The sequence below is a fragment of the Canis lupus genome, chromosome 18 (assembly GCF_048164855.1).
Source record: "Canis lupus baileyi chromosome 18, mCanLup2.hap1, whole genome shotgun sequence".
NCBI classification, from domain to species: Eukaryota; Metazoa; Chordata; class Mammalia; order Carnivora; family Canidae; genus Canis; species Canis lupus.
The window spans coordinates 59,160,280-59,232,368 of record NC_132855.1 but is presented as its reverse complement, the minus strand read 5'-3'; the positions used below and the strand labels follow the sequence as shown (position 1 = coordinate 59,232,368).

The window sequence follows — 72,089 nt, the reverse complement described above, 5'->3', positions numbered from 1 at the left end:
AGTCAATTAAAAAATAGTATGTAGAAGTTTCTTTATCAGCAGTAGTTATAGTTAGTAATCTCGCCCCCTCCACACACACACACATTTCTTACCTGTATTTTTGTGAGATTTTGTTTTGCCAATGAGTACAAATTGGTTAAATGGTTCCCTGAGTAAATTTACTTTATTCACACTTTATATGAATCTGCCTTTTCTAATTAAAGGATTTCTTGCCTAGATTTTATTCAAAGACATAAAAGGGAATTTGTAATAAAGATCAAATAGTAATTTCTAAATTTATCTATGGAGGGAATAATATATTTTCTTAATTTAAACAACACCTGGAAATCATTCAGGAATTCATAAAAATAGTGGATATGTTATGGTTCTTTTTTTCAACATAAATTTCACCCAATTGTACTGCATTCCATGTTTAATTTTGGAATTATATTTTTTTAAAATTTTGTGCATGCCACTACCTTCTAGCGAAATAAGAATTGCATCTCTGTTAGCAACCTAGGTTGATTTGTGAAAATCCAGTAGTGCATTGAAACAATGTGGGAACAATGCCGCTGAGAAATCTAAGGATGACTGGAATATGGATAAAAATAACACAATGGTAATTATGTTTATTTCAGTGGCAATGATGATGAAGATGGCAAAAAATATCCCAGCTACTGTTTACTGCTCACTCATATAACTCACACCAGTATAAATTATCACATTCAATCTTGTAATAACTTGTTTTTTCGGATTTATTGAGGTAAATTGACAAAAACTATATATATTTAAGGTACACAACTTATAACTTAATATACTTGCACATTAAAAAATCACTGCTAGTTAATATATCCACCAATTCACATGGTTACTTTTTATTTTTATGTTTTTGCTTGGTGAAAATATCACCAAATGGTGAGAGCTGCTCTCGTAGCAAATTTCATACACACAGTGTTAACTATATATTGTGGTACATTATTAGATTTTCAGAACTTATTCATCTTGTATAATGGAAACTGTAGACTTTTACCTACATCCTTCTATTTCTTCCTCCCTTTACCTACTGACAACCGCCATCCTACCCTCTACTTCTAAAGTTTGACTATTTTGGATTCCACATACAAAAATAATTAAGCAATATATGTGTTTCTGCCTCTGGTTTATTTAGATATCTTAATGTCCTCCAGGTCTGTTCATATGTTGTGGTTGCTATGATATATTTCATTTATCCATTCATTTGTCAATGTACATGTAAGGTTATTTTCATATTTTAGGTATTATGAATAGCACTGCAATGATGATTATAGGAATGCAAAGTCTCTTCAAGTAATTGATTTCATTTTATTTGGATATATTCCCAGAAGTTGAATTGTTGGATTATATGGTAGCTTTATTTTTCACTTCTTGAGGAAACTTTATACTATTTTCCATTATGACTATACCAATTTACATTCCCATGATTAATGGTCAAGTTTTTTTTTCTCCAAATACTATGAAACACTTGTTTTTGTTTTGTTTTGTTTGATAAGAGCCATTCTAAGAAGTGTGAGATCATATTTCATTGTGATTTTGATTTGCTCTACTTATCATCTACAGGCTCAGAGATTGAATTTACTAATCCAAGTTTACATATCTACTAAGTGGCAGAACTAGAATTAGATATAATATTGACTCCAAAATATCTGCAGCATGCTTGTGTAATAAAGCAAAATAGATATATCTTCAATCTGAATCCAAACTCAAAGTATCTACTGATAAATACTGATAAATCAGTATCTTTCAAAATATCTGAGTGCCTATTTTCCTATTTATCTATCCGTGCCAATTCACATTGTGGAATTTCATGAAGGTATATTAAGAACTACAAGGATGTATGTACATGTGCATTTTAGATCTCTTTTTAAAATAATTTTATTAAATATGTAAGCAATGTATTTTTTAGTTGTTTAGCAAGTTATAGAGCTTGTGAACAATAATGATTTTAATTCTTAAGTCATAGAAGTGTTATGAACTATATACTCATTGCAACTTTACAGGAGAATCTGTTGTGGAAATATTTGAAGGGATAAAATAATTCATGTATGACTCCACACAGACACTTTACAGAACTATCCTTGGTCAGAAGATTCTCCCTATGGTCATCTGATTCAGAGCCTATGAAAGCCATTTCACAATACTGTAAGTTCTAGATAACTGATGGCAATGCAAAATAATCATTATCTATGTACATGGAGATACAAGTATGACCAAACATTTCAAGAAAGAAGGTAGACTCTGTGAAGACATTAGGTTCAAATTTGTCCTGGGAAATCTGATCTGATAGGTCTTTTATAGGATTCCTTCCTTAGAATGAGTAAGGAAGTTCACTTTTGGTAAAGTTCAGCACTCTAAACTATGTCAGGTTCTTGAAAAAAGAGGAACCAATCCAAATGTATATGAGAATTAGTAGAGTTTTGTTTTGTTTTTGTTTTTTTTGTTTTATATTCATATTCTTTTAAAAAGTTTGGCTTGATATTCTTTTTATTTTATTTTTATTTTTTTAATAATAAATTTATTTCTTATTGGTGTTCAATTTGCCAACATACAGAATAACAGCCAGTGCTCATCCCATCAAGTGCCCCCCTCAGTGCCCATCACCCATTCACCTCCACCCCCTGCCCTCCTCCCCTTCTACCACCCCTAGTTCATTTCCCAGAGTTAGGAGTTTTTATTCTTTTTAAAACCTCCAGTAAAGCAATATAAGATTTCTTTGGTAAATGCATTCATGTTGCAAGTATGCAAATACTCATACCAAATCTAATATGACCAGAATTATTTAGCAATCAGAAAGATATACATTTGAGATTAGTTTGATTCAGAAGGAATTTCTATATTGTCAAGTATCCAGATGACACATATCCAGATCTGCTACTTGATCACTATATAGTTGTAAATAATTTACTTCTAATCACTGGGAATCAGTTCTTCATCCTTATAATAACGGTCCTATGTTTGAAAAATCTATTTCTTCTATATATAAATGAATCACTAAAATGAGTTTTTTTTCAACTTTTGTTTGCAACTGAATAGGAACATGGAAACATAGGGAAAATAACACAAGAAAAAATAATGCTTATTAAATGTATATTAACATGCAATTTATTTATTTACTTATTTATTTTTAAGATTGTATTTATTTCTTCATGAGAGATATATAGAGAGAGGCAGAGACACAGGCAGAGGGAGAAGCAGGATCCCCATAGGAGCCTGTCCATTCAGGATTTCTGCTCTGTGTTGTTTTTTTTTCTCATGATTGCACAGAGATAATACTAACTACTTCATGGAATCTTTGCTATAGCTGAGACTGAATAAAATACAAAGAGAAGAAATACTACCAATGTTAATTTCCTTGATAACTACAAATATGACATTTTAATTTAGTCAATAATTGAAACTAATAATATAAATTATATCCTATGGTATCAGTTTAATATGCTGGTCCAATGTTTATCCAAATGCCAACTTATACACAAAAGTAGCTCTCCCAGTTTTTCTCTGAAAGCTGACTGTGACTGCATAATAATTGAAAATAAATTGCTCTCTACATAACCAGGACAATGATGTAGGTTTTTCACAATAGATTTGGATATTACAATTGCAATAATTTGAGTAAATGCAAATTATTAATTGAAATGACTTTAATAGTACTTTAATATTTTATTTAAATAATCCATGGACACGACATCAAAAAACTATAGGTAAAATTATGATCCCTAGCCAACAACTCCAGACTTCCAAGACAAGTACTTCAAATTATTTTACATTTCCCATAACTTTTTTGATATTTTAAACAAGATTCTTACCTCCTAGTGGTTGATTCCTAAATCCAATTACAAGACTGTGATTTATACCTCAGGCCACTGTGAATTTAGTGCTGCCACGTCTCTGCATTACCACCTTTCCTTATTCTCTCTTGCCCCATTCAACATAGTTACACTCCATTTTATGTTCCAGGACATGCACTGACAGCATTGTTTCATCTTTAGAACTTATTGGTTGCATATACAATATACAACAGTATTGTAAACATGATATTAGTTTGTATTATTATATATATTTACACTCATCTTACTATATTTTCTCTCAAGAAGATTTTGAGATATTTTTAGGTGATATTGAGAATGATTATGAAATTATTTTCAAAAGGATATATAGTATTTTTTTAAAGATTTTATTTATTTATTCATAGAGATGCAGAGAGAGAGAGAGGCAGAGACACAGGCAGAGGGAGAAGCAGGCACTATGCAGAGAGCCTGACGTGGGACTTGATCCAGGGTCTCCAGGATCACACCCTGGGCTGCAGATGGCGCTAAGCCACCAGGGCTGCCCGGATATATAGTATTTTCAAGAAAATATTATTTAATAGATTACTTCTCATATATTTCTTGTATTTATTGCATACTATTTGAACATTGTATCTCATATATAATGGTTCTGAATGTTTTTGTTGAATGATATTCATTTCAAAATATTCGTGTCACACTCTTTTTTAAGATTGATCAGAAGTATATGTTGGGGCATCTTTATAATAATAATAATAATAATAATATAAACATAAATTATTATGTATATAAATATTTATTTATTTGAGAGAGCTTCTGTGGGTTGGGGAAAGGGTAGAGGGAGAGAATCTTTCAAGGAAACACCCCACTGAGCACAGAGGCCAACTCAGGGCTCGATCTCATGACCCATAAGATCATGACCTGAGCCTAAACCAAGAGTTGACCACTTGACCAACAGAGCCAATGGAGTGCCCCTATGTTGGGTCATTTTATATTAATCCTCTCGTTCTCCTATCTGTTCTAAATCTCAAATCTTGTTTCATTATGGTTGTTTTCTTTATGGTTGATTTTTCTCCACCTTATTTTTTGAAATTCCCATTACATTAATGATATTAATTATTATCCCTTTAATTTCCAGAAGTCCTTTAGTGTTGTCTGGCATTTTTGACTTTATATAACACATGATATTTTTACTTTGGATTTAACATCTTCCCATATTTCTCTTAAAACATACTTTTATATTAAAGTGTTATTGAATTTATCCTAATAATTTTTATATTGGGGTGTGTATGTATCTGTGTGTGTGTGTGTGTGTGTGTGTGTGCGCCTGTCTTTGGTGTAAGAACTTCCTCAAAAGTCTGATGGCTTTGGTTCTAGAAGAGTATTAGATAATGAAGCACTGCAATCCTTTTTTGGCATGTGCTGGGCTTGCTTATTGATGATATTCTTTCTGGTTATTGTGACCACTCATTCCCACGTTGAATAATCTCAAGATGTCATTTATTCTTTTCCTTTTACGTGATTGTTTCATAAAATTTCTTCTATGAAAAAATTTTTAATTTTTTCATCTCTGAATTCACCCTCTGGTCTCCTTACCAATTTTTTAAACTTAGATTTACTTATTAAAATATTTCTTTTTTTTAACGATAAAAGATAATTGTATTTTTTATTTTTTAATAATAAACTTATTTTTTTTATTGGTGTTCAATATGCCAACATACAGAATAACACCCAGTGCTCATCCCATCAAGTGCCCCCCTCAGTGCCCGTCACCCATTCACCTCCACCCCCCACCCTCTGCCCCTTCCTCCACCCCTACTTCGTTTCCCAGAGTTAGGAGTCTTTATGTTCTGTCTCCCTTTCTGATATTTCTTCTCCCTTCTCCCTTCCCTTCTATTCCCTTTCACTATTATTTATATTCCCCAAAAGAATGAGAATATGTAATATTTGTCCTTCTCCGATTGACTGATTTCACTCAGCATAATACCCCCCAGTTCCATCCACGTTGAGGCAAATGGTGGGTATTTGTCATTTCTAATGGCTGAGTAATATTCCATTGTATACATAAACCACATCTGCTTTATCCATTCATCTTTCCATGGACACCGACACATCTCCCACAGTTTGGCTATTGGGGACATTGCTGCTACTAACATAGGGTGCAGGTGTCCCTGCGTTTCATTGCATCTGTGTCTTTGGGGTAAACCCCCAACAGTGCAATTGCTAGGTCCTAGGGCAGGTCTATTTTTAACTCTTTGAGGAACCTCCACACAGTTTTCCAGAGTGGCTGCACCATTTCACATTCCCACCAACAGTGCAAGAGGGTTCCCTTTTCTCCACATCCTCTCCAACATTTGTGGTTTCCTGCCTTGCTAATTTTCCCCATTCTCACTGGTGTGAGGTGGTAACTCATTGTGGTTTTGATTTGTATTTCCCTGATGGCAAGGGATGCAGAGCATTTTCTCATGTGTGTGTTGGCCATGTCCATGTCTTCCTCTGTGAGATTTCTGTTCATGTCTTTTGCCCATTTCATGATTGGATTGTTTGCTTCTTTGGTGTTGAGTTTAATAAGTTCTTTATAGATCTTGGAAACTAGCCCTTTATCTGATACATCATTTGCAAATATCTTCTCACACTCTATAGGTTTTCTTTTAGTTTTGTTGACTGTATCCTTTGCTGTGTAAAAGCTTCTTATCTTGATGAAGTCCCAATAGTTCATTTTTGCTTTTGTTTCTTTTGCCTTCATGGGTATTTCATTAACTTCAGTGAAGTAGTGTTCTCTAGAGTAGAATTCAGTGATTAATCACTTACATACAACACCCAGGGCTCATCACAAGTGCCATCTTTAATATCTATTACTATTTAGCCCAGCCCCCAACCACCACCCTTCATCAACCCTCAGTTTGTTCTCTATCATTAAAAGTCCTTTATGGCTTGTTTTCCTCTGTTTCTTTTACTTTCCCCCCATATCTTCATCTGTTTTCTTTATTAAATTCAACAAATAAGTCAGATTATATGGTATTTGCCTTTCTCTGACTTACTTATTTTGCTTAGTGTAATACACTCTTAGCTCCATCCACATCATTGCAGTGGCAAGATTTCATTTTTGAAGGCTGAGTAATATTCCAGCATACCTAACTATATATCTGTATCTACAATATCTATTTATATCTATATATCACATCTTCTTCATGCATTCATTAGTCAATGAAATTTTGGGCTCTCCCCATAGTTTGACTATACTTGATAATGTTGCTATAAACATCAGAGTGCTTGAACCCTTTAAATCTCTATTTTTGTATTATTTGGGTGAATACCTAGTAGTGCATTTGCTGGATTATAGAGTAGCTCTATTTTTTTAAGAAAAATTTTATTTATTTATTTATTTACGATAGTCACAGAGAGAGAGAGAGAGGCAGAGACACAGGCAGAGAGAGAAGCAGGCTCCATGCACCGGGAGCCCGACGTGGGATTCGATCCCCGGTCTCCAGGATCGCGCCCTGAGCCAAAGGCAGGTGCCAAACCGCTGCGCCACCCAGGGATCCCTGAGTAGCTCTATTTTTAACTTCTTGAGGAACATACAAGCTGTTATCCAGAGTAGCTGCACCATTTTGCATTCCTATTAACAGTGAAAGAGGGCTACTCTTTTTCTGCATCTTCAACAAAAACTGTTATTTATTGTGTTGTCAATTTCAGCCATTCTGACAGGTGTGAGGTGGTATATCATCATGATTTTGATTTGTATTTCCCTGAGGAAGAGTGTTAAGTATCTTTTGTTAGCCATCCGGATATCTTCTTTTGAAAAATATCTATTCATGTCTTCTGTCCATTTATTAACGTTTTTTGTTTTTGTTTTTTGGATATTGAGTTTGATAGGCTCTTTATAGATTTTATATACTAACCCTTCAACATATATGTAATCTGCAAATATCTTCTCCTATTCTGTAAGTTTCCCTTTAGTTCTGTTGTTTTCTTTGCTGTGCAAAAGTATTTTATCTTGGGCGATCCCTGGGTGGCTCAGGGGTTTGGCGCCTGCCTTTGGCCCAGGGCATGATCCTGGGGTCCTGGGATCAAGTGCCGCATAGGGCTCCCGGTGTGGAGCCTGCTTCTCCCTCTGCCTGTGTCTCTGCCTCTCTCTCTCTCTGTGTGTGTGTGTGTGTGTTGTGTGTCTATCATAAATAAGTAAATAAATCTTTTAAAAAATGCATTTTATCTTGATAAAATCCCAAATAGTTCATTTTTGCTTTTTATTTCTTTGTTTCAGGGGTTCTAATGAGGTCCATGCTGAGGTCAAAGTGGTTGCTTCCTGTGTTCTTCCCTAGCATTTTTATGGATTCCTATCTCACATCTAGGTCTTTCGTACCTTTGAGTTTATTTTGTGTATGGTGTAAGAAAGTGGTTCAGTTTCACTGTACTGTGTGTCACTGCTCAATTTTTCTAAAACCATTTGTTGATGAGATTTCCTTTTTTTTTGCATTGGATATGTGGTCCATTATTTGGTTCTCTATTCTGTTCCATTGGTCTATGTATCTATTTTTGTGCCAGTACTATCATGTCTGGATGACTACAGCTTAGTATTATAGCTTGAGATATGGAATCATGATGCTTCCAGTTTTATTTCTCTCTTTTAGAATTGCTTTGTCTAATCAGGGCCTTTTATGGTCTCATACAAATTTTAAGATTGTTTGTTCTAGCTCTGTGAAAAATAGTGGTGGTATTTTGATAGGGGTCACATTAAATGTGTAGATTGCTTTGAGCAGTCTAGACATTTTAAAAATGTTTGTTCTTCTAATCCATGAGCATGGAATGCTTTTCCATTTATTTGTGTCCTCTTCAATTTTTTTCATAAATGTTTTATAGTTTTCTGATACAGATCTTTTATCTTTTTTGGATAAGTTTATTCCTTATTTTCTTATTGCTTTTGGTGCAATTACAAATGGAATCAGTCCCTTGATTTATTTTCCTGCTATTTCATTATGCATGTAGGCGACAGATTTCTGCAAAACTGATTAATTCCTTTGCTTCATCTATCCTCATTTTTATGACCTCCACATGATACTGCATGTAGGTTATAGAATTTTTAATCCCAGCCTGACTAGATTTTAGTTCTTCCATTGCTGAAGTAAGGGATTCTCTTGCGTCTTCTATATATTCAGGGGGTCAGACAAGTTTAAGGTCCCCCTAATTCTCTTCCATTTTAACTCCTCCTTCTAATTATTTGTTATTATACTAACTGAACTGTATGAGAGAAGGGTGATACATATATTTGTTAAACTCACATTTATCTAGAAATGGAAATAGCTTTGAATATACATAAACAAAAAAGTGCAAAAAAGGAATAAGTAAGAAAATGTACCATAACACAATGCATAACATCATATAACTATTGAGAAGCAGATGAACAGAATGTACATCTTTTTTTTAAGAACTTGAATGTAGTCATATAAGCTACAAAAAATTGAAGAATAAGTTCTCATGAAAAGTGTTTACTTAACTAGTGCTTTTGGAATTTGGGTAAGGAGGAAGAAGAAAATTGTTTTGTGTAAATAGTATTTGGCAAAAATAATTTATTGTATATTTCTGGAGGAAAAAGCAGTAAAAAAAATGATATGTGGTGCTAAGAGGCTTGATTTGGCAAGATTTTTGAACAGAATTCCAAAGAAATGAATATATGTCTGCAATATGATCCAATAGACTACCATAGTTTCAGAAATGTTGGGCTTAATTATAACAAATCATCCCCTAAGTGTTATAAAAATGCATTCAAATATGAGTCTGTAATTTAGTTTATTTATATTGATTAATAAAGCCTACACACGAGATGTAACGTCTGCCTTTGATAATAGTTAAATTTATGTAGGAAAATAAAGTAAACATATCTTAATAAAGTCATTACAAATTTGCAGATTTCTTTAAAATATTTTAAAAATATTTTTACGTTGGATATGTGGATAAAATAAACATCTACATTTATTTTATAATATACAAAATAAAAATTTTATCTATGAGGAAAAATGTTTTTCTTTTCAAAATAGTTGTATTTTGTTATTATTGTTGGTATTTATTATTATTATTATTATTATTATTATTATTATTTTAAAGCTGCAACGATTCCTGAATAAATCACAGGGTAATTAAAATAACAAATTAATAAGTGTTTATTTTTCTATATTTAATGTGTGTCTATTTAGGGAAACAAAAGTAATGCCCCATGGAAAATAATAACCCAAATTCTACAGATTTCTTCCTATTGGGGTTATTTCCACCATCAAGAATTGGCCTGTTCTTCTTCATTCTCATTGTTTTCATTTTCTTAATGGCGCTTTTTGGCAACTTGTGCATGATCATCCTCATCTTCCTAGACACCCATCTCCACACACCCATGTATTTTCTACTTAGTCAGCTCTCCCTCATGGACCTGAGCTACATCTCCACCATTGTCCCTGAGATGGCTTCTAATTATCTCTCTGAAAACAAGTCTATTTCTTTCATTGGTTGTGGGGTTCAGAGCTTCTTCTTCCTGACTTTAGCAGGTGGAGAAGGATTAATATTGGCCTCAATGGCCTATGATCGTTATGTGGCTATTTGCTTTCCTCTCCACTATGCCATTCGTATGAGCAAAAGAGTGTGTGTGCTGATGATAACAGGATCTTGGATAATGGGCTCAATCAACTCCTGTGCCCACACTGCATATGCCCTCAATATACCTTACTGTCAATCCAGAGCCATTAACCATTTCTTCTGTGATGTCCCAGCCATGTTGACATTGGCCTGCATGGACACCTGGATCTATGAGTACACAGTGTTTGTAAGCACCACACTCTTGATTGTGTTTCCTTTCATTGGCATTGCATGCTCCTATGGCCGGGTCCTCCTTGCCATTTGCCGCATGCAATCAACAGAAGGGAGGAAGAAAGCCTATTCCACCTGCAGCACTCACCTCACTGTGGTGACTTTCTACTATGCACCCTTCGCTTACACTTATCTACGCCCGAGATCCCTCCGAAGTCCGACAGAAGACAAGGCTCTAGCTGTCTTCTACACCATCCTAACTCCAATGCTCAATCCCATCATCTACAGCATGAGAAATAAGGAGGTAATGGGGGCCTTGAGACGACTGATTCAGAGGATCAGCTCTGAAAAGATGTAGAGGAATTTCTCATTTGGCCTGCTGCCTCAGAAGTAGATCACTTTCTCCGTGTATACTCCCTAAGAACAATATTAGTCTAGGGTTGAAGACAGAGAATAAAATAATCTGGAAGATTAAAATAACTGAGATTTGATAAAGTAATTGTATATTCATAAAATTATTTTTTTTCTTTGTGAAGGTAAATATTTTGTTTTAACTTGTGGGCAGTAATGTGTTCTTAGTATGCATAAGTGATAATAGAAACAATCCAGCTTGATGGCTTTATTCAATACACTACTTATACACTTAGTGCATATTCCCTAAATGCTTAAAAAATGACAAAAGAACAATAAACGTTGTATCATTTCCAGGTTTATATAAAGACATATATTGATAGATAGATAGATATTTGTTTCATTTCTATTATAGTTTATTCTTAAGTAGTGAATGCTGGTTTTTCTGATTCCCAATTTTCAGGGAAAAGTGATAGATACAGAGATTTGGCATAAAATTTTCTCATGAAATTAGAAGTTCTCCCACCATTAGAAAGGAAATTGAGTTTATATCTTTCATGAGGGGGAATCTAGATGGGTCCTTTTCATGAATCATTAGAAAGCAGTTTATTTAAAAAAAATAAATTAATAAAAAGAAAGCAATTTATTACAGGTCTACCTCAGGATAAATAATTTTGGGAGATGCAAAATAGACTAAGAGTGAGAGCCATTATATTTAAAAAATTGATACTATCTAGCAATGAGTAATAAATCAGACTTCCTTCCAAATAATTCCTCTAAAAGCTCAAATTTTACATTTCCCCAAGCTGTTTATATCCTTTTATCAGATAATTTCTGTTGCATATATTACATTATACATATAGTATTCTCATAATTCTAATGAAGCAGAATTAGAGGTTTGATCTGGGTTAACTTTTCTGTACCACATTTTTTAATAGATATATCTGTTCAACCACTAGCCTACAAAAGTCCTGCCATTCTCTCCAGATTAGCTGTACACCTGAACACTAGGGATGAATGAATATCATTGTTCATGGGACAATTCTGCTATATCTTTATTTTCTGGGGGAAGATTTAAATAAAGAAGCTAGAATAAAAATATAAGAAGTCCTTGAATTGGAAATAAATATTTTTCTTCCAAACTAGAAGAAGGTATATATATAAATTTGGATATTTTTACACTAAAACTAAGTGAGCCTTTGGAGATTTATAGATTATTAGCTAGCTATGAGCTTGATCTGGGAATTAGTCTTCCTAAAATATATCATGGGTAAATATTCTCATCACAAGAAACTATGTAATATAGTAATATTTTCCAAAAGTAAACATTTGTTTGAGATGGAAAATTTACTTCATATTACATAATAAAAATTTTAAATCTGGAAGAAAAAAAAGGACATTAACTGCTTACTTTTAGTCACCAAATGATCATTAATTAACTCATTACCAGCAAGCATTTTCAATTAAGTTAATTTGGAAATTAAAATGTGATTACCTAAGGTTCTTAACTGAAGTGAATTCATTTTTCAACTAAAATAAATTCAGTCCAACTTAAAAATAAAATAGTATATTAAAAAAGAGTGAGAGGAGGAGCTAAGATGGACCCACAGTAGGAAGACCCTAAGGTCATCTTATTCCTTGAACACTACTAGATATCTATCAAATCATTCTGAATACCGTAGAAATTGATCTGAAGACTGACATAACAAAATCCACAAATAGAATGAAATAAGAAGCCACACTGAAGAAGGTAGGAAGTGCAGAGGTGCACTTTGGGGGATAAATGGAGCATCAGCGCTGTGAAGAGGAGGGAGCCCTGATCATAGAGAAAGGCGAGAGAGATAGGAGTACCCAGGGGAATCCTCCAGAAGAACACTTCCCCCAAAGTCACTGACTGGGAAAAGGAGAGGGGCTGATTTTTATGAGTTTTTGCAACCATCTGGGGTTTGAATATCGGAGTTCTAAAGGTCTGTAGGCTTGGCTGATATAGAGCCCTGCAATGCTGCCCTGCTTCTGGAAAAGAAGACAAGCAAGCAACCAGAGGCAGACAGCAAGATCTGAGGACAGCCTGGGGGGAGATTATTTGTTCTTTTTGGGAGCATGTCCATGAGAGGTAACTTTCATGGAGACACCTCTCCGGGGACAAAGGAGCCAGCAGTCACCATTTTCCTACCCTGACCCTCAGCATAAATGCAGAGTGACCTGACCGGGAAAACTCCACTCTGAAACTGGCTGCTGAGCCTGCTAGCTCCAAGTCCCATGACCTTGCATTCTGGTGCATCTGTGCTTCTAAGTCAAATCTCACTCAATTACAGCACAGGGAGACACTCTCCCAGAAGAACACTGCAGAACCTGCCCACATCACATTCCTAAATCTTGGAGTTCCTTTTTTTTTTTTGGGGGGGGGGGGAGGATATATCTATTTACTTTAGAGAGAGAGAATGAAAGGGGAAGGGCACAGGGAGAGGGAGAAGAAATAGCCAGAGACCTGGGTCTAATAGCTATAAGTAATATAACTGATGGAGAATTTACAGCAAAAATCGTAAGGCTGCTCACTGGCTTGAGTTAAGAATGAAAGGGATAAAGAAGATGTGGTCTATGTATACAATGGAATATTCCTCAGCCATTAGAAATGACAAATACCCACCATTTGCTTCAACGTGGATGGAACTGGAGGGCATTATGCTGAGTGAGGTAAGTCAATGGAGAAGGACAAACATTATATGTTCTCATTCATTTGGGGAATATAAACAATAGCGAAAGGGAATATAAGGGAAGGGAGAAGAAATGTGTGGGAAATATCAGAAAGGGAGACAGAACATAACGACTCCTAACTCTGGGAAATGAACTAGGGGTGGTGGGAGGGGAGGAGGGCAGGGGGTGGGGGTGAATGGGTGACGGGCACTGAGGGGGGCACTTGACGGGATGAGCACTGGGTGCTATTCTGTAAGTTGGCAAATTGAACACCAATAAAAAATAAATTTATTATAAAAAAATAAAATCAAACAAAACCAGGTGAAAAAAAAAATGAAAGGGAAGCCCTGATCACAGAGGTAAAACAGTAAAACAAAAAACAAAAAACAAAAACAAAACAAAAAAAAAACCAAAAAAAAAACAAAAGAAACAATCAGAAACGGGGTGGCTGGAGTCTTAGTTGGTTAAACATCCAACACTTGATTTCATCTCAGATCATGACCTCAGGGTCCTGAGATAGAATCCCAGTAAGATTCTACACTCAGCAGGAAATCTGCTTCTCTCTCTCTCCTTTGACCCCTGTCTCCACTTGTGCCCTCTCTCTCTAAAATAAAGAATTCTTTTTGAAAACTAGAAATTAAAATGGCAGTAAGTGATATTTTAAAAACACTGAATGTAATGAACACAAAGATGGAAGAAGCAAGGATGAATATGTGATATAAAGGATAAAATAATGGAAAATAATGAAGCTTACCAAAAACAGAATGAATTACAGAATATAAGAATAGATTTAGGGGATTGGGGGCAGGGCAAGATGGCAGAGGAGTAGGGTCTCCAAGTCTCCTGCCCCCACCAACTTACCTAGGTAACTTTCAAATCATCCTGAAACCTATGAATTTGATTTGAGATTTAAAGAGAGAACAGCTGGAATGCTACAGAGAGAAGGGTTTTCACTTCTAACAGGGTAGGAAAGTGGAAGAAAAAAAAAAGAATCAAGTGGGGGACGGCCCCGCAAGGAGCCAGGCTCAGGCCAGGCAGCGAAAGCCTTCAGGACGGGAAAGCCCAGCCCCTGAGAAGCAGGAACTTTAAAAATCCGCACTGTATTTTTCCGACGGAAAGGTGCTCAGCAGAGAAATCAGGCAGAACTACAGGAGGGGCAGTGGAGCCTCCCTCCAGTCTCCCGGGGTCCCTAACAGAGGAAGGGTGCGCCTGGGCAGAGCACCCCACAGACTGGGCTGAGCTCGGTAAAGGACTTGTCCAGCGGGGCCTCAGGGAGAAGCTTGTCAGTGAGTCGGCGGCTCCGGGTGGAGGGGTCTGCGCCCTGCTGCCTTCGGGAGCCACGGCTCCGGGAGTGCAATTCCAGCAGCACGGGCCCCGGATCCCAGGGGCCTGGAAGACACAGCCCAGGATCCTGCGGTCCCCTTGGTACAGGTGGAGACAGGGAGGGCACAGGACAGTAAGGACTCTCCTGCCGCCGAGCGCCCGGAGCTGTGCAGATAAGCGCCCCCCACCCCTGGAGCATCCAGGCCAGTGTGGACTGGGAGACTATGGTGCTTACTGAGACGAGCTGACTCCAGAGCAGAAAGGCTGGCTGTCTCCAGTGTTGTCATTCCTCCTGGTGTCACCCTGTGCCTGGGATGGAGTGGGGCCACTAGGGAACAGGGGCCTCACGGATAAACAGCTCTCACTGAGCCGTGCACCTGGCAGGGGACAGGGCTACTCCCACAGGTGCACAAACCTGAGGATCAGCACAGAAGGCCCCTCCCCTAGAAGACCAGCTGGAAGGACAGGGGAAGAGCAAGTTCTTGACTCAGCAGCACTGAAAAGCTGCAGGGAAAGTCCAGGGATTTACAGTATATAGAACCAGAGGATACCCCTCCCTTTTTTTCTTCTTTTTTCCAGTACAACTCGTTTCATATCAGACTAAGTTACCTTTTTTCTTTCTCTTTTCCCACCTTAATTACAATATTTTACCACCTCTTCATTTTTAAGTATCTTCTTTTTTCACTTTCATATTTCTAGAATTACAGGTCTTATATATATTTTCCTTTTCTAGATTCTCTTCAACATACTCAACTTAATTTGAGAAGATATACAAGACACTTTGTTTTGTTTTGTTTTCTGTTTTTTAATTTTCTCTGCCTCATTTTGTTCACCACCCACCAATGTTTGATACCTGATAAAACATGACCAGTATGCACCCAGAACCAAGTGGTATATCATACTGGTTCATTCTGTGAGATTCCTCATTCACATTCTGCACCCCTCATTTAACTCATTTATCTTTTGGTGGTCAGTATTGAGGCCCTTTACGAGAATTTCTGGTTTATATAAATTTGGGACTGAGAATCTTCTAATATACAGAACTTAATTATTCAGAAACAAGAGAATCATCTGCTAGAACCCCTTAGGTAGACTACATTCTCCCTCCACTACAACTTCTTCAACACCACCATTTCCCAGTGTCCCCCTTCTATATCTTCTCATTTTTTTCTTTTTTCTTTTCTTTTTCTCTTCTTTTTTTAAAATAAATTTATTTTCAATGGTGTTTAATTTGTCAACACATAGAATAACACCCAGTGCTCATCTCATCAACTGCACACATCGTGCACAGCACCCAGTCACCCACGCCCCCTCCCCTCCTCCCCTTCCACCAACCCCTAGTTCATTTCCCAGAGTTAGGAGCCTTCCATGTTCTGTCTCACTTTCTGATATTTTCCACTTATTTTTCTCCTTTCCCCTTTATTCCCTTTCACTATTATTTATGTTCCCCAAATGAATGAGAACATATAATGTTTGTCCTTCTCTGATTGACATATTTCACTCAGCATAATACCCTCCAGTTCCATCCACATTGAAGCAAATGGTGGGTATTTGTCGTTTCTAATGGCTGAGTAATATTCCATTGTATACATAAACCACATCTGCTTTATCCATTCATCATTTGATGGACTCTGAGGCTCCTCCCACAGTTTGGCTATTGTGGACATTACTGCTAGAAACATCAGGGTGCAGGTGTCCCGGCGTTTCATTGCGTCTGTATCTTTGGAGTAAATCCCCAGTAGTGCAATTGCTGGGTCGTAGGGCAGGTCTATTTTTAACTTTTTGAGGAACCTCCACACAGTTTTCCAGAGTGGCTGCACCAGTTCACATTCCCACCAACAGTGCAAGAGGGTTCCCGTTTCTCCACATCCTCTCCAACATTTGTGGTTTCCTGCCTTGTTAATTTTCTCCATTCTCACTGGTGTGAGGTGGTATCTCATTGCGGTTTTGATCTGTATTTCCCTGATGGCAAGTGATGTAGAGCATTTTCCCATGTGCTTGTTGGCCATGTCTATGTCTTCCTCTGTGAGATTTCTGTTCATGTCTTTTGCCCATTTCATAATTGGATTGTTTGTTTCTTTGCTGTTGAGTTTAATAAGTTCTTTATACATCTTGGAAACTAGCCCTTTATCTGATATGTCATTTGCAAATATCTTCTCCCATTCTGTAGGTTGTCTTTGAGTTTTGTTGACTGTATCCTTTGCTGTGCAAAAGCTTCTTATCTTGATGAAGTCTCAATAGTTCATTTTTGCTTTTGTTTCTTTTGCCTTCGTGGATGTATCTTGCAAGAAGTTACTGTGGCCAAGTTCATAAAGGGTGTTGCCTGTGTTCTCCTCTAGGATTTTGATGGAATCTTGTCTCACATTTAGATCTTTCATCCATTTTGAGTTTATCTTTGTGTCTGGTGAAAGAGAGTGGTCTGGTTTCATTCTTCTGCATGTGGATGGACAATTTTCCCAGCACCGTTTTTGAAGAGACTGTCTTTCTTCCAGTGGATAGTCTTTCCTCCTTTATCGAATATTAGTTGACCATAAAGTTCAGGGTCCACTTCTGGGTTCTCTATTCTGTTCCATTGATCTATGTATCTGTTTTTGAGCCAGTACCACACTCTTTTGATGACCACAGATTTGTAGTACAACCTGAAATCTGGCATTGTGATGCCCCCAGCTATGGTTTTCTTTTTTAAAGTTCCCCTGGCTATTCGGGGTCTTTTCTGATTCCACACAAATCTTAAGATGATTTGTTCCAACTCTCTGAAGAAAGTCCATGGTATTTTTATAGGGATTGCATTAAACGTGTAAATTGCCCTGGGTAACATTGACATTTTCACAATATTAATTCTGCCAATCCATGAGCATGGAATATTTTTCCATCTCTTGGTGTCTTCCTCCATTTCTTTCAGAAGTGTTCTATAGTTTTTAAGGTATAGATCCTTTCCCTCTTTGGTTAAGTTTATTCCTAGGTATCTTATGCTTTTCGGTGCAATTGTAAATGGGATTGACTCCTCAATTTCTCTTTCTTTGGTCTCATTGTTAGTGTCTAGAAATGCCACTGACTTCTCGGCATTGATTTTGTATCCTGCCACGCTACCAAATTGCTGGATGAGTTATAGCAATCTTGGGGTGGAGTCTTTTGGGCTTTCTATGTAGAGTAAGATGATCATAAATTAAACACACCTAAATAAAATTAGTAGCATGTTACAAGCACATTTGGATGCCCTCCCATCCTTTCCCATTCTTTACCTACTTTTTCTTCCAAAAAGTATCAGTATAATTACTTGTAACAGGCTGATTATTTGTACACATTTTTGCAATTGAATATGTGGACTCGTATTGTATGTAATTCTTGTATATGGCTGTTTTTATCTAGTATTATTTTCCTGAGATTCATCCAGAGTTTTGTTTAGAAGTAGTTAATTGATTTTTGTTGCTATGTGGTATGCTGTTATATAATTAAATATAGTCTATTTAAGCATTCTGGTTGCAATGGATATTTGGATTGTGTCTGGTTGGGGCTATGGTGAATTGTACTGTTGTGAACATCTAGTAATTGCCTTCTGTAACACACATACATGTATTTCTGATGGGTATTTATCAAGGAGTGGAATTGATAAATAATAAACTCTGTGTATATCAGAGTGAAAAATTATCTTACAGCTAAATAAAACATGGGGAAATATAGACATTACAATAGAATTCCGAATCTTTTAGGAAAATGATACACAGATAAGCAATTCATGGTAAGAAACTAATAAGCTTAAGTGAAATTATCAAAGAAAAAAAGAATATAAATAAATAAATTTAACAAGACAGTTACATATATATCTCATATATATGCATATATACATATATATATAGTTAACACATATACAAAGTTAGTATAAGTTCCATTAAACCCCATCAGTTTCTGTGTATATATGTGAGCTTTCAAGTTAACCATAGAATTAATTGACACATGTACCTAAGTAGGTCAAAGAAAATTTATAATTAATGAGAATATGTACTTTATGAAATATAAAAACCTATAATAAAGCACAATAATAATTTGTCATATTAGTTCAAACACAGAAAAATGCAGTAAATTAGGGAGTCCAGATACAGATTTGTACTTTATAATTTATGACAAAGGTGGTCAGTTAGGTCAGTGAAGCTGCTGAATCAACTGCATGTTCATTGTAAAAACAAAACAAAACAAAACAAGAAAGATGTGCTCATTCTGATCATTTGCAAATTAAAAATAAACATAAATATAGATGGCAGTATGTCCAAATGTTAAAAGTTAAAGAATAAAACATCGAGATAATAATTTAGGACTATATTTTCATGATCTGGGATGCAAGAGCACATTTTATTTATTTTTATTTTTTTTAATTTTATTTTTATTTATTTATGATAGTCATACAGAGAGAGAGAGAGAGGCAGAGACACAGGCAGAGGGAGAAGCAGGCTCCATGCACCGGGAGCCCGATGTGGGATTCGATCCTGGGTCTCCAGGATCGCGCCCTGGGCCAAAGGCAGGCGCTAAACCGCTGCACCACCCAGGGATCCCACACATTTTAAATATGATAAAAAGACACTAATAATAAAAACAAGATTGATAAATCATACTATCATAAGCAAAGATTGGTAAAAGATTTCCTTAAGCATAATTTTTATTTCATTCTCACCTTAATATCTTGTAATATATACACTTCCACAATTTCCCTGCAAAAGGATATCTGTTCTTCACAAGATCCAAATTTTAGTTTATGTATTTGCAGAATTAGGGCAAATATACACTTACTGACTGCTTGCAATTTATTAGGCAATGTTATATGTTATGTACCTGTATTAAATAATTTAATTCTTTAAAATCATCAGTAGCAGTAGCTGCTATCATGAGTCTCAATAGAAAGGAGTAAATCCCTGAGTAAATAAAGTGAACGTTAAGTTACATCATGTTCCTATTCTCCTATCTGAACAGAATAAGCCAGCCTTCCCCAGTTCTCCTCCACCACTGCAATAGACTTCTACCACATGGCCCAGTGTTTGGATTCCTAAGGACATACCACCATTTTTATACCACAGGCACTATTTGAAATTTATTTTTTACAAAACCATCCCAAGTAATTTACTTTTCTTGTTACATAAAACATTTAAAATATTTTCTAACAATATATCAAGTAAAAATAAAAACAAGGAATTGATGAACACTATTAAAGCTTATTCAATTTCAGGGAACCTGGATGGTTTACTTGGTTAAGAATCCAACTCTTCTAAATGTGAGACAAGATTCCATCAAAATTCTAGAGAACACAGGCAACACCCTTTTTGAACTCAGCCACAGTAACTTCTTGCAAGATACATCCAGAAAGGCAAAAGAAACAAAAGCAAAAATGAACTATTGGGACTTCATCAAAATGAGAAGCTTTTGCACAGCAAAGGATACAGTCAACAAAACTCAAAGACAACCTACAGAATGGGAGAAGATATTTGCAAATGATGTATCAGATAAAGGGCTAGTTTCCAAGATCTATAAAGAACTTATTAAACTCAACAGCAAAGAAACAAACAATCCAATCATGAAATGGGCAAAAGACATGAACAGAAATCTCACAGAGGAAGACATAGACATGGCCAACATGCACATGAGAAAATGCTCTGCATCAATGGCCCTCAGGAAAATACAAATCAAAACCACAATGAGATACCACCTCACACTAGTAAGAATGGAGAAAATTAACAAGGCAGGAAACCACAAATGTTGGAGAGGATGTGGAGAAACGGGAACCCTCCTGCACTGTTGGTGGGAATGTGAACTAGTGCAGCCACTCTGGAAAACTGTGTGGAGGTTCCTCAAAGAGTTAAAAATAGACCTGCCCTACGACCCAGCAATTGCACTACTGGGGATTTACCCTAAAGATACAGATGCAGTGAAACGCTGGGACACCTGCACCCTGATGTTTCTAGCAGCAATGTCCACAATAGCCAAACTGTGGAAGGAGCCTCGGTGTCCATCGAAAGATGAATGGATAAAGAAGATGTGGTCTATGTATACAATGGAATATTACTCAGCCATTAGAAACGACAAATACCCACCATTTGCTTCAACGTGGATGGAACTGGAGGGTGTTATGCTGAGTGAAGTAAGGCAATCGGAGAAGGACAAACATTATATGTTCTCATTCATTTGGGGAATATAAATAATAGTGAAAGGAAATATAAGGGAAGGGAGAAGAAATGTGTGGAAAATATCAGAAAGGGAGACAGAACATAAAGACTCCTAATTCTGGGAAATGAACTAGGGGTGGTGGAAGGAGAGGAGGGCAGGGGGTGGGGGTGAATGAGTGACGGGCACAGAGGGGGGCACTTGACGGGATGAGCACTGGGTGTTATTCTGTATGTTGGTAAATTGAACACCAATAAAAAATAAATTTATTATAAAAAATAAATAAATCCACACACATCTATAAAAAAAAGAATCCAACTCTTCATTTTAGCTTAGATCATGATCTCAGGGTCTTGGGATCCAATTCTACATTCGGCTTCACACTCAGTGGGGAGTTTATGTGGATTCTCTCTCTGCTCCTCCCCGAACTCATAGACTTGATCTTCAATAAATAACTCATTAAAACAATTTATTTGGCTTAGATTAGAGAGAGATTTGAAGCTAAAGAAATTGAAAATTTCAAGACTCATTTGCATAGATTTTTTCCATGGACAGGTGTTAATTTTGTGTTTGTATTTGTTTTTGTTACATTTTCCATAAGAGATCCCCCCAAACTGTGCAAGATTCAGGGTTCTCAAACTTAGATTTGCCCTTTGATGTTCCAGAAGTATTCCCTCAGTGCTTGGATTAAGCAAGTGTTAATTCTCAAAGGGACTTATTTTTTATTTAAAATCAGATATATGGGAGGGGGTGGGGGGACTGGTGAAATAGGAGATGGGGATTTGGGGGTGCACTCATGATGAGCACCCAATGTTGTATGTGAGTGTTGAATCACTATACTGTACACTTGAAACTAGTATAATACTGCATGTTAACTAACTGGAATTGAAATAGAAACTTAAAAAGCCAGAATAAAGATGATATTTGAAGGATGCATTATAAAAAATAAAATTAAATATTTGGATTTAAAAGTGCTAATGTTTCTATCTAAAACTGTCAATTACTGAGTGTCTCCTCACTGTTGTTTTCTTTTTGAAGAAATTTTATAATATATTTAACAAAAAGGTTATAGAACATGTACAGAATTTTAAAAATTACATGCTCTACCTGGAGAAAACAGAGATAAGCTAAGGTACCATTTAATAAGAAGTAACATCCTGTTAAGAAGAGGCTGAAATCAGATTTACATATTTCTCAAACTTATAAATAGAAATTATATTAAATATATGTTTAAATATAATATTTAATGTGGGAAATATCAGAAAGGGAGACAGAACATAAAGACTCCTAACTCTGGGAAACGAACTAGGTGGTGGAAGGGGAGGAAGGCGGGGGGTGGGGGTGAATGGGTGACCGGCATTGAGGGGGGCACTTGACGGGATGAGCACTGGGTGTTATTCTGTATGTTGGCAAATTGAACACCAATAAAAAATAAATTTATTATAAAAAATTAAAAAATTAAAATAAAAAATTAAAAATAAATAAATATAATATTTATAATATAAATAAAATTTAAATATATTCCTATATTTATGCATTTATTTTATATATTTAGATATTTATTTATATTCATATTTTAAATATAAATATTTTGTATAACATTTAATATTAACCATTAAATATAAAATATTTCTAACAATAAATATTTATGAAATACAAATACATGTTTGTTTTTTCATAAGAATAAAGGGCTACTTATGTCATCTTATAGAATTAATTATGGGGGCACCTAGGTGGCTCAGTAGATGAGTGTCTGCCTTTGGCTCAGATCGTGATCCTGGGTTCCGGGGATCAAGTCCCACATCAGGCTCCTCATAAGAAGCCTGCTTCTCCCTCTGCCTATGTCTCTACCTCTCTGTGTCTCTTGTGAATAAATAATAAAATCTTTAAAAAAAGAATTAATTATGGAGATTAGTTAAAATTCAGTCTCTTTAATTTTTCCAGATTAAATAAGTCTTTTTTTATAGAATAATATTACATAGGGATCCCTGGGTGGCTCAGTGGTTTAGCGCCCGCCTTTGGCCCAGGGCGCCGTCCTGGAGTCCCCGGATCCAGTCCCCGGATCGAGTCCTGTGTCGGGCTCCCGGCATGAGGCTTGCTTCTCCCTCTGCCCATCTCTGCCTCTCTCTCTCTCTCTCTCTCTCTCTCTATGTCTATCATGAATAAATAAAGAAATACATCCTTAAAATAAAAGAATAATATTACGTGAGTACTGTGTCATTATCTAACTTCCTGTCTATGATCTTGGGCACAATGAACCTGATTGGTTACATTAGTATTCAACCTGTGGACCCTCAGAAATGTGAGTCTCCTACTCCTATGACCATGCTAATCTTCTTAAGTTTTTTTTTTAATAAAAATACTGCAATATTTAACATAAAGCATCTCTTGAGTCATTTACATCTCCTAGACTATATGAATGTTTTAAAAATAAAATAGAGTTAATAATTTTGTAAACCTAGGAGTTAAAAGTTATCTGACTCTTTTTCACTTGAACAGCTATATTTTGAGTATTCACCTTAATTTCAATTTGCTTGTTCAGTAATGACAGCAGCTCCACACACACACACACACACACACACACACACACACACACAAAATCATCAGCAATGAAGACGATACATTTAATTATTGACTAGAGACCAAATTTCTCTAGAGGGTTTGTGCAAACAGCATATGAGTTTCTGCCATGAATAAGCAGAAAGTTAACCACTTAATTTGAGATGTTGAAAGTGGGCAGCCCCGGCAGCATAGCGGTTTAGCGTGCCTGGAACCCTAGCTGGAGACTCGGGATCGAGTCCTATGTTGGGCTCCTTGTGTGGAGCCTGCTTCTCTCTCTCTTTGTGTCTCTATGAATAAATACATAAATAAAATCTGAGATGTTAAAAGTTGTATACTATGGTTAAGAAAATTACTTTTATGTTTAAATTCTACTTTCTACTGAATTGTTTATGCTAATGATTGAAGGTTTATTGTCTCAGGTAATGAATAACAGTAAGCTTTCAAATTCATAGTGTAGTAACAGTAATAGTTTCAATTTTAAATTATAAAAGTTTTCTTTTTAAATTTATTTTTCTGCTTCTTTGCAGCAATGCCACATTACATAGCTCGATTATTAAGATTATGTGGTTCCTTCTATATAACCCTGATATATTTGATCCTCCAGTAATACAGTTTTGTAAAAATATTATCAAAGAGGGGTAACTGAGTGGCTCAGTCAGTTAAGTGTCTGACCCCTGGTTTCAGCTCAGGTCATGATGTCAGCGTCTTGAGATTGAGCCCAAGAATATTTGTGGATAATGAAGAGAAACAGAAGCAGCTATAAATGATAGATTTAATTACAAATGTAATGGTTTGATAAAGTTATTTAAGTAGATATTTGTGACTTTCTATTTATGGATCTAAGAATAATAAAGTAGTTCTTAAATCTACCATTGTGAATAAAAAAATATTGCTTCCGGGACACCTGGATGGCTCAGCAGTTGAGCACCTGCCCCTGGCTCAGGGTGTGATCCTTGGTCTCAGGATCGAGTCCCACATCAGGCTCCCTGTATGAAGCCTGCTTCTTCCTCTGCCTATGTCTCTGCCTTTCTCTCTCTGTGTCTGTCATGAATAAATAAAATCTTTAAAAAAAATATTGCTTCCTCTCTCTGTCAAACATTCTACTATATACTTTAAGTGGATATGATTTTAATTTGTTTAACTCACAGTGAAGGCCTTTATCATTAATGCACCAGAACTACATTTAATTCAATTCCTTCAGGATTGGAATCTGCTTAAATATACTGATGAATTTAATAACGTAAAAGCTGTTAGTCCTCAATATATTTATTTTATGTTAATGTCAGTTGAACCTCCCTTTGGAGTTTCATTTAAATCAGAGAAGTGACAAATGGAATGTTGGAGGAGGAGGAGTGTGGGAGGTAGGAAATTTCTTATTATTTGGATAGAGATTCAAGATATCTTTTAGATGTTTCTAAATTTACCACTCATTTTTGAACTTTTTTCTCTCATCTATCAAATAAAATATTGTTTGTTTGTTTATTACCTATTTATTATAGGTGGCATGACCTAAAATAATTTCTTTATCTGGAGGTGTTTTTTTTTTCCCCCAGCATTTAATGTTTTTGATATTTAACACAGTATTATCTTTGGAATTAGAACTTAGAGAAAAGCTGATTAGATAGCTTTGCATATGCTTAACAGAAGGCCTAAATCTGTTTTATGTTGACCAAATATGTTGTGCCAAATTTATCACTTTTATGAGTGAATTAACAATATGATATTTTTATAATAAAAGAACACATGTTCAACCTATTATGTTGAAGATATTCAAAAGAGAGGAAAAGAATTCATGTGGGCAAATCATCTTATATTTATTTTATTTTCAATTTAAAGTTGTAATTTAATTATACACTCTGCAACAATCTTTATTTTTGTTTCATCATTTGTTAAGTGGCTTTCAATCAGTAGACACAGAATGCATTATTTAAATGAATGAGATATATTCACTTAAGAATATTGAAAATAAGTTTCTTGCATTTAATAACCACCACTTTATTTTCTCTTAAAAGGCAATCAGTGCTGTTACATGGAATTTTCAGATATTATCGGCTTTGACATTTTGATTTAAGTCATGAAGACAGGAAATAAAAGTGTAGAAACTGATTTTATACTCTATTTTTTTTCCAATGTGCTCAAATAGATACATTCCTCTTTGTTGCCATTGTAATCCTCTTTTCCATGGCTCTGATGGGGAACATCATACTGGTCCTTCTCATTCAGGTGGACACCAGACTCCACACTCCAATGTACTTTCTACTCAGCCAGCTCTCCTTTATCGATATCATGTACATCTCCACAACAGTGCCCAAGATGACCACTAACTTCTTATCAAACAGTAAACATTATTAGGCTTTGAGATTCAAACCTTTGTATTCTTGGCCCTTGGTGGGACTGAAGCCCTCCTCCTTGGTTTCATGTCCTATGATAGATATGCATCTATCTGTCATCCTTTACATTATCTTGTTCTCATGAGCAAGAAGACCTGTTGGTTCATGATCGCAAGTGCATGGGCCAGTAGTTCTACCAAAGTTTTAGTGCATACACTGTATGTATTTCAACTTTGGTTCTGTAGGTTTTGGATCATTAACCACTTTTTCTGTGAAATTCCATAACTTTTGCCATTGGTCTGTCAGGATACTTCCCAGTATGAGTGTACAGGCCTCCTCAGTGTGCTTATCATTCTGCTGCTACCATTCATGGCCATTCTGGCTTCCTATGCCTGAATACTTACTATTGTGTTCCAGATGAGCTCAGGTAAAGGACAGATAAAAGCTGTCTCCACTTGCTCCTCTCACCTGATTGTGGCAAGCCTATTTTATAGAACTACTCTCTCCACCTATACAAGGCCTCACTCCATGCATTCTCCAGAACAGGATAAGGCAGGGGTGGTGTTTTATGCCATCATCACACCTCTTCTGAACCCACTTATCTATAGCCTGAGGAATAAAGAGGTGATCAGGGCCATAGAAAGAATGTAGGGTGCATGTATATTTGTACAGAAAATATGACTTTTGGAATCTTTATTGATTAAGATTGAACAACATAAAAAGCTGTGCTAGAATACTGCCTAGACAGAATGTTCAATGTAACATTCAATAAATGTTTATTAAATAAATTGATAAATGTTTTGATTCCTTTTGGTTTCAGAAATAATTGAAATATCTTTAGGAACTAGATGGAAATTTAATATAGAGCTAGGAAAATAGTGTAGTATTCAAACGTGTTTAACTTTTAAAGATATATAACTCAATCCTGCTACCCCAATGTTTCCATATCAAAAATATTTTGAATTCCCTTTGTAACACCTAAAGTGCAATACATAGAACACATAGTCTTTTTAAAAAATTTTAGAGCATATAGTCTATTGAAGCATATGACATCAAAAGAATCTGTAAATGAGCACACAGTAACAGAGCAAAGTATATAATGCATTAATTTATCTTTTCACTCAAAAAAATTCTTTTTCAAAAAATGTTTTAATATTTTACCTGTGTGTATGGTGCTGTAACAAGAACTGGTGATGTAAGATTTATCAAAAATATAAATTGACTACTATAATTAGTGTGGAGAGACAGTTAATCAATTAAACATAAATTTTATAGTGTACCAGAGTAATATTTGTCATAATTATAAGGCAGGAAGTTACAATAGTTGCAATTTTATATAAAATTTCCTGGAAAAGGCAAACTAAGAATGTGGTATTTGATTTAAAACTAAAAGGAGGTTAGAAAACAAATCAAATGGGTGGTGGATGTCCTTGATTGAGGAAGAAGGAAATGATAATGCCATGGTCAAGGAATATGCTTGGAAGAATCAAAGATCAAGGAGCAAATTGATGCATTGCAGGAAATGAGTAGATGCAATGGAGTCAGAATATTACAAGTAAAGTAAACCATGGTAAGATATTGAATTTCATCTAAGACAATAGGCAACTATCGCAAGGTTTGCAGAAAAAAATTGAAACAAGCCTTTGGGAGGCTGTTGCAGCTGTCTAGTTCTGACAAGGCAATGTCTTTGGCCAGGATGGTAATGATGGACAAGAAGTGACTAGATTGAGTAGGTTGATATAAGGAAGCCATCTGGACAGTAGGATGTGAAATATAAGGGAATTTTAAAAGCTCAAAATTAGGCTAGGATCTGAGGAACTGCAGGATGGAATTTCTGAAAAATGCAGTAAAAATATTTCCATATTGAGTGTCCCGTTCTCCTTCGATGTTAGCTCCTTTGTTCCAACTATGGTTATATTATTATGCTGCTATTATCTTTGAGTAAAGACATTCATTGACTGAACAAATAACTTATTTTTGTGTGCCCAGATGCATTTGTTAAACTGTTGATAATCTTCATTATGAACCATAATCTCCAACCACAGTTTTACATGCTTCAATATTACAATCACTTATATTGCTGTCTAGCAGTCTACCATATGAATAGATTGCAATTATTTTCACATGATGATGGATATTTGTGTTGTTATAAATAAAACTGCTATAAAAATTCCTGTACAGCATTTTTGGTGGGCATATGAAGTCAGTTTGTTGCTCATATTCCTAGGAGTGAAATTGCATGGTCATAGATAAAGCATATTTGTAATAGAAAAGGCCAAATAATTATACGAAGTGCTCTTGATAACTTACACTTCAATATTCAATATAGGATGACCTCTTACTTCCTAGATTTTGATGGGTGGCAAAAAACCCACAATTTTTTTTGTGAAAACGTCACATGCCAAATTCAAAGTAGATATGATTTGATGGCTAATAAACTGAACATGGGTGTTCGATATGTAAGTGAGCGGTGATAGTGGTAAGAAAATGTATTTACTGTGAAACATTTTAGAGACTCTTTGATAATATCTTTGTATCCATTGTCAATTGTCTTAAAAGTAATTGTTTTGGTTTTGTTTTAATTTTTTTATTGGAGTTCAATTTGCCAACTTATAGCATAAAACCTAGAGCACATCCCGCCAGTGCCTGCTCAGTACCCATCATCCAATCACCCCAACCCTCTGCCCACTTCCTCTTCCACTACCCATTGTTCATTTCCCAGAGTTAGGTGTCTCTCCTGTTTTGTCACCCTCACTGATATTTTCAATCATTTTCTCTCCTTTCCCTTTATTCTCTTTCACTAATTTTTATATTCGCCAAATGAATGAGACCATAAAATGACAGTACTCCGACTAATTTATACTCTGAGCATAATACCCTCCAGGTCCCTCCATATTGAAGAAATAGTGGGTATTTGTCGTTTCTAATGGCAGAGTAATATTCCAATGTATACATATACCACATGTTCTTTATCCATTCATCTTTCAATGGACACTGAGGCTCTTTTTTTTTTTAAATTTTTATTTATTATTTATGATAGTCACAGAGAGAGAGAGAGAGGCAGAGACACAGTCAGAGGGAGAAGCAGGCTCCATGCACCGGGAGCCCGATGTGGGATTCGATCCCGGGTCTCCAGGATCGCGCCCTGGGCCAAAGGCAGGCGCCAAACCGCTGCGCCACCCAGGGATCCCAGACACTGAGGCTCTTTACATAGTTTGGCTATTGTGGACATTGCTGCTATAAACATCAGGGTGCAGGTGTCCCAGCATTTCACTGCATGTGTATCTTTGGAGTAATTCCCCAGCAGTGCAATTGCTGGGTCATATAGCAGATCTATTTTTAACTCTTTGAGGAACCTCCACACTGTTTTCCAGAGTGGCTGAACAAGTTCACATTCCCAACGACAGTGCAAGAAGGTTCCCCTTTCTCCACCTCCTCTCCAACATTTTTGGTTTTCGTTCATGTTAATTTTCACCACACTCACTGGTGTGAGGTGGTATCTCATTGCGGTTTTGATTTGTATTTCCCTGATGGCCAGTGATGCGGAGCATTTTTTCACGTGCTTGCTGGCCATGTCTCTGTCTTCCTCTGTGAGATTTTTGTTCATGTCTTTTGCCCATTTCAAGATTGGATTATTTGTTTCTTTGATGTTGAGTTTAATAAGTTCTTTATAGATCTTGGATAGTAGCCATTTATCTGATATGTCATTTGCAAATATCTTCTCCCATTCTGTAGGTCGTCTTTGAGTTTTGTTGACTGTTACTTTTGCTGTGCATAAGCTTCTTATCTTGATGAAGTCCCAATAATTCATTTTTGCTTTTGTTTCTTTTGCCTTCATGAATGAATCTTGCAAGAAGTTACTGTGGCCAAGTTCAAAAGGGTGTCTTCTAGGATTTTGATGGAATCTTGTCTCACATTTAGATCTTTCATCCATTTTGCATTTATCTTTGTGTATGGTGAAAGAGAGTGGTCCAGTTTCATTCTTCTGCATGCGGATGTCCAATTTCCCCAATACCAGTTATTGAAGACACTGTCTTTTTTTTCGTGAGTCACCTTTCCTCCCTTGTCGAATATTAGTTAACCATAAAGTTGAGGGTCCACTTCTGGGTTCTCTATTCTGTTCCATTGATCTATGTGTCTGTTTTTGTGCCAGTACCACACTGTCTTGATGACCACAGCTTTGTAGTACAACCTGAAATCTGGCATTGTGATGCCCCCAGCTATGGTTTTCTTTTTAATATTCCCCTGGCTATTGGGGTCTTTTCTGATTCCACACAAATCTTAAAATAATTTGTTCTAAGTCTCTGAAGAAAGTCCATGGTATTTTGATAGATATTGCATTAAACGTGTAAATTGCTCTGGGAAACATTGACATTTTCACAATATTAATTCTTCCAATCCATGAGCATGGAATATTTTTCCATCTCTTCGTATCTTCCTCCATTGCTTGCATAAGTGTTCTATAGTTTTTAGGGTATAGATCCTTTGCACAACACACATGACTAAATGTACTCTTGACAACACACATGACTAAATGTACTCTTGATTTTAAATCTATCCTGCATTTTGAACCTTTGAAGTTACACACAACTGTATCAATTTTTAAGAGGAAATATCACGTGATAAGACTTTACCTTTTTATCTTTGTGCTTGTTTATTAAAAAATAAATTATTTTATGTATTATAGATATTTTATCATAGAATGAGAGCATGGAGAGTGATATGCTCATTATTATGTCTTACTATAGCTATTCTGATGAACAGAACATGTATATTATTTAATGACATAATGGCTACTAGTCACCTATAAGGTGCTAAAAACATGCTAATATTTATGAAAGATATTTTGCCCATTTAAAAATTTGCAACATGGACATAAAGGAGGGCATGTGTTGAGAGTAGCACTGGGTGCTATACCCAACTGATAAATTATTGAAGACTACATTGATGTAGTATGTGTTGGCTAATTTAATATAAATAAATAAATAAATAAATAAATAAATAAATAATAAAATTTAAAATTTCACTGTTTACTAATTAATTTTTATTAAAACAAACTAAAGATTTGCTATACTATAGAGTCCTAAAATAATCTTGGTAATCATTAATCTATTGGTCTTTAAAAGAGTGAATTTGTCAGGAAAACACAAATGTCACATAAATATGAAAGAAGTCATTTGCATACACATCTAATTCTATTACCTTATATACTTACACATAAAGGAAATGGAGAGCTTGAGACTTTAGTGAAAAGATAATCCCAGAAAAAAAATTCTCCATACTTTATTTTCAGATAAGTTCATATGCCTAAGAGTAATTTTGGGCAAGAGATTTATTTTTGCAAGTCTTAATTAACCAGTTAGATAAGTACCCAAGTAATCAGTTAATTGAATAAGGTAATTAATTTGTTAATAATTTCATCAGGTAATAAGTTAACCTATCATCAACATTTAAGGATATCTGATTACTAGTAACAAAATGCTAAAGCCTTCAAATAAAACAATATTTTACATAACTCAGGGTTATATTCATCTATGAAATTAGTTTTTTTAATGCACACATTTAGTTAAAATCAACATTTTGTAAGTGCATATTAGGTATAAATATTAACTATTGAGAGGTCTCCAAACTGAGACAAATTCCCTGTAATTATGAGTATACATTATGATAACATGACCAATATGGTGGTAAATGTTCTGGAGCAGTATCTGTGTAGCTGGAAGCATGGCATATTGAAGCCATGTGGTTACACACATGTAATATTGATAAATAAAGGCAATTTTATTTCCTCCAATAACAAAATGAGTAATAATAGTTTTACATTTAGTTTGTGTATTTTTAAAATTAAACAATCTCATCATGACATTGAAGTAAATCTTGAGATTTACTTCATATATAAATATATGTGAGAAACAAGAAAAAGTCATAATTAGCCATAAGAATATTGGCTAAAATACATGACTATGAGGCTTTTTCAACACAGAAAAACTTAAGCATTGGAAAACTGGGGAGGCATGGTATTTTCCTGTCTGTCTCTCTTTCTCTTTTAATTCAATTAGCCAAAATATGGTACATCATTTGTATCAGATATAGAGTTCAACATTCACCAGTTGTATATAACACTCAGTGCTCATCACATCACATGCCCTCCTTAATGTTCATCACCTAGTTATCTCATCCCCCCACCCACCTCTCCTCTAGCAACCCTCAGTTTGTTTCCTAGAGTTAAGAGTCTCTCATGGTTTGTCTCCCTCTCTGGTTTCTTCCCATTCACTTTTCCCTCCCATCCCCTATGATCGATAATTGTCTTTCTGTGATTGACTTATTTCACTCAATATAATACCCTCTAGTTCCAACCATGTCAATGTACTTGGTAAGATTTCATCCTTTTGATGGCTGAGTAATATTGCATGGAATATATACAATATATATTATAATTTAATCATGGCATTAAGTGAAAAGAAATATATAATATATAATATATATATTATATATATTTATATATATATATATCTCCATCTGTCAATAGACATCTGGGTTCTTTTCACTTAATGCCATGATTAAATTATGTGTGACATACTAACAAGATAAACAAGATAATAGACATATGATGTGTACTGCAATATATCGTTGTTGTCCAATTTACTTGTAACAAAAATATTGTGTCAACAGCAGAGATTATGGTAGGATGAGGAACAAGCACTATCATGGCTACTTAACATAGCCTTGAAAGTCTTACATGCAGCAATTAGACAAGAAAAAAGTTATATAAAAAAAATTGGCAAATTGGCAAGAAGACTGTTACTGTTTTGCAGGTGACATGATGCTACATATAAGAAAGTACTAAAAGACTTCCCAGAGACTTTTAGAACCAATAAATAAATCTAATGTTATTTTAAGGTATGGAATTAATATATAAATTGTATTGTATTTTGTGTGCTAATAATCTCTATCTCTATCAGATAGAGAAATCAGAAAAATGTATTCTATCAAACAGAATATGATATCAAAATAATAAATTTAAGCAAGCTGGTGAAAAACCTGTACATTGAAGACTTTAAGATATTAATGAAATAAAGTACACATGAATAAATGGGGAAAAACATGCTCATAAATTGGTAGAATTAATATTGTTAAAATGCTATACTAATCAAAGCAATCTTACAGATTCAATAACATTCCTACCAAAATAACAATCACATTTCTCAAAGAAAAAAAAACAATTTTAAAATTTGTGTGGGCCACCTGGGTGGCACAGTCAGTTAACTATCTGCCTCTTGGTTTTGGCTCAGGTCATGGTATCAGATTTGTGAGATCCAGCCCCATGTTGGGCTCTGTGATCAGCACATAATGTGCTTAAGATTTCTCTCCCTCTCCATCTGCCCCTCCTCCCCATTCACTCAGTCTATAAAATAAATAAATCTTTAAGAATCAATAAATGAATAAAATTTCTGTGTAACCATAAAAGACCCCAAATATTCTAGAAAATCTTGAGAAAGAAGGTCAATGCCACAGGTATTTTACTCCCTGATTTTATTCTGTACTACAAAACTATACTGGTCAAGTTTGATATAAAAATATTGACATAAAAATAGACACATGGATCAATGGAACAAAATAGCCCAGAAATAAACCCACACATATATGGTTAATTAATTTTGTAATGGAGGCAAGAATATACACTCAGTAAAGACCAATCTTTTCAGTAAGTGATGCTGAGAAAACTGGATGCAAAAGACTAAAACTATAGAACAATCTTACACAACATACAAAAACCAACTCAAAATGCATTTCAAAACTAAATGTAAGGGGCCCCTGTGTGCCTCAGTTACTTAGGCTTCTGCCTTTTGATCTCAGTTTAGGTCTTGATCTCAGGGCTGTGTGTTCATGAGTTCTACCCTGGGTGTGTAACGTACTTAACAACAAAATGAAACAAAAATAACCCAAATTTAAGACCTGAAACCATAAAACTTACAGAAGAAAATATAGGTGATAATGTCCTTGACATTAGTTTTAAAGATGTTATTTTATCCCTCATTCCAAAGGCAAGGGAACAAAAGCAAAAATAAACATATGGGATTGCATTAAACTAAGAAGCTTCTGAGCAGCAAAAGAAACCATTAACAAAATGAATAACCAATCTGAATATCTATATGGAACCAGAAAAGACACCCACTAGCCAAAGTATGCTGAAAAAGAAAACTAAACCTGGAGGCATCACAATTCTGGACTTTAAGATACATTACAAAGCTGTAGTCATCCAGACAATATGATACTGACACTAAAATAAAAATACAGATCAATGGAACAGAATAGAGAATCCAGAAATGGACCCTTGACTCTATGGTCAATTAATCTGCAACAAAGCAGGATAGAATATCCAATAGAAAAAAAGAGAGTCTCTCAAAAAAATGATATTGGGAAAACTGGACAATATGCAGAAGAATGAAACTAGACCAATTTCTTAGAGTATACACAAAAATAAGCTCATAATCAATGAAAGAACTAAATATGAGACAGGAACCCATCAAAATGCTGTAAGAGAAGACATGCAGCAATCCCATTGACCTCAGCCACAGCAATTTCTTGCTAGGCACATCTCCAAAGGCAAAGGAGACAAAAGCAAAAATGAACTATTGAGACTTCATTGGGTTAAAAAGCTTTTGCACAGCAAAGGAAATAATCAACAAAACTAGAAGGTAACCTACAGAATGGGAGAAGATTTTGCAAATGGCATATCAGATAAAGGTTAATGTACAAAATCTATAAAGAACTTATCAAACTCAACCCCCCCCAAAAAAAAGCAAAACAAACAAACAAAAAATCTAGCCAGGAAATTGGTGGAAGACACGAACAAACATTTCTCCAAGGAAGACATACAAATGGTTAATAGACGAACAACAAAAAATGCTCAACATTGTTCTTCATCAGGGAAATACAAATCAAAGCCACAACGAGATACCACTTCACACCTGTTAAAATTAACAATTCAAGAAACCACAGATGTTGGCCAGGATACAGAGAATGAGGAACCCTCTTACACTCTTGGTGGGAATGCAAACTGTGGTACAGCCACTCTGGAAAACAGAGTATGGAGGTTTCTCAAAAAGTTAAAAGTTAAAAATAGAGTTAAAAATAGAACTACCCTATAACCCAGCAACTGTACTACTAGGTATTTACCCAATAAATAAAAAATAAATGATTCCAAGGAACTAATGCACCCTGATGTTTATAGAAGCAATGTCCACAAATGCAAAAATATGGAAAGAGGCCGGATGTCCATCAACCAATGAATAAAAAAAGAAAATAGTGGCATAGTTACATACATATACATATGCATGTATACATAGTTACATACATACATATATGTATATGTATATACACATACATATATATATTTCAGTCATAGTTTTATATATATATATATATATATATATATATATATTTCAGCCATCACAAAAAAATGAAATCTTATCCTTAGCAATGATATAGATGGAACTAGGTAGCATTATGCTGAGTGAAATAAGTCAGTCAGAGACAGACAAATGTCATTCAATTTCACTAATATGTGGAATTCAAAAAACAGAACAGATGAACATATGAGAAGGGAAGGAAAAATAAAATAAGATAAAAATAGAATAGGAGGTAAACCATAAGAGTCTTAACTATAGGAAACAAACAGGGTTGCTGGAGGGGTGGAGGGTGGGAAGATGGGTAACTGGGTGATGGGCATTAAAGGGGAGGCTTATGTGTGAGCGCTGGGTTTTATATTCAACTGATTAATCACTAAATTCTACCTCTGAAACTAATAATACACTATATGCTAACTAAATTGCATTTATTATTTCTTAAGATTTTATTTATTTATTCATGAGAGAGAGAGAGAGAGAGAGAGGCAGAGCCATAGGCAAAGGGAAAAGCAGGATCCCTGCAAGGATCCTGATGTGGGACTCCATCCCAGGACCCCAGAATCACAACCTGAGCCAAAATCAGACACTCAACTACTGAGCCACTTATGCACCCCTAAATAGAAGAACATATTCACAAATTATATTGGATAAAGTGCTAATATTCAAAATATATAAAGAATTTATAAAACTCAGTAACAAATTTAGTCTGATTTAAAATGGATAGTGGTTCTAAATAGACATAGACCCAAAGAAGACAAAGAGGACATAGAAATGGCCAACGGCCACGTGAAAAGGTTTTCAACACTACTAAATATCAGGGAGATGCAAATCAAATCCACAATGAGATCTCATCTTCACTTGTCAGAATGTCTATTATCAAAAAACAAGAAAGAAAAAGTTGGTAAGAATGTTTGCAGCAGCAATGTCCACAATAGCCAAACTGTGGAAGAAGTCTCGGTGTCCATCGAAAGATGAATGGATAAAGAAGATGTGGTTTATGTATACAATGGAATATTACTCAGCCATTAGAAATGACAAATACCCACCACTTGCTTCAACGTGGATGGAACTGGAGGGTATTATGCTGAGTGAAGTAAGTCAATGGGAGAAGGACAGTGTATGTTCTCATTCACTTGGGGAATATATAAAATAGTGAAAAGGAATAAGGAGGAAAGGAGAAAAAATGAGTGTGAAATATCAGAAAGGGAGACAGAACATGAGAGACTCCTAATTCTGGGAAACGAACTATGGATGGTAGAAAGAGAGGTGGGCAGGGGGTGGGGGTGACTGGGTGATGGGCACTGAGGGGGGCACTTGATGGGATGAGCAGTGGGTGTTATTCTATATTTTGGCAAATTGAACACCAATGGGCTTGATCATTTTAATTACTGACTTTGACAAAGTTTAATATCTTAATAATGCATTATGTAATCTCACTCATCAAATATTTAATAAGTGGTACAAGTATCACATTAATTCACTTCTTGGTGTGTTTTTAAATCATTTCTTTTCATGGTTATATATTATATTTGCTTTTAGTTGATTTTCTCTTATCTTAATTTTTCTTTAGCAATTTCTTTATTTTAGAAGGAGAGTGAGATGAGGGGGAGGAACAGAGGGAGAGGGAGACACACTATTTAGCAATCTCTACATTTAGTGGTGGAGCCAAATGATGGGCTTGATCCCATGGTCCTGGGATCATGACTTGAGCCATAAACCATGTTACAAGGCTTACTGACTGTGCCACCCAAGTGCCTCTGTCTCATTTTAATTTTAGTGAATCACAGCTTGTTAAAAGAATGTAGGAATATGGGAATCTTTAAAATCTTTGAAAATTAAAAAATTTTGTTATTCAAAGATTCAAATTTATGCTGGTCTTCTATACTTATAAGATAGTATTTTTAATAAAAGCTGTCAATAGGACACACCCCTTAACTGTTGACACTGATCTGAGGAAGTTTGATGCTGCCAGAATATAAGAGGCTTTCTCCTCCAGAACAGATGTCTTAGGATGACCCTGTTCAAAGAAGATACAGATCCAGCTTGTTGAAGTCATCATTTTTATCTTTGTGAGTAGGTCTTTCATAGTCATTTCTAATATCTAGTAATTTTTTATCAATCCTGAACTCTAGAAAATCCAAATTTGCATTACTTTCTCCATGTAGTTTTACCAATAAAATTACATGCTTATCTATCCCACAATGTGAAAAACTAAAAGGTATGCTAGCTGACACAAACATTGGGTAAAACCCATGCAATAACTTCTCAATTCAGTTACATAACTGATTTAGCTGTGATCATATTATTGTTAACAGAACCTATTGACTGATCATCCCAATATTCTGAGGAAAAATTATGATTTTGTGTTATGTTTGGGCAATGGGGATCAGAAAAATATGGAAGGAATATTATCGATGTGCTGTAAATTTTCTGTGACTATACTGAGAAAATGAAAAGGAATATTTATACTCCTCTGTGCCTTCTATTATCATTGAAAATATTTTGCAATTTAAAGACATACAATGTCATCATCATTGGTACTAAAGGACTGAATACAGAAAAATTGATAGCTGTTTTACACCAAAGAGAAAAAAAATAATCAGACTACTACATTTTGCATGTCTTAGACTATTCAAGGTTTAACTTTCTCTCTTCCACTTAATTACATTTAAATATTTTATTTATAGGATGAATTAATTTCTCATCTGGATTTCCAAACACTTTGAATACATAGTCAGTTAGTTAGGAATAATCCTATAGAATCCTCTTTGTGTAGATGTACTAATATTTTAATTAAGAACATTGTGTCTCTTGTGTAATACTGAAAGAATAGTTAAGAAATTTATTTTTTTAATTTTTTAAAATTTATTTATGATAGAGAGAGAGAGAGGCAGAGACACAGGCAGAGGGAGAGGCAGGCTCCATGCACCGGGAGCCCGACGTGGGACTCGATCCCCGGTCTCCAGGATCACGCCCTGGGCCAAAGGCAGGCACTAAACTGCTGTGCCACCCAGGGATCCCAATAGTTAAGAAATTTAAAACAAAAATAATTTAACATTATTATTTCTTGAAAAAAATATAATTTTCTATCAGTGATTTTATTAATTGATGTCTTTAATTGATTTTCTGGTAAATACTATAAACCAATAGCATGTTGAATAGACAATTAGTTCTATGACGGTGAAAATTTATACATATATTTCACCTTAAAGTAATGCATAGATAATGCCTAAATCCATTCAAAAGTTAAACGCTAATATTTCCAAATTAAAAAGAAACCCAAAATTATAAACATCAAAAGAAAAGGTATCATGACAAAAAGTATTTGATAAATTAAATAGTAATTTTAACTTCTGTAATGACTAAATTAATCTTCCTTACATATGTGTAAAGGGAAAAGAGAAGCTCAAATTTCTGTATTATTAAGCTATATTTGTTCACATTATAACAATTTTAAAAAATCTCATTAAAGTTAAATTTAAATATAAAGCTGAAGTGAATGAGAGCACTCAAATGTCTATAGATGGATGGAATTAATAAAGAAAATGTTACGTATACATAGAAAGGAATATTTCTCACCTTAGAACAGAAAGAAATTCTGACACATGTTATGACATGAATGACTTTTGAGGACATGATGTTAAGTGAAACAAGCCAATCCCAAAAGATAAATTCTGTAGAATTCCACTAGACTCAAGATCTTATAGTAATCAAATTTACAGAGCCAGACTAGAAAAATGTTGTTTTCTAGTTTCCAGGGACAGGGTGAAACAGGAAATCATTGCTTAATGGGTACAGAGTTTCTGTTATGGATTATGAAGAGTCCTGGAGTTATATATTGGTCATGGTTGCAGAATAACATGAATATACATAATGACACTATAATGACATACATTTAAAAATGTGTAAGATCACAGCAAAAGTTATTTTAGGAAACTTACCCAACACTCTGCAGTTATTAAATTACCGATTGACTTTAAGCATATGTTTAGTTTTATCGTTATTCAAGAATGAGAAAGTTTAGAATAATGGAAATAAGGCTTCAAATCAAAGAAAAGAGTTAGGGTGGTTTTGAGGTTATTCACAAAAGCAATAAAGATATCCATAATTAGGTAGTTATACAGTTACTAGGTGTGCAGGATGCAAGTTTTGCTGATATGGGCGTGTGCAAATAACAAAGTTTTAGGAAATGCAGTTAGGAGGAAGTATGTGTCCAGAGTATTTAAATTTGAAACAACCCACTAAAACCCTGAACTAGAATCCTTCTAAGACAATAATTATTCTGAAGCAGTGGAGTTAGGGATTGAATGAGATTTTTGCCCTGTCTTTCTCTGTTTTGATTAGCATTCCAATATTGGAGTCATATGGAATTTGCAGATAAATTGAATGACGATAGAAGAGGTAGATTCCTGACATCCAATTTCATTATTGAATTAGAATGTATCTTTGTGAATGAATTAGATTATTTATTTCTTCAAGTATGATCCCATTCATTCAATATGTGTAAACAGTTTCAGTATTAGAAGATCAGGGATGAAAATCACTTAGGAGATTTAGATTCTCTTGAGAATGAAGAAGAAATGAATTTATTTCTGTATTGGGTACTAATACGTTTTATTTTCACATTTCCCCCAAAAAGATCATGTATCTGTGACTTTCAGGAGAAACAGTATCATTACACAAAATCACTTTATATAGTTAATAAAATGTTGCATATAGTATCATAGTCTTGCTTTGGAGAACATATTTTTAAAAAGATTTTATTTATTTATTCATGAGAGAAACAGAGAGAGAGGCAGAGACACACACAAGGTGGAGGGAGGAGAAGCAGGCTCCACACAAGGAGCTCAATTTGGGACTCCATTCTGGGAATCTGGGAACACACTCTGAGCCAAAGACCAAAGCTCAACCGCTGACCCATCCAGGTGTCCCGGGGAACATATTCTAAGAAGTCAATTATTATATTCACTTTGTAACTTGATAAAATCAAAGGAAAAACACTAACAATTCCAAATTAAGTTAGGTTAATATCTACAGAATAATGTCTTATTTTTTTAATTCTTATTTTTATTTTATTTTATTTTTTTATAATAAATTTATTTTTTCTTGGTGTTCAATTTGCCAACATAAAGAATAACACCCAGTGCTCATCCCGTCAAGTGCCCCCCTCAGTGCCCGTCACCCAGTCACCCCCACCCCCCCACCCTTCTCCCCTTCCACCACCCCTAGTTCATTTCCCAGAGTTAGGAGTCTTTATGTTCTGTCTCCCTTTCTGATATTTCCCACACATTTCTTCTCCCTTCCCTTCTATTCCCTTTCACTATTATTTATATTCCCCAAATGAATGAGAACATATAATGTTTGTCCTTCTCCGATTGACTTATTTCACTCAGCATAATACCCTCCAGTTCTATCCACATCGAAGCAAATGATGGGTATTTGTCATTTCTAAAGGCTGAGTAATATTCCATTGTATACATAAACCACATCTTCTTTATTCATTCATCTTTCGATGGACACCGAAGCTCCTTCCACAGTTTGGCTGTTGTGGACATGGCTGCTAGAATAATGTCTTCTACTTCTGACACTTGAAAATATGACTTCTCTTATTTGGAAAGAAAAAAATGCCTTCCCAGATTAATCAATGTAAGAAAAATTATCAGATTTTGGTAGGTTTAAATAAATTTTTTGTGTTATATATACATATTCCTCATTAATAAGTGCCTAGCTTTTATATTTCTGAACACATTAATTTAATTCAGCTACTAAGAATGTTGATTATTCATAATAAAAGCAAATACAAACATAAAGGAAAAGGTGAATAGTTTACTTCTTCTGCATGATGTTGATATCAAATAGTACAAGATATGCTGACAACTTACACTCAATTTATCATGAAATTTTATTGATGATACCATTTAAGCAAATAAACTTGAGAAAAATTATTTAAAAGGTAGAATTAATTTTATCCTCAAGTTAAAAACCCTGCAAATCACTGATGAAGGATTCTAAATAGATTTCAACACTTTTGAGCAAATGATTTTCATGAAAAATGTAATTGAAATAGAACACTGTAAATGATGAAAACTATCAAATATTTCTTCATTTGCAGAGTTATTCCTTTCTGAAATCATGAACATCTGGAACACCACCTCAGATTTCATTCTCCTGGGACTCTTTAACTACACAGAAGCCCACCTATTTCTCTTTGTGATGATTCTGACAATTGCCTTCAGCTCCCTGGTGGGCAATGCCCTCATGATTCTCCTGATTCACCAAGATTTCCAGCTCCACACACCCATGTACTTCCTACTGAGTCAACTCTCCCTCATGGACATGATGCTGATCTCCACCATTGTGCCCAAAATGGCAGCTGACTACTTGAGTGGCAAGAAGTCCATCTCCCCAGCTGGCTGCGGGTTGCAGATATTTTTCTTCCAAACTTTGGGAGGGAGTGAGTGCTTCCTCTTAGCAACCATGTCCTATGACCGCTATGTGGCTGTTTGCCACCCACTGAGGTACCCCATTCTCATGAGCTGGCAATTATGCCTGAGAATGACAGTGGGGTCCTGGTGCTTGGGGGCAGCTGATGGGCTCATGCAGGCTGCTGCCACCCTGAGTTTTCCATTCTGTGATGCACATGAGATCAATCATTTCTTCTGTGAGGCCCCCACTCTGGTGCGTTTGGCTTGTGCTGACACGTTTGTTTTTGAGTATGTCATGTATATCTGCTGTGTATTAATGCTGCTGGTTCCGTTTTCTCTCATCCTGATTTCCTATAGTCTCATCCTTGCTGTGGTTCTCCAGATGCGTTCTAGAGAAGCCCGCAAGAAAGCTTTTGCCACCTGCTCCTCACATCTGACTGTGGTGGGACTCTTTTATGGAGCAGCTATTTTTATTTACATGAGACCCAAATCCTACAGGTCAGCTAACCACGATAAAGTGGTGTCAGCCTTCTATACTATCTTCACCCCAGTGCTGAACCCCATTATCTACAGTCTTAGAAACAGTGAAGTCAAAGGAGCCCTGAGAAAGTGTATGGGTCAATGTGCTACCATAAATCATGAGTAAGAGTACATTTGTTTGCACTAAATTTCAAGCTCTTACAATACTGACTGTGTGAGATTTCTGAAAGAATAGTTATATATGCATTATGTCTGTTAATTGTTAACATTTTGCTTTGAAATGCAGGCACAACTCTATATTTACCATTTTTCATGCATAACAATTTATTGTATTTAAAAATTGTTTAACACCCAGGGCTCATCCCATCAAGTGCCCCCCTCAGTGCCTGTCACCCATTCACCCCCACCCCCGGCCCTCCTCCCCTTCCACCACCCCTAGTTCATTTCCCAGAGTTAGGAGACTTCCATGTTTCTTCTCCCTTTCTGATATTTCCTGAAAATGTCAAAGTTACACAGGGCAATTTACACATTTAATGAAATCCCTATCAAAATACCATGGACTTTCCTCAGAGAGTTGGAACAAATCATCTTAAGATTTGTGAGGAATCAGAAAAGACCCCGAATAGCCAGGGGAATTTTAAAAAAGAAAACCATAGCTGGGGGCATCACAATGACAGATTTCAGGTTGTACTACAAAGCTGTGATCAACAAGACAGCATGGTACTGGCACAAAAACAGACACATAGATCAATGGAACAGAATAGAGAATCCAGAAGTGGACCCTCAACTTTATGGTCAACTAATATTCAATAAAGGAGGAAAGACTATCCACTGGAAAAAAGACAGTCTCTTCAATAAATGGTGCTGGGAAAATTGGACATCCACATGCAGAAGAATGAAACTGTACCACTCTCTTTCACCATACACAAAGATAATTGCAAAATGGATGAAAGATCTAAATGTGAGACAAGATTCCATCAAAATTCTAGAGAACACAGGCAACACCCTTTTTGAACACGGCCACAGTAACTTCTTGCAAGATTCTTCCACGAAGGCAAAAGAAACAAAAGCAAAAATGAACTATTGGGATTTCATCAAAATAAGAAGCTTTTGCACAGCAAAAGCAACAAACTCAAAGACAACCTACAGAATGGGAGAAGGTATTTGCAAATGATGTATCAGATAAAGGGCTAGTGTCCAAGATCTGTAAAGAACTTATTAAACTCAACAGCAAAGAAACAAACAATCCAATCATGAAATGGGCAAAAGAGATGAACAGAAATCTCACAGAGGAAGACATAGACATGGCCAACACGCACATGAGAAAATGCTCTGCATCAATGGCCATCAGGGAAATAAAATCCAAACCACAATGAGATACCATCTCACACCTGTGAGAATGGGGAAAATTAACAAGGCAGGAAACCACAAATGTTGGAGAGGATGCAGAGAAAGGGGAACCCTCTTGCACTGTTGGTGGGAATGTGAACTGGTGCAGCCACTCTGGAAAACTGTGTGGAGGTTCCTCAAAGAGTTAAAAATAGACCTTCCCTACACCCAGCAATTGCACTGCTGGGGATTTACCCCAAAGATACAGATGCAATGAAACGCCAGGACACCTGCACCCCGATGTTCATAGCAGCAATGTCCATAGTAGCCAAACTGTGGAAGGAGCCTCGGTGTCCATCGAAAAATGAATGGATAAAGAAGATGTGGTTTATGTATACAATGGAATATTCCTCAGCCATTAGAAACGACAAATACGCACCGTTTGCTTCAACATGGGTGGAACTGGAGGGTATTATGCTGAGTGAAGTAAGTCAATCAGAGAAGAACAAACATTATATGGGTCTCATTCATTTGGGGGATATAAATGGGTCGGAAATATCTTTCATTCTTTTTGAATTCTGACTGCTGAGGCTAAGACTTCCAGGGCTATGTTAAATAATAATGGTGAGAATGGACATTCTTTCTTTTTCTGACAATAGGAAAAGGTCTTAGTTTTTCCTCATTTGGATGATATCTGAGGATCTTTCATATTTGGCTTTATGATTTTGAGGTATAACCCCTCTATACCTATGTTATGGTGGTATTTATCAAGAATGCTTGCTGTGTTTTGTCAAATGTTTTTTTCTGCATCACTCTGTAGAATAATATATTTTTATCCTTTCCTTTAGTAATGTGTATCATGTTGATTGATTTTCAAATGTTGAATCACCCCTGAACCTAGGAATAAACCCCCCTTGATCATGGTCAATAATTTTTAATGCACCGTGGGATTAAATTTCTTAGAATATTTTTGAGAATTTTTGCATCCATATTGATCAGGTATTTTGGACTATAATTCTCCTTCTTAGTGTGGTATTTGTCTGATTTTGAAATCAACATAGTGTTGGCCTTTTAGAATGAGTTTGGAAATTTCCTTCCATTTCTATATTTAGAACATTTGAGAAGAGTAGGTATGAAGTGTTCTTTAAATATTTTGTAGAAGGCAGCCCAAGTGGCTCAGTGGTTTAGCACTGCCTTCGGCCCAGGTTGTGATCCTGGAGTCCCAGATTGAGTCCCACGTCAGGTTCCCTGCATGGAGTCTTCTTCCCCTCTGTCAGTCTGTTCCTCTCTCTCTCTGTCTCTCTCTCTCTGTCTCTCATGAATAAATAAGTAATATCTTTAAATATATAATTATATAATTCTATATATATAATTCTACATATATAATTATAATTATATATATATATATATATATATATATATATATATATATATATATATATATATATATATAGTAGAATTATTCTCAAAAGCCATCTGGCCCAGAAATTTTGATCATTGGGAGATTTTCTTTTGTTCTTGTTGTTATAGGGAATTTTTTTATTACTGATTCCATTTCTTTGCTGGCTATGTGTCTTGTTCAAATTTCCCATTTCCTCCCATTTTAGTTTTAGTTTCCTCCCATTTTAGTCTATTTCTTCCAGATGCCTAATTTGTTGGCATATATTTTTTTCATAAGACTCTCTTATAATCAATTGTATTCCTGTGGTGTTGGATGGGCTCCTCTCTCTTTCATTCATGATTTTATTTATTTAGTTTTTCTCTTTCTATCTCACTCATAAGTCAGGGTAGGTGTTTATCAATTTTATGAATATTTTTATAGAAGCAGCATTATTTTCATTGATCTGTTGAACTGTTTGCTGTTGTTGCTTCTATATCATTTATCTCTGCTCTATTCTTTCTTATTTCTCTCTTTAGCTACCTTTAAGCTTTCTTTAATGATTCTCTTCTTTCTCTCTTAGGTATTAAGGTAAGTTATGTATTTGAGACTCTTCTTCCATCTTGAAGTACCTCTCTATTGCAATATACTTGGCTCTTAAAAGTGCCTTTGCTTCATTCCACATATTTTTTTAATAATAAATTTATTTTTTATTGGTGTTCAATTTGCCAACATACAGAATAACACCCAGTGCTCATCCTGTCAAGTACCCCCCTCAGTGCCCATCACCCAGTTGCCAACACCCCCTGCCCTCCTCCCCTTCCACCACCCCTAGTTCTTTTCCCAGAGTTAGGAGTCTTCATGTTCTGTCTCCCTTTCTGATATTTCCTACCTGTTTCTTCTCCCTTCCCTTCTATTCGCTTTCACTATTATTTATATTCTCCAAATGAATGAGAAAATATAATGTTTGTCCTTCTCCGATTAACTTATTTCACTCAGCATAGTACCCTCCAGTTCCATTCTCGTTGAAGCAAATGGGTATTTGTCATTTCTAATGGCTGAGTAATATTCCATTGTATACATAAACCACATCTTCTTTATCCATTCATCTTTCGATGGACACCGAGGCTCCTTCCACAGTTTGGCTATTGTGGACTTTGCTGATAGAATAATGTCTTCTACTTCTGACACTTGAAAATATGACTTTTCTTATTTGGAAAGAAAAAAATGCCTTCCCAGATTAATCAATGTAAGAAAAATTATCTGATTTTGGTAGGTTTAAATGTTTGTCCTTCTCCGATTGACTCATTTCACACAGCATAATACCCTCCAGTTCCATCCACGTTAAAGCAAATGGTGGGTATTTGTCATTTCTAATGGGTAAGTAATATTTTTAAATGTTGTGTATTCATTTTTAGTTTTTTTCATGTTTGTTTGTTTTTGTAACTTCTTCTTCATTTCCTGACTAACCAGCAACATATTCCTGAAGCAATATGTTCTTAAACCACTATGTCTTTGTGGTATTTCCTTTTTATTTCTTCTGGTTGACTTCAATTTTCTTAGCATTGTGGTCTGAAAATATGCCTAATATATCTCAATCTCTTTGTACTTATTGAGGCCTGGATTATGACCCAGAATAGACCTGATTAATTTGAGAGAGTGACCAGTGTACACTTGAAAAGAATGTGTATTCTCATTCTTTATAATTAAATGTTCTGAATATATCTCTTAATTCCATTGAGTCAAGTCTGCCATTCAAAGCCCTTGTGTCCTTATTAATTTTCTGTTTGATTATCTGTACATTGATGTAAGTGGGATGTCAAAGTCCCTACTTTTATTCTAGTATTACCAATGAGTATCATCATAGTTGTTAATTAATTTGTATATTTTGGTGCTCCCAAATTAGAGGCATAATTATTTACAATTATCATTTTTCCTTGATGGATAGATCCTCTAATTAATATATAGTCCCTATCTTCCTCTATTGTTACAGTCTTTGGTTTAAAACCTAGTTTGTGCTGATATAGGCATGGCTTCTCAGGCTTACTTTTAATGTCCATTAGCATGAAAAATGGTTTTCCATTCCCTCACTGCCAATCTGCGGGTGTCTTTAGGTCTAAAATGAGTCTCTTGTAGGGAGAATATATATGGGTCTTGTTTTTGTTTGGTTTGTTTTTTAGTGTTTTTTTTCATAGATCCAATATCATACTCTATGTTTCTGGGGAATTTAGTGCACTTACATTCAGAGTGATTATTGATGGATATGAATTTACCTGTCATTGTGTTACCTGTAAAGTTGGTATTCCTGGTGATTTTTCTGTTCCTTTCCTGTCTCTGTTGCTTTTGTGTCCTTTCCCACTCAACAAGTCCCCTTCAATATTTCTAATGTGACTGATTTAATGGTCAGAAATTTTATTTTATTTAGCATGTCTTTGTCTGTTATTTTTAAATTAATTAAAAAATCATTATTTTCTTCTAAATATGGCTTTTTCTTGTCCACCTCAAAAATTTCCTTTACCATTTTTATAAGGTCAGTTTTGTGATACTGAAGTCCCTTAACATTGATTTCAGAAATTATTTCTCTTTAAATTCTAAATGATGTCCTTGTTTGGTAGAATATACTTGGGTCTAGGTTTTTATTTGGTTTTAGTTCTCTTCCCTTCCTCTGTTTGATTATATCATTCCACTTTCTTCTGGCTTGCAAGTTTCTGTTGAAAAATGATGTGATAGCCATATGGAGTTTTTCCTTTATGTAACATTTTACATTTCTCTTGATGCTTTTATTTTTAGTTTTTTTTTCTCTTTATGCTTTTAAAATTCTGTCTTTATCTTTGACTTCTGACATTTTAATTGTTGGTGTTAGGTGTGGAACTATTTGGTTTCATCATGTTTAGAATTCTCTGTAGTTTCTGAAGATGAGCGATTTTTTCCATTTCCTCTCTCTCTCTTTCTTTTTCACACACACACAGACACACACAGCGATCTAGACAAAATGACAAGATTGGGGATTTCACCCAAAAAGAAATATAGGAAAAGGTCACATCCAGGGGTTTCATCCAAACAGATATAAGTACATGCCTGAATCAGAATTTAAGCCAACAACCTAAGATTACTATAAGGACTTATGAAAAACATAGTAGACCCCAGAGATTCCTTACTACACAGATAAAAGAACTAAAAACTGGTCAGACAAAAAAAAAAACCTATAACTGATATGCAAAACCAACTGATTGCAATAACAATTATTATTCATCAAGTAGATGAATGAAACAGCAATATAGAAGATAAAATGATGGAAAATAATGAAGTGGAAAAGAGGGAATAAAAATTATTAGATTACAAAAATAGATTTAGGGAACTGCATGAATTCTTCAGGTATAATAACATAGGAGGCCCATAAAGAGAAGAGAGAAAACTGAGGTTGAAAGCTGATCTGAGCAAATTATAGCTGAAAACTTCCTTGTTCTGGGGAAAGAAACAGACATCAAAATTCCTGAAGTGCATAGAATTTCCATCAAATAAACAAAATCTAGCCCACACCAAGACATATCATCACCAAATTCACAAAATATATAGACCAAGAAGGAATGATGAATTTAGTAAGTTCTTTATAGATCTTGCATAGTAGCCCTTTATCTGATATGTCATTCGCAAATATCTTCTCCCATTCTGTACATTGTCTTTTAGTTTTGTTGACTGTTTCTTTTGCTGTAAAGCTTTCTATCCTGATTAAGTCCCAGTAGAAGACATTTGGGGCTAAAGGGACACTTATAGTATAAAGGGCTAGTATCCACAATCCATAAAGAACTTATTAAACTTAACACTCAAGAAACAAAAAAAAAAATCCAATCATGAGATGGGCAGAAGACATTAACAGAAATTTCACCAAAGAAGACATACACATGGCCAACAAGCACATGAGAAAATGCTCCACATCAGGGAAATACAAATCAAGACCACAATGAGATACTACCTCACACCAGTGAGAATGGCAAAAATTAGCAAGATAGAAAACAAATGTTGGAGAGGATGTGGAAAAATGGGAACATTCTTGTTGGTAGGAATGCAAACTGGTGCAGCCACTCTGGAAAACAATGTGGAGGTTCCTCAAAAAGTTAAAAATAGAGCTCCCATATGACCCAGCAATTGCAGTACTGGGTATTTACCCCAAAGATAAGGATGCAGTGAAATGCCGGGACACCTACACCCAAATGTTCATAGCAGCAATGTCCACAATAGCCAAACCGTGGAAGGAGCCCTGATGTCCTTCGACAGATGAATGGATGAAGAAGATGTGACAAATACCCACCATTTGCTTTGACATGGATGGAACTGGGGGATATTATGCTGAGTGAAGTAATTCAATTGGAGAGGGACAATCATCATATGGTTTCACTCATATGGGGAATATAAGAAATAGTGAAAGGGATTATAAGGGAAAAGAGGAGAATTGAGTGGCAAAATTAGGGAGCGAAACCATGAGAGACTCCTAACTCTGGGAATTAAACAAAGGGTTGTGGAATAGGAGGTTAGTAGGAGGATGGGGGTAATTGGGTGAAAGGCACTGAGGAGGGTACTTGATGGGATGACCACTGGGTGTTATCCTATATGTTGGCAAATTGAACTTCAACAAAAGCAAGTTAAAAAATTTTTTAAAGGAATGCTAAAAGAGGCAAGGGGAAAAGGGGCCTTAACCTACTAGGGATGACAAGTGAGGTCTGCAGCAGTTGGTCCACTGAAAATTCGAAGACCAGAAGAGAGTAGCAAGATATATTCAATGTACTGAATGGGAAAAGTATTCATCCAAGAAACCTTTATTCATCCAGCTTGTTCTTCACAATAGAAGGAAAACAGATAAAGAGTTTTCCAGACAAAGACATACTAAATAAAATAAAATTTCCAGACAAAGACATGCTAAATAAAATATGTACAACTGATGAATAACTAAATATTGCCTCTGAAAACGAAAATGTTCTGCATGTTAATGAAATTGTTTTTTTAATAAAAAAGAGGGAAAAGGTCAATGAAATCAAAACTTTGTTCTTTGAAAAAATAAATACATTTGTTAATTCTTTACTCAGACTCATCAAAAACATTGAAAACAGACATCAATAACTTCAGAAACTAAACAGAGGAAATAACCATCATCTACCACAAAAATACAAATAGTTATAAGACACTCCCAGGCAATAACATATAGAAACAAATTGGACAATCTAAAAGAAATATATAAATATCTAAAAACATACAATCTTCCAAGCTGAATCAGGCAGAAATAGAAAATTTGAGTTGATTAATTATATAATAATTAAATTACACTCAAATGATAATTTTTGAACACTACCTCTGAAATCAATTATGTACTATATGTTGTCTAATTGAATTTAAATTAAAAAATAAAATATAAAAAAACTAAGTAAATAAATTGAATCAATAATCAAAAACACGGGATCACTGGGTGGCTCAGGCCAGGGCGTGATTCTGGAGTCCTGGGATCAAGTCCCACATCGGTCTCCCTGCACGGAGCCTGCTTCTCCCTCTGCCTGTGTCTTTGCCTCTCTCGCTCTGTCTCTCTCAGGAATAAATAAATAAATAAATAATAAAATCTTTTAAAAAATAACCAAAAGAAACAAAATACTCTGGACTTTGTCTATATACATACCATATGTCACTTATCTCTAAGTATTGATGGATACTTAGATTGCTTCCATGTCTTCATTACAGTTAATAATGCTACAGTAAATACAGGATTGGTATTTTCTTCCTTGGCTATAAACTCAATAGTGGGATTATTGTATCATACACTAGTTCTATTTTTTAAGGTGGCTGGGGTTAAGGAATTGGGCTAAATGGATGAAGGGTAATGGGAGATATGCTGTTCCAGTTATGGAATGCATTAATTATGGCAATAAAAGATATGACATGAGGAGTATATTTAGTGATACTGTCATAGCAAAATATGGACACGGATGGTAACTACACTCATGGTGATCATTGTTGTGCCCAAGATTGCGAATCTGAGAAAACCACCAAGGAGTCGACACCGATGCAAACACACGAGGGTTTATTTACAAGCTCGAGCTTGGGTCCAAAAATAGCTGATACAGCGGAGCAGGGACTTGGATCCTGAAGTGAGTTACAGCTGGGTCTTATTAGCAAGCTCGAGCTTGGGTCCAAGTATACCCGACACAGCAGAGCAGGAACTTGGACCCCGAGGAGGGGTTACAGCTGGGTTTTTATGGGCTTTTCTAGGGGATTTTCAGAAGGGGTGGAGGAATTTATTAAGCTCTGTTTTCATTCCAATATGGGACTTTCTGTCTCTGTCAAGGGCGTTCTAAGCTCTGTTCCCATTCTGATATGGGATTTTCTGTCAAGGGCACTAAACTCTGTTCTTATTCTGTTATGGGACTCTCTGTCAAGGGTGTTCTGGGGTTTTTCCTGTGAAGTTCAGCTCTTATTCACAGGGGCCTGAGATGGCTATACTTGTGCTAATGCTAAACTTGAGGTGTAATGGCCTTAATTTTCTCGGCCTCCACAAGCACAATAAAATTTGTAAATTTGTCAAATAAATATGGCATCCACTTGAAACTAATGTAACACTATAAGCCAACTATACTCAAAATAAAAATAAAAATTTAACAATGAAAAATTAAAACCAAACATAACAAAACAACAATCTCCCAACAAATGATGGTCAGGTAAAAATGCCTTCATAGGTGAATTCTACCAAACATTTAGAGAGGAGGGAAACTCTATTCTAATTATATCAAAAAATAAAAGAGTTACTTCTTAATTCATTCTAACAAGCCAGAATTACTCTAATACTAAGATTAGAGAAAACTATTACAGAAAAATTCTAGATGAATATCCCTGATGAATGCAAATGCAAACTCCTTAACTAAATATTAGCAATTCACATTTAACAATACCTTGAAGTGCTCATTCATCACAGTTAAATGAAATGTATGCCAGGGATGGAGGAATTTGTCAGTTTTTGCAGTTCAATCAACACAATATATCACATCAATAAAATAAAAACATCTTATGATTATCTCAATAGGTACAACAAAAACATTGTCAAAATTCATTAATAATAAAAATATTGATTCATAATAAAAACTAAAGTGGGGTTACAGTCTACATAGCACAGTATGATAAAGGATATATTGAAAAATAAGCAAACAATCACAACAACAACAAAACATTTAACATCATACTCAATTGTATAAAAGTGAGCTTTTCTCAAAGATCTGGAACAAGACAAAGATATCTACCATGCCACTTTCTTGCCAACATAGTACTAGAAGTCCTAGCCACAGTAATCAGGCAGGAAAATGAAATAAAAGTCATCCAAACTGATAAGGAAGCAGTTAAACCGCCATCAATTTTGAACATTATACTACATATAGAAAACACTAAAAACTGAAACAGAGTACCATGAGATGTGACAAATGAATTCATTCAGGTTAAGAATACAAAATTTATATACAGTAATTGGTTGTGTTTCTGCACACTAATAAAGAAATATTAGACAGAGAAATTAAGGGATGTCTGAGTAGCTCAGTGGTTGAGTGTCTGCCTTTGGCTCAGAGGGTGATCCCAGAGTCCTAGGACCCAGTCCCACATTGGTATCCTGGCATGGAGCCTGCTTCTCCCTCTGCCTATGTCTCTGCCTCCCTCTCTGTGTCTCTTATGAATAAATAAATAAAATATTTTTTAAAAAAGAAAGGGAGATTAAGAAAATAATTGTATTTACAATTGTCCACAAAGAATGGAATACCTAGGGATAAGATTAACCAAGTTGGTGAAAGCTCTATGTTCTGAAAACTATAAAACACTGCTGAAAGAAATTTAAGAGGACAAAAACATTTGTTTTTGCAAATGATTGCAAACGTTGCAAAGATATTGCCTGCTATGCATTATTGTTAATATGTCTATAAAATATCCAACACAATCCTCATACTTAATGTAATACCGACCAGTTTTCACAGAACTACAACACATAATTTGAAAATTTGTATTGGAATCACAAAACTTTGAATAGCCAAAACAATCTTGAAAAGAAGAACAAACCCACATTTCAAGATAAAGTACAAAGTTGTGTAATCAAGAGTATTGTATAGGGCAGCCCCAGTGACGCAGCGGTTTAGTGCGGCCCGCAGCCCAGGGCCTGATCCTGGAGACCCGGCATCCAGTCCCACGTCGGACTCCCTGCAGGGAGCTAGCTTCTCCCTCTGCCCATGTCTCTACATCTCTCTCTCTCTCTCTCTCTCCCCCACCCTCGTTCTGTGTGTCTCTATGAATAAATAAATAAAATATTTAAAAATAAAAAAGGAGTATTGAACTAGTACACAAATAGAAAAAAAATTAATGGACCAGAATAGAAAGACTCAAAATACACCCGTGTTTATATGGTCAGTTCATCTGTGGCATGGAAGGGAAAAATATTTATTTATTTATTATTTTTTTATAAATTTATTTTTATTGATGTTCAATTTGCCAACATATAGAAAAACACCCAGTGCTCATCCCGTCAAGTGCCCACCTCAGTGCCCGTCACCCAGTCACCACCCCCCCCCCGCCCACCACCCCTTCCACCACCCCTAGTTCGTATCCCAGAGGTAGGAGTCTTCATGTTCTGCCTCCCTTTCTGATATTTTACACTCATTTTTTGTCCTTTCCCCTTTATTCCCTTTCACTATTTTTTATATTCCCCAAATGAATGAGACCATATAATGTTTGTCCTTATATGACTTATTGACTTCTTTCACTCAGCATAATACCCTCCAGGTCCATCCACGTCAAAGCAAATGGTGGGTATTTGTCGTTTCTAATGGCTGAGTAATATTCCATTGCACACATAAACCACATCTTTTTTATCCATTCATATTTCGATGGACACCAAGACTCTTTCCACAGTTTGGCTACTGTGGACATTGCTGTTATAAACATCGGGGTGCAGGTGTCCCGGCGTTTCATTGCATCTGTATCTTTGGGGTAAATCCGCAACAGTGCAATTGCTGGGTCGTAGGGAAGGTCTATTTTTAACTCTTTGAGGAACCTCCACACAGTTTTCCAGAGTGGCTGCACCAGTTCACATTCCCACCAACGGTGCAAGAGGGTTCCCTTTTCTCCACATCCTCTCCAACATTTGTGGTTTCCTGCCTTGTTAATTTTCCCCATTCTCACAGGTGTGAGGTGGTATCTCATTGTGCTTTTGATTTGTATTTCCCTGATGGCAAGTGATGCAGAGCATTTTCTCATGTGCTTGTTGGCCATGTCTATGTCTTCCTCTGTGATATTTCTCTTCATGTCTTTTGCCCATTTCATAATTGGAATGATTTTTTTTGCTATTGAGTTTAATAAGTTCTTTATAGATCTTGGAAACTAGCCCTTTATCTGATACGTCATTTGCAAATACCTTCTCCCATTCTGTAGGTTGTCTTTTAGTTTTGTTGACTGTATCCTTTGCTGTGCAAAAGCTTCTTATCTTGATGAATTCCCAATAGTTCATTTTTGCTTTTGTTTCTCTTGCCTTCATGGATGGATCTTGCAAGAAGTTACTGTGGACGAGTTCTAAAAGGGTGTTGCTTGTGTTCTCCTCTAGGATTTTGATGGAATCTTGTCTCCCACTAATATCTTTCACCAATTTGGGTTGATGTTTGGTGCAAGAGAATGGTCTAGTTTCATTCTTCTGCATGTGGATGTCCAATTTTCCCAGCACCATTTATTGAAGAGACTGTCTTTTTTTTTCCAGTGGATGGTCTTTCCTGCTTTGTCAAATATTAGTTGACCATAAAGTTCAGGGTCCACTTCTGGATTCTCTATTCTGTTCCATTGATCTATGTGTCTGTTTTTGTGCCAGTACCACACTGTCTTGATGACCACAGCTTTGTAGTACAACCTGAAATCTGGCATTGTGATGCCCCCAGCTATGATTTTCTTTTTTAATATTCCCCTGGCTATTTGGGGTCTTTTCTGATTCCACACAAATCTTAATAATTTGTTCCAACTCTCTGAAGAAAGTCTATGGTATTTTGATAGGGATTGCATTAAACGTGTAAATTGCCCTGCGTAGCATGGACATTTTCACAATATTAATTCTTCCAATCCATGAGCATGGAATTTTTTCCCATCTCTTTGTGTCTTCCTTAATTTCTTTCAAAGTCTTCTGTAGTTTTTAGGGTATAGATCTTTACTTCTTTGGTTAGGTTTATTCCTAGGTATCTTATGCTTTTGGATGCAATTGTAAATGGGAATAACTACTTAATTTCTCTTTCTTTGGTCTCATTGTTAGTGTATAGAAATGCCACTGATTCTGTGCATTGATTTTGTATCCTGCCACACTACCGAATTGCTGTATGAGTTCTAGCAATCTTGGGGTGGAGTCTTTTGGGTTTTCTATGTAGAATATCATGTCATCAGTGAAGAGGGAGAGTTTGACTTCTTCTTTGCCAATTTGAATGCCGTTCATTTCTTTTTGTTGCCTGATTGCTGATGCTGGGACTTCTAGTACTATGTTGAATAGCTGTGGTGACAGTGGACATCCCTGTCCTGTTCCTGATCTTAGGGGAAAGGCTCCCAGTGTTTCCCCATTGAGAATGATATTTGCTGTGGGCTTTTCGTAGATCGCTTTTAAGATGCTGAGGAATGTTTCCTCTATCCTTACACTCTCAAGAAGTTTGATAAGGAATGGATGCTGTATTTTGTCAAATGCTTTCTCTGCATCTATTGAGAGGATCCTATGGTTCTTGTTTTTTCTCTTGCTGAAATGATGAATCACATTGATTGCTTTACGAGTTTTGAACCAGCCTTGTGTCCCGGGGATAAATCCCACTTGGTCATGGTGAATAATTTTCTTAATGTACTGTTGGATCCTATTGGCTAGTATCTTGTTGAGAATTTTTGCATCCATGTTCATCAGGGATATTCGTCTATAATTCTCCTTTTTGGTGGGGTCTGGTTTTGGAATTATGGTGATGGTGGTCTCATAGAATGAGTTTGGAAGTATTCCAACCCTTTCTATCTTTCGGAACAGATTTAGTAGAATAGGTATTGTTTTTTCTTTGAACGTTTGATAGAATTCCCTGGGAAGCCATTGGGCCTGGACTCTTGTGTCTTGGGAAGTTTTTGGTGACTGCTTCAACTTCCTTACTGGTTATCAGCCTGTTCAGGTTTTCTATTTCTTCCTGTTCCACTTTTGGTAGTTTTTGGTGTTCCAGAAATATGTCATTTCTTCTAGATTGCTTAATTTATTGGCGTATAGCTGTTCATAATAAGTTTTTAAAATTGTTTGTATTTCCTTGGTGTTGGTGGTGATCTCTCCTTTTTTTATTCATGATTTTATTAATTTGAGTCTTCTCTCTCTTCTTTTTAATAAGGCTGGCTAATGGTTTATCTATCTTTTTAATTCTTTCAAAGAACCAACTCCTGGTTTTGTTAATCAGTTCCACAGTTCTTCTTGTATCTATTTCATTGAGTTCTGCATGATTCTTTATTACTTCTCTTCTTCTGCTGGATGTAGGATCTATTTGCTTTTTTTTTCTCCATCTCCTTTAGGTGCAAGGTTCGCTTTTGTATTTGAGTTATTTCCATTTTGTGGATGGATGCTTGTATTGTGATGTATTTCCCCCTTAGGACTGCTTTTGCTGCATCCCAAAGATTTTGAATGGTTGTATCTTCATTCTCATTAGTTTCCATGAATCTTTTTAATACTTCCTTAATTTCCTAGTTGACCCTTTCATCTTTAGCAGGATGGTCCTTAACCTCCACGTGTTTGAAATCCTTCCAAACTTCTTGTGATTTAGCTCTAGTTTCAAAGCATTATGGTCTGTAAATATGCAGAGGACGATCCCAATCTTTTGGTATCAGTTAAGATCTGATTTGTGACCCAGTATGTGGTCTATTCTCGAGAAAGTTCCATGTTCACTTGAGAAGAATGTGTATTCAGTTGCGTTTGGATGTAAAGTTCTGTAAATTTCTGTGAAATCCATCTGGTCCAGAGTATCATATAAAGCTCTTCTTTTTTTGGAGTGATTGTGCTTAGATCTGTTGATTGTAGAAAGCACTGCTTCATGTTACGAAGTATAAGTGTATTATTATCTAAGTATGTCTTAACTTTGGTTATTAATTGATTGATATACTTGGCAGCTCTAACATTTGGGGCATAAATATTGATGTTTGTTAGACCCTCTTTTTGGATAGATCATGTAAGTATGATGTGGTGTCCTTCTTCATGTCTTACTACAGTCTTTGTGATAAACTTTATCTGATACAAGGATGGCTACCCCCGCTTTCTTTTGAGGAACATTTGAATGGTAAATGGTTCTCCAACCTTTTATTTTCAGGCTGTAGGTGTCTTTATGTCAAAATGAGTCTCTTATAAACAGCAAATAGATGGTCTTGCTTTTTTATCCAGTCTGAAACCCTGTGCCTTTTGATCGGGTCATTAAGCCCATTCATGTTCAGAGTTACTATTGAAATATATGAGCTTAGTGTCATCAGTCCCTGTTTTTGTGGATTGTTTCCTTGGACTTCCACTTTCTTTTACAGGGTTCCCCTTAATAATTCTTCCAGAGCCAGTTTGGTGGTCACATATTCTTTCAGTTTCCGCCTATCTTGGAAGCTCTTTATCTCTCCTTCTATTCTGAATGAGAGCCTTGCAGGATAAAATATTCTTGGCTGCATGTTCTTCTCATTTAGTAGCCTGAATATATCTTGCCAGCCCTTTCTGCCCTCCAGGTCTCTGTGGAGAGGTCTGCTGTTATTCTCATACTTCTCCCTATAAAGGTTATGGATTCCTTTTCTCTTGCTGCTTTAAGGATCTTCTATTTATCTTTGGAATTTGCAAGCTTCACTATTAAATGTCGAGTTGTTGAGCGGTTTTTTTTTTTTTTTATTTGGGGGGGGTGGTCTCTCTATCTCCTGGATCTGAATGCCTGTTCCCCTTCCCAAGTTTGGGAAGTTCTCAGCTATGATTTGTTCAAATATAGTCTCTGGACCTCTGTCCCTCTCGGCATCCTTAGGAACCTCAATTAAACGTAGATTTTTCCTTCTGAGGCTGTCATTTATTTCCCTTAACCTATCCTCATGATCTTTTCTTTGTTTTTATCTTTTTTCCTCAGCTTCCTTCCTTGCCATCAACTTGTTTCTATGTCACCCACTCATTGTTCTACCTTGTTAACCCTCATCATTAGGACCTCCAGTTTGGATTGCATCTCATTTAATTGATTTTTAATTTCTGCCTGATTAGATTTAAATTCTGCAGTCATGAAGTCTGTTTCATTTTTTACGCTTTATTCTAGAGCCACCAGTAGATTTATAATTGTGCTTCTAAATTGTCTTTCTGACATTGAATTGTAATCCAAATTTTGTAACTCTGTGGGAGAAAGGACTCTTTCTGTTTCTTTCTTTTGTGGTGAGTTTTTCCTTTTAGTCATTTTGCTCAGCATAGAGTGGCCAAAAACATGTTGTACTGGTAAAAGGGAAAAAGAGGGAAAAAAAGGGGAAAAAAAGAAAAAAAGGGTAGTGGAAGAAACAGAAAACAAAAAACAAGGGGGGTGGTACCCTCTGATTTTATATACTGTAGATCCCTCAACTTCCCCTGGCCCTCCAGGGCTGCTTGGTCAATAAATTGCTTTTCCTCTGTCCTTCTAGCTTGTCGTCTGGGGGAGTGGCCTGCTGTACTGATTCTTAGGTGTGTGCACCTGGGGGAGATGCCCAGCCCCCTTCCAGGTTCAGGGCTCAGTCAGAGCTATTTATCCTATGAGGCCCCTCCTCAGTCCCAGGTGCAGGGTGACACCAGGAGGAACAACAACATGGTGGCGGCCAGTACTCCAGCCTGGAGTCAGCTCCCGCAGTAACTACCACCTCAGTCCTCAGTGACCCAGATGCTCCAGGGTAGGGGCTTCCCTGTGGTAGGACCATCCTTGCTGTCCTGTGTCCTCCCGGCCTCTGCCTGTCCCGGGTGGGGAGCACCAGATCTTGGGCTGTGTTTTCCAGCGCCTTGGGCTCCGGGCCTGCACTGCTGGAATTTTGCTCCCTGGGCCTCGCAGCCTCCTCTGGGCTACAGCATGCCAACTTCTGTGGACTGAATCCAAGAGTCCCCTTCACTGTGACTTCTGATCGAGTGTAGCTCATGGATTGTGGTGTCAAAACATCCTGTTGCTAATATGGAGGTCTGGTACAACCTATTTATGGGTTCCCACAGTAATACCCATTTATCAGTCCTAAATTAATGTCAATTTAGGCACCCAGGTTCTTTATAATTTAAACCTAATTTTCTTACATAGTTCTGAATAGTCTGTGACTTTCCTGCTCTGTCTTGAAAATTATCTCTTCCTCATTTTCCTGTACACGGAGAATCTGCAGAGCATTTGATCTACATAGCACACAGTCTATTTGCCCTATCACACAGTGGCAGCCCTGTTTTACTAGAGCGTTGTTTGACAGGCCCTTGGCCTGAGGCACAGCTGAGCCCAAAACAGAATAAAAACTGAATCATTACTGAAAATTATAATCCCACACATGGTGAAAATGTTACTTATAACTTTATACTACCTGTCTATCATTACTTCTCAGAGTTGCCTAGGGGCCTGTATATTTGTCCAGAAAATATTAAAGCTTGACTTATTGTAGATTTCACTCAGGTGGTCCATATATTGTAAACCTGAGTAGAATTTGCCACTTTTTAAGATACCAATCTGAGGCAGAAACTTAACTAAAATTTACCATGTGCTTCCCTCCTAGTCAAATAAATGACAGCTTACATCTCACATGAATTAAGCAATTATTATTATCTCACATTTGTACTTAGGCAGAATTTTCTATAAACTATATAATGAGATTCTCTTTCAATTTTACAATTATGGAATGTTTTATATATATATAGTGATTATATATATATATTATATATATATAATTTCTTAAAATTCTTATTTAAATTCCAGTAAATTAATGTACAGTATAATATTAGTTTCAGTGATTCAACACTTCTGTACAACATCGGGTGCTCATCACAAAAAAAATGTTCTCCTTAATCCTTATCTCTAATTGTTATATGTAGTCTTAGGTCAACCAAGGCAAATGATGAGGTAAAAGTGTAGCCAACAACCAAGGTTTTCTTAGAAACTGAAAATATGTAGTACTAACAATAAAAATCTTTAAAAATTAGCCATGTTAAAAAAATGGAAAGGATTTGATGCAATAAATGCATTCTGCTCTCTTGATGTGATCCTAGATTTTACAACTTACCTACAAATACAATAAAAAATGAAATTGTAAATATACAAGCTAACAAATTTATAACACAATGATCAAATTAAGTTTAACTAGAAAAAATAGTTATTTTACCATGAGCTTCATCATTTTAATTATAACCAAATAATGACAAAAGTTAATCCCTCAATAATGCACTCAGTAACCTTCACCATCAAAGTTTTCAAAGTAGATCAAGTATCACATTAATTCATTCATTTGAATATTTTTTAAAACATTACTTTTCATAGACACTTATTTACATTTTACTTTTGCTTGTGGGTGTATCTTAATTTAATATTTCTTTATTCTTTTGAGAGAGAGATAGAGGGAAAGAGAAAGAGCAAGCAAAGAGAGGGACAGAGGAAGAGGGAGACATAATCTCCAGCAGACCCCACATTGATTAGAGAATGAGATGTGGGGCTTGATCCCATGGTCCTGAGATTATGATCTGATCTAAAACCGAGAGTCCAAGCCTTAACTGATTAGGTCAACCAAGTGTCCCTCTCTTATTTTAATTTTAGTGAATCAGAGCTTTCTGAAAGGATGTAGGTATCTGGAAATCCTTTAAATATTTGAAAATTAAACTTTGTTTTTTCATCTAAAGATTCAAATTGATGCAGGTCTGCTAAAAATGCTAATAAGGTAGCATTTTTAGCAAAAGGTGTCAATAGGACACACCCCTGAAGTGTAGACACTGGTCTGAGTAAGTTTGATGCTACCAGACTCTATAAGATTCTTCCTCCTCCTGAGACATATTTTAGAATAACCTTGTTCAGAGGGGATACAGATTCAGCTTGTTGAAGTCATCATCTTTATCCATGTGAGTAGGTCATAGTCATCTCTAATGTTTAGTAATTTATCAGTTTTGAACTCTAGAAATCCAAAGTTACATGATTTTGTCTATGTAGTTTTACAAATAACATTATTGTTTTATCTTACAATTTGAAAAACTAAAAGGTATGCTAGACGATGCAATCTGCAATCATCATGAAAATCCATACAGTAACTTTTCAATTTGGTCACGTAAATGATTTAGCTGTTACTACATTATTAACAGAACCTATTGACTGATTTGTCATCCCAATATTCTGAGGGGAAAATATTACAGTTTTTAGATTAGGTTTGGGCAATGGGGATCACAAAAATATGGAAGCAATATTATCAGTGTGCTCAACTTTACTGTTATTATACTGAGAAAACAAAGGAATATGTATATATATTTTTTCTATTAGAATAAAAAATATCTTATAATTAAAGACACAAAATTTCATTGTCATTGGTAGTAAAGGACTAAAAAAACAAGGAATGATAGCTGTTTTATACCAGAGAGGGAAAAAAATCAGACTACTACATTTTGCAATTCCTACACAAGTCAGTTTATACCTTTCTCTCTTCCAACTAATGACATTTTAGATATTTATTTATAGGATAAATTAATTTATCATCTGGACTTTCAATCACTATATATACATAGTTAATTAGTTAGGAGATATCCTGTAGAATCATATTTCATTAGATTTATAAATATTTTAACTATGAAAATTATGTCTATTGTATAATACTGAAATAATAGTTAAGAATTCTAATTCAACACATAATTTAATATTATTATTTCTTGGAAAAAATATGATTTCCTGACATTGATTTTAATTAAATGATGCCTTTAGTTGATTTCTGGTATCAGAAAATATCATAAACAAATATCATATTGAATAGACAATTAGATATTATCCTATATGTTGGCAAATTGTACACCAATAAAAAATAAATATATAAACAAAAAAATAATAAAGTGAAAAAAGATATATAATGATGATTTTTTTATACATATAATAAAACTTAAGCTAATTCATAGGTACATACCTAACTCCATTCAAAAGTTAAACACTAATATTTCCATATTCAAAAGAAACACAAAATTAGAAACTACAAAAAAATAACAAAAAGTACACTCCCTAAATTAAATTTTCTTGCACGTGTGTCAAAAAGTAAAAAAAAAATATAGCTCTATTATTAGATATATTTGTTCATATTATTTTTTTTTAAAAATACCAAGGATTCCATTGTATACATAAACCACATCTTCTTTATCCATTTCATTAAATTTAACATTAAATAGAGAATTGAAGTGAATGGAAGCAGCTCAAATATCCATAGATAGATTGAGTTAATAAAGACAATATTGAATGTACATGTAAAGGAATACTATTCTCCTTAAAACAGAAGGAAATTATAACACATGATACCACATGAAAGACTTTTGAGGACATGATGTCAAACAAGCCAATCACAAGAAGACAAATTCTGTGGAAGCCCACTAATCTCAGGATCCTCTAGGTAATCAAATTTTTAGAGCTAGAGTAGCAGAATGGTGGTTGCCAGTTCCTAGGGACATGGTGAAACAGGAAATCATTGCTTAATGGGTCTAGACTTTCTGTTATAGAGTCCTGGAGTTATATATTTGTCATGGTTGCAGAATAATGTAAATATATATAATGACACTATAGTGACATACATTTAAAGACAGGTAAGATTATAGCAAAAGTTATATTAAGAAACTTGCCCAACAATCTGCAGTTATTAAAAACAGATTGACTTTAAGCTAGGTTTATGTGTTTTTTTTAAAGATTTTATTTATTTATTCATGAGATATGCAGAGAGAGAGAGAGAGAGAGACAGAGAGACAGAGAGAGAGACAGAGAGAAATACAGGCAGAGGAGAAGCAGGCTCCTCCCAGGGAGCCCAATGTGGACTGGGTCCCAGACCCAGGGATCATATCCTGAGCCAAAGGCAGATGTTCAACCGCTGAGCCACCCAGGTGTACCCTAGTTTTATGTTTTAACATTTTTCAAAAATGAGAAAGTTTAGAAAATGGAAATAAGAAAGCTTTGAGTCAAAGAAAAGAGCTAGAAGGGTTTTAATTTTTCAAGAAAGCAATAAAGAGATCCATAATTAGAGAGTCCATAGAGTTACTAGGTTTGCAGGGTCCAAGTGTTACTAATATGAGGATGTGCAGATAATAATGGTTTGGGAAATGCAGTGAGGAGGAAGTGTGCTTCCATTTAGAATGTTTAACTTTGAAACAACCAACCCTGATGTAGAATGCTGTCAGAACACTAATGATTCTGAAGCAATGGATTTAGGGATTGAGTGAGCCTTTTTCACTTTCTATGTCTTGATTGGCATTCTAGTACTGGAGGCATATGGAAAATGCAGACAAACTAATTGACCATAAAAGAGATGGAATCCTTCCAGGCCCTTTCATTATTAATTTGGAATGTACCTCTGAGATTGAATTAACATCTTCATCTCCTCAACTATGATCCTATTTATTCATAATTCTAGAACAATTTCAGGACTTTCAGATCAGGAATGAAAATACCTGTGGAGATGTAGATTGTCTTAGGAAATAAGAAAATGAATTTTTAAAAAAAATATTTTATTTATTTATTCATGAGAGACACAGAGAGAGAGAGGGGCAGAGACACAGGCAGAGGGAGAAGCAGGCTCTAAGCAGGGAGCCCGATGTGGGACTCCATCCCGGGTCTCCAGGATCAGACCCTGGGCTGAAGGTGGCGCTAAACCACTGAGCCACCCAGGAAGCCCTAAGAAAATGAATTTATCTCTGTATTGGTTACTAATAAATTTTATATTTTAATTTTCCCTGAAAAGATCATGTACCTGTGACTTTCAGGAGAAACAAAATCATTATACAAAATCCCTTTTATATAGTTAATGAAATATTGCATGTAGTATCATAGTCTTTCTTTGGGGAACATATCCTAATAAGGAATTTACTATATTCTTTTCATAATTTGATAAAATCAAACTAAATACATTAAATTTTTCAAATTAAGTAATTTTTCTATCTATTCCTAGCATCTGAGAATATTACTTACCTTTTTTGGAAAGTAAAATGCCTTCCCAAATTATTTAATATCAAGAAAATGATCCAATTTTAGTGTTTTCAAAAACTTATGATATGTTAGATGCATAGCCCTCATTAGTAAGCATCTAGCGTTTATAATGCTGATCACATTGATTTATTTCAGCTGCTAAGAATGTTGACTATGTATGATAAAAGCACACTAAGGAAAATGACAAAGTGAATATTTCATTTCATTATGTTGATATCAAGCAGCATAAGATGTGCTGAAAACTTACATTAAATTTATCAAGAAACTTTATTCATGGTTCCAATTAAGCAAATAAAAATCTGAGAAGTGTTTCTTGTGAAAATTTTTTTTAAAGTGGAATTAATTATGTGCCCAAGTAAAAAAGATCTTGCAGATCTCTGATGAAGTATTAGGAATAGGTTTCAATTTTTTTAAAAGATTTTACTTATTTATTCATGAAAGACAGAGAAAGAGAGAAGCAGAGATATAGGTAGAGGAGGAAGCAGGCTCCCTGCAGGAAGTCTCATTCAGGATTCAGTCTCTGGAATCCAGATAACTCCCTGGGCCAAAGGCAGATGTTCAACCACTGAGTCACTCAGGTGTCCTGGTATGAACATTTCAACACAATTTTGTCATGAAAAATATAACTGAATAGAGCATTGAAAATGATGAAAACTCTGTCAACTATTTCTTCATTTGCAGTGGTACTCCTTTATGAAATCATGAAAATTGGGAACTCCACCTCAGATTTCATTCTCCTGGGACTCTTTAACTACACAGAAGCCCACCTGTTTCTCTTTGTGATGGTTCTGACAATTGCTTTCAGCTCCCTGGTGGGCAATGCCCTCATGATTCTCCTGATTCACCAGGATGTCCGGCTCCACACACCTATGTACTTCCTACTGAGTCAACTCTCCCTCATGGACATGATGCTGATCTCCACCATTGTGCCCAAAATGGCAGCTGACTACTTGAGTGGCAAGAAGTCCATCTCCCCTGCTGGCTGCGGGTTGCAGATATTTTTCTTCCTTACTTTGGCAGGGGGCGAGTGCTTCCTCTTAGCAGCCATGTCCTATGACCGCTATGTGGCTGTTTGCCACCCACTGAGGTACCCCATTCTCATGAGCTGGCAATTATGCCTGAGAATGACAGTGGGGTCCTGGTGCTTGGGGGCAGCTGATGGGCTCATGCAGGCTGCTGCCACCCTGAGTTTTCCATTCTGTGATGCACATGAGATCAATCATTTCTTCTGTGAGGCCCCCACTCTGGTGCGTTTGGCTTGTGCTGACACGTTTGTTTTTGAGTATGTCATGTATATCTGCTGTGTATTAATGCTGCTGGTTCCGTTTTCTCTCATCCTGATTTCCTATAGTCTCATCCTTGCTGTGGTTCTCCAGATGCGTTCTAGAGAAGCCCGCAAGAAGGCTTTCTCCACCTGCTCCTCACATCTGACTGTGGTGGGACTCTTTTATGGAGCAGCTATTTTTATTTACATGAGACCCAAATCCTACAGGTCAGCTAACCACGATAAAGTGGTGTCAGCCTTCTATACTATCTTCACCCCAGTGCTGAACCCCATTATCTACAGTCTTAGAAACAGTGAAGTCAAAGGAGCCCTGAGAAAGTGTATGGGTCAATGTGCTACCATAAATCATGAGTAAGAGTACATTTGTTTGCACTAAATTTCAAGCTCTTACAATACTGACTGTGTGAGATTTCTGAAAGAATAGTTATATATGCATTATGTCTGTTAACTGTTAACATTTTGCTTTGAAATGCAAGCACAACTCTATATTTACCATTTTTCGTGTATTTATTGTATTTAAAAATTGTTTATTTTTTCAAGCTTTTATTTAAATTCCGGTTTGTTAACATGCCATGTAATATTAGTGTCAGGTGTAGTATTCAGTGATTCAAAACTTATATAGAATGTTCCATGCTCATTACAAGCACACTCCTCAATCCTCATCACCTAGTTAACCCACTTTGCCCCCCACAACCTCCCATCCAATTACCCTCAGGTTGTTTTATATACTTAAATGTCTGTTTCCTGGCTTTGCTCTTTTTTTCCCCTGATTTTGTTTTAAATTCCACTTATGATTGAAATCATATCGTATTTGTCTTTCTCTGACTGACCTATTTTCCTTTGCATAATACTCTCTAGGTCATCCAAGTTATTAAATAGCGATATTTTGATATTTCATCCTTTTTATGGCTGAGCATTATTCCACCTCTTTTTATCAATTCATCAGTTGATGGACATTTGAGCTGATTCCATGATTTGAATGTTGCTGATAATACTGCTATGAACATTGATTTGTATCTCTTTGAATCAGTATTTCTGTATAATTGGGTAAATACTGAGTAGTGCTATTGCTGGGTTCTAGGGCAGTATTTTTAACTTTCTGAGGAAACTTTATTCTGTTTTCCTTAGTGGCTTCATCAGCTTGCATTCCCACCAACAGTGTAAGAGTTCCCCTTTATCCCCATGCTCGCCAAAATCTATTGTTTCCTCTATTGTTAATTTTAGTCCTTCTGATAGTTGTGAGGGGATAATTCATTGTAGTTTTCATTTGTATTTCTATGATGATGAGTGATGGTGTGCATCTTTTCATGTGTCTTTTGGAACTCTGTATCTCCTTTTGGGAATAATGTCTAGTCATGTCTTTTGCCCATTTATTGACTATATTTTTTGTGGGATTTTTGGTGTTGAGTTTGGTAAATTCTTTATAGGTTTTTGATATCAACCATTTATCATATAGGCCATTTGCAAGTATATTCTTTCATTCTGTTAGCTGTCTTTTAGTTCTGTTGATTTTTTCCTTCACTGTGAAGAAGCTTTTTTGGGGTACCTGGGTGGCTCAGTCAGTTAAGTACCTGGTTTTGGTTTAGGTCTTGATCATTGGTGTCCTAGGATCAAGCCTTGTATCAGGCTCTCTGCTCAGCAGAGAGTGTACTTCTCCCTCTCCCTCTGCCTGCTACTCCTCCTGCTTATGTTCTCTCTCTCTCTCTGTCATATAAATAAATAATGTTTTCAAAAAAATAAGCTTTTTTTTTTCATCTTGAGAAGGTCCCAATAGTTCATTTCTGTTTTTGTTTTGTTTGATTCTGAAGATGTGTCTAGTAAGATATTGCTATGGTACACGTCAAACAGTTCACTTCCATGTTCATCTCTAAGATTTTGATAATCACTTTTAGCTCTCTCATCCATTGTGAATTTATTTTTGTATCTGGTGTAAGAAAGTGGTTTAATTTCATTTTTCTGCATATTGATATCCGGTTTTCTCAACATAATTGTTTGAGGAGAGTGTCTTTTCTGTGTTGGATATTCTTTCCTGTTTTGTTGAAGATTAGTTTGTGTAGAGTTGAAGGTCCATGTCTGGGTTCTCTATTCCGCTCCAATGATCTATGTGTTTGTTTGCTTTTGTGATGGGACCATACTGGTTTGACTATAGCTTTCTAATATAGCTTGATCAAGAATTGGATTAAAGCCTCCAGCTTTGCTTTTCATTTTTAGGATTGCTTTGGATATTTGTAGTATTTTCTGGTTCCATGAAAATTATAGAACTGTTTGTCCTAGCTCTGTGAAAAATGCTGGTGGTGTTTTGATAGAAATTGCATTAAATCTGTACATTACTTTGGGTAGTGTAGACATTTTATCAATGTTTGTTCTTCAAATCGTTGTGCATGGAATGTCTTTCTATTTCATTGTGCCTCTACAATTACCTTCATAACTGTTCTATCTTTTTTTCAGTACAGATATTTTACTTCTTTAGTTAGATTTATTCCCAGGTATCTTATTGTTTGGGGTGCAATTGCAAATGGGATCAATACATTTATTTATTTTTCTGCTGCCTCTTTACTGTTGTATAGGAAGACAACAGATTTCTGTACACTGATTTCATAGTTTGCAACTTTAATGAACTCATGTATTAGTTCTAGCAAATTACTGGTGGTGTCTTTCAGGTTGTCTACATAGAATATCATGTCATCTGCAAGTAGGGGACTTTGACTTAGTCCTTGGGGATGTGGATGCCTTTCTTTCTTCTTGTGTTCTGAGTCATGAGGCTAATACTTCCAGGGCTATGTTAAATTGTAATGGTGAGAGTGGAGACTCTTTTCTTTTTTCTTATCATAGTGGAAAAACTCTTTTTTTTCCTCAGTGGGATGAATTCAATTGTGCTTCTTTCATATATACCCTGTATTATTTTGAGATATGTTCCTTCTATACCTACTCTGTGGTGGTTTTTATCAAGAATGGTTGCTGTGTTTTGTCAAATACTTTTTCTGAATCTCCTGATATGATAATATGGTTCTTACCCTTTCTTTTAGTAATGTGTTGTATTATATCAATTGATTGTCAAATATTGAACAAATCCTAGAGTCCAGGAATAAATCCCCCTTGATCAAGGACAATAATTTTTAATGCACTGTTGGAATCAATTTTCTAGAAGTTTTTTGAGAATTTTTGAATCCATACTAATCAGGGATTTTAGACTATATTTCTCCTTCTTAGTGGGGTGTTTGGTTTTGAAATCAATGTAGAAATGGTAGAATGGTAGAATGGCCTGGTAGAATGAGTTTGGATTTTCTTTCCATTTCCTGGTAGAATGAGTTTGGATTTTCTTTCCATTTCCACTTTTGGTAACATTTTGAAAAGAATTGGTATGCAGTGTTCTTTAAATGTTTGGTAGAGGCAAACCTGGGTGGCTCAGTGGTTGAGTACCCAACTTGGCTTGGGTCATGATCCTGGGGTCCTAAGATCAAGTTCCACTTTAGCTCCCCATGTGGAGCCTGCTTTCCCTCTGCTTATTTTCCTGCCTCTCTCTCTGTGTCTCCCATGAGTGATTGAAAGAATGAATGAATGAATGAATGAATAAATAAATAAATAAATAAATAAATAAATAAATAAATGTTAAAAAATAAAAATAAAGTTTGGTTAAATTTCTCTCAGAAGTCATCATACCTAAGACATTTGATTGTTGTGAGATTTTCTTTTGTCCTTGTTGCTGTCACTGTTACTGTGAAATTTTTGATAACTGATCAAATTATTTGCTGGTTATGTGTCTTGTTCAAATTCTCTATTTCTTCCTGATTCAGTTTTGGAAGATAGTATCTTTCTGGAAATTTATCTATTTCTTCCAGATGCCTAATTTGTCAGCATATAATTTTTCATAATACTGTCTTATAATCGATTGTATTTCTGTGTTGTTGGATGGGCTCCTTTCTCTTTCATTCATGATTTTATTTATTTGGATCTTCTCTCTCTCTCTGACCCCCTCTTTCGCTCTCTCTCCTCTCTCTTTGATCAGGGATGTCTCCCCTTAGCAGGACCTGCATTTTTTTGTTCCCTAAATCACCACTCCAAGATTTCTACCTTCCATAACATGGATGCTTTACTCCATCTAGATGTGCTATTGGTTCTCTCAGTCCTATGATTGATTTATTGAGTGTTCAGAATGATTCAATATTTATATAGCTGTGTTCAAGGGATGAGGGAACCTTAGGTTTCCCCTACTCCTCTTGTATCTTAACTCCTCCCCATTTATTGCCACTTTGACCTTAATTATTTTCTTCATTTTGCTAACTCTGGGCTATTTCTTCTTCCTCTATTTCTTTGAGATATCAAATTTGGTCACATATTTGAGGTCTTTCTTTTTTTTTTTTTTAATGGAGTCATTTGTCCGTATACATTTCACAAAGAACTGCTTTTGCTGCATTGCGTAAGTTGTGATGTGTTTTTTCCCTTCATTTTTATTTGTTTTAAAATATTTGTTTTTCCTTTTCTTTGATTTCTTCATTGAATCAATTGTTGTTCAGGAGTGTATTGTTTTACTTCCACATATTTCTGAATTTTTCATTTTTCCTCATTTTTTCTGATTTCTAATTTCATGAAATTTTTATCAGAAAAGAATATATTTGTTCTGATTTCAATGTTGTTAAATTTACCAGGACTTTTCGGTGTCCTGTGATATTTTTCTCTTAAAGACTGTTCTGTGTCCATTTGAAAAGAATGTGTATCTTGCTACTTTTGAATGGAATATTTTCTCTGTATCTTTTAGGTCTATCTTCTCTAGAGTATGATTCAAAAATCAATTTTTTCTTATTTTCTTCTGGAAATTCCACTTATTATTAAAAAGGGATATTAACATGACTGCTACTGTTGTATTGTTATCTGTTTTTCTTTTGTGTCTGTTAATATTTGACAATTGTATTTGGATGCTCCATAAAAGAGTAGTCTAAGTGTTAAAAAACCCTGCAATCTAATTAGAAATCATTTGCGGTGATTTATTTGTTTATTAGCTTATGGTAAAAATTGCATAATATACATCTCATATTAAATCATATGTTCTATTCTTTAAGTGTACAATATAATTATTTGTCATACTTTATTAAAATAAATCTTTTAAAAATGAGGAAAGTTTAGTTTTAGGAACTACATAATGGTAAACACTAAAAATATTAGAAATAAAGAGGTGAATTATATGAAATGAATTATTAAATATTCTGTCTCCCTTTCAAAGTTTGTATTAATATTTGGAGTAAAAAAGTCACTACTTTTATTACTGTCACCTACACAGACTGATAAATAATAGGTAATTGGTAAGTAATCCAACTGTGCATCAAAAAATGTATTGAGGGATCCTTGGATGGCTCAGCAGTTTAGCGCCTGCCTCCAGCCCAGGGTGTGGTCATGGAGTCCAGGATCAAGGCCCACATGAGGCTCCCTGCATGGAGCCTACTTCTCCCTCGGCCTATGTCTCTGCCTCTCTGTCTCTCTCTGTGTCACTCATGAATAAATAAATAAAATCTTTAAACAAAATGTATTGACCATGATCAATGATCAACTTAAGCAAATCAATTAATGCAGTTTCTCTTTAATAATTATCTTAGTTATGTAAGATAATTATTTTAATTATTAAGTATCTTGATTATTTATAGGCTTCATAATATGATATTGACAGTATTTAATGAATTCTAATTATTAATAAGCTCCCTGTAGAACCAAGAGTAAAAAAAAATTTTAAAAAAACATAAAACAAATTCAGGGAAATGGATAAGCCATAATATATGGATAATTTCAGAGGAAAATATTTTAAAAACTAGTAATAATTATAATACAGTAAAAATAAGGGACATAATTGAAATACTATGATGAATAAGTATTTCCACTATATTTGTATTTTCTGCTAAAACATGTCAAATGTTGGGATACAACAAATATCAAAGTAATGATTCATAATTTTACTGGGTGAAGATTAAAACCTAAAATCTCATATAATGAATTTTATTCAAATCATAATCACATCTAAAATTGCTTTCTTAATTCTATTTTAGGATTTTATTTGCTTATTTTTTAACTTTTTTTCACTTCAAACAAGGACTGTTTCGGGGAATAATTTTAATATTCATATTATGTAGTTATTCATTTTTGCATTAATGATAACTTTGAATTAATGTAAAACTTTAATAGGTAAAACTATATTTCTTTAAATTTATTAACAAATTCTGGTTATTTGGGGGACCTGGGTGGCTCAGTTAGCTGAGCCTCTGCATTAAGCTTGGGATGTGATCCTAGGGTCATGGGATAGAGCCCCATGTCAGGATCTCTGCTTACTGGAGAGCCTGCTTCTCCCTTTCCCTCTGCCTGCAACTCCTACAATTGCGTTCTCTCTCTGTCTCTGTCAAATAAATAAATAAATAAATAAATAAATAAATAAATAATAAATAAATAAATAAATAAAATAGTAAATAAAATCTTTAAAAAAATAATTCAAATTATTTAACAAAAGTGCAACATTAATTAATTTCAGATCTATAATATAGTGATTCAATGCTTACAACCCCTGTGTTAATCACAAATGCGCTATTTAAAGATGTAATGTTTTCTGTCTTGGCAGAGTGTGCATTTCA

General features: G+C 35.4%; 3 protein-coding genes and 1 pseudogene across 3 annotated transcripts; all 4 read left to right on the top strand.

Annotated features, from left to right (window-relative positions):
- Positions 1-10,011: 10,011 nt before the first annotated feature.
- Positions 10,012-10,950, top strand: LOC140609592 (olfactory receptor 2L8-like). The gene has a single exon (XM_072784792.1). It carries the CDS (start codon positions 10,012-10,014, stop codon positions 10,948-10,950), a length of 939 nt encoding a protein of 312 aa, XP_072640893.1.
- A 14,748-nt stretch (positions 10,951-25,698) lies between these two features.
- Positions 25,699-26,699, top strand: LOC140609590 (olfactory receptor 2AK2-like; annotated as a pseudogene).
- A 14,842-nt stretch (positions 26,700-41,541) lies between these two features.
- Positions 41,542-42,480, top strand: LOC140609589 (olfactory receptor 2T33-like). Its single transcript, XM_072784791.1, has one exon. The coding sequence runs from the start codon at positions 41,542-41,544 to the stop codon at positions 42,478-42,480; it is 939 nt and encodes a 312-aa protein (XP_072640892.1).
- A 22,360-nt stretch (positions 42,481-64,840) lies between these two features.
- On the top strand, positions 64,841-65,836 carry LOC140609588 (olfactory receptor 2T8-like). Its single transcript, XM_072784790.1, has one exon. It carries the CDS (start codon positions 64,841-64,843, stop codon positions 65,834-65,836), a length of 996 nt encoding a protein of 331 aa, XP_072640891.1.
- The last annotated feature ends 6,253 nt before the right edge of the window (positions 65,837-72,089 follow it).

Bases quoted from the DNA above. Each gene is read 5' to 3' on its own strand.
- LOC140609592 (XM_072784792.1), top strand. From the start codon at position 10,012: ATGGAAAATAATAACCCAAATTCTACAGATTTCTTCCTATTGGGGTTA.
- LOC140609589 (XM_072784791.1), top strand. From the start codon at position 41,542: ATGAACATCTGGAACACCACCTCAGATTTCATTCTCCTGGGACTCTTT.
- LOC140609588 (XM_072784790.1), top strand. From the start codon at position 64,841: ATGATGAAAACTCTGTCAACTATTTCTTCATTTGCAGTGGTACTCCTT.